The sequence below is a fragment of the Medicago sativa genome, chromosome 1 (genome assembly GCF_051527215.1).
Source record: "Medicago sativa cultivar Bolivia chromosome 1, Bolivia_mono, whole genome shotgun sequence".
In the NCBI taxonomy this organism is placed as follows: domain Eukaryota; kingdom Viridiplantae; phylum Streptophyta; class Magnoliopsida; order Fabales; family Fabaceae; genus Medicago; species Medicago sativa.
This window is the reverse complement of record NC_140749.1, coordinates 48,471,359-48,543,447: the sequence shown is the minus strand read 5'-3', so window position 1 is coordinate 48,543,447 and position 72,089 is coordinate 48,471,359. Positions and strand designations below refer to the sequence as shown.

Sequence of the window (72,089 nt, the reverse complement as noted above, 5' to 3'; positions counted from 1 at the left end):
GAAACCCAAAATTCACGTTTTCAATTCAAACACTTGTCAAAATTAACCCCAATTACATAATTTTCGTATTCCTTTTGCACATCTTTTCATTCACAATATTTTCAGTCTATTTCTTGTGTTTCTTTGTCTATATTTAATCTTTCAGCAAGCAACTTTTATCAATTTATAGCTAAAAGTCAAATATGAACAATGTTCACAAAATAGTGTTCATCAATTGCCTATGTCATGTATCCTCACAAGTCACACATATGCGTAGTAGAGGTTACATAAGCATTTCATCGGCCAAATACGATGAATTCATAAAAATCACAAAGTTCGTCTCACCGAAACACTTTTCAAGAAATTTTCCATTTTCTAAGCAAAACAAGTTAAATCCCTCACCTCATAGTTTAAATACTACTAAACACCTTAATTGAACTCGTAAAACATAAGTTGGAAGTTTGGAAACAATCCAAAGGGTTTGGGTCGATTTAGAAATAGTTATGCGGATTTTTCGTAAAATTTTCTCTAAGACCTCCTCGGAGTATTTGCCTCATAACTCAAAAACCAAGAATCATTTTCAAGTCAAACCAAAGCCATTGGAAAGCTAACAAAATTATCTACAACTTTCATGTTTACACCGAAAGCCAATTCAAAACAGAAACGAGGGAAAAAGACGCAAGAACGCGAAACAGGGGATGCTGCCACTGTGCAGCTCGCCGTGGCGAGTAAATCTACTCGCGAGGCGAGTAAGCTCACCGGAAGCACCTCCTGATCGCCTCCAACTCGCCTCCCACTCGCTGTGGCGAGTTGGGACAGTCCTGTTACGAGAAAAACTCACTTTTTCACCCCAAAACCCCAATTTTGACTTCCCAAAGCTCAAATTTGATCCCAAAGTTTGTTTAAACATTTCTAAACATGAAAAGACACTCAATTCCATATAAAATTTGCCCCAAAACATTCTCTAAACAAAAATCATCATTTGACCCATTTTTCATCAAATATTCAAAAACAACACAAAATCATCCAATTATGATTACCCAATGTTTTATTCATCAACAACAACATATATCAGCAACAACAGTAGCTATGAGCCCGTTTGTTATAACTTTTTTAAGAAAAAAATCACTTATTTTTAAAAAATAATCACTTTTAAGAGTATTGTATCCGTTTGTTACAGATTTTAAAAAAAATCAGAATCTAAAAATAATCTAAAAACAGCTTCAAATGAGAAGCTGTTAGGAGCAGCTTAAAATAAAATAGATTTTTTTTAGAGGAGAGAGAAAATATAATTTAAAAGATTGAACTAATTTTGTAACAAAAAAATTCCTTTTATATAGTTGTATCCAAACAAACTAGATTATTTGTTTAAAAAAAGTGATTTTTATTACAGTAAACAAACGCAAAATAGATTCTGATTTTTCATATAATCTCTAAAATATAATCTCTAAATTATTTTATATCAAAATCACTTTTATTTTAATCCGTAACAAACGGGCCCTATATCTCATGAATTTACCAACAATTCATCACAACAACATCTCATATCACTATTTTTGGACAAAAATGCAAAGTATACATATAACCACCACTTAAGCATGTAATTTCATCACTAACAACTCAATTATCATTCAAATTACATACTCAAACATTGCATCAAAACATGAACACGAATTTGAAAACAATTAGGTTCAATTCAACAATTTCACAAAAATGGGTAAAGAGAAAAGATGTGAATTATGGTTGAAATCTAACCCTCTTACCTCTAACACCAAGATTCTCTAACCCAAGCTTCAATTTTGCTCCTAGATGTTGAATCCCCTCTTTGCCTTCTAACCCTTGTTGTTGTTGTTGCCTGTAGTCTCTATCTCTATCTCTTTCTCAAATGAAATGAAATGTGAAATGTTTGTAAAACCTAGTTTTACCAACAACTAGAGTTTATATATATGCTCTACTCAATTGGGCTTATCTCTCAAACCTTAATGGGCCTAACCCATTTCTATTCTAACACCCAAAATGTCACTACTCACTTAATGGTAATTTATAACACTAACGGTCACTTAATGGTAATTAAAATAATTACTACACCCTCTCTAGTAACTTGGTAAAATAATACTCTTACTAAGCACTAAAAAAATAATAACTTTTTGCAAAATTACAAAATTGCCACTGCCCTCAAATGACCAAAACGCCCCTAAGTTCACAATGACTAAAATACCCTTCTACACCGAATTCTACAATTCCCAACCAAAAATACACACAGAGGCAAATAATCACATAAGAGCACATATAACACACATAAATAAATAATAAAATAAAACTAGCGAAAATCGGACTGTTACAGTCGTCACCTTCGATGCAACAAAAACATCGTACCCACCTCAATTGGATATAAAATCCGCCACCATCAGTCATGAATGCATGAACATATGACTCAACTACAAATGCATATGTTCACACAAACAATAATCACCTCACCATCACCAGTACATGTATATATGCAATCATCAACAATTCATCACCAATTAACACATATACAATCACCAACAACATCAAAATCACACAACATAAAGTTGTCACATAATTGCACCACCAATCATCTTCACATATCATATAACAATTCCCCATAAATGATTCATAATCAATTGATTTTCAAAAGTCATCTTTAATCAAGTTCGTCTCTCCAAGTCATAACTTAAAATTAATTGAACAATTAATTCAAAACCAAGTAAACAAGCTCAATAGCCTATGCCTTGTATTCTCACAGTCCACATGTGTGTGCAGTAGAGGTTACGTAAGCATTTCATCGGCCAAATACGACGAATTCATAAAAATCACAAAGTTCGTCTCACTTTATCACTTTTCAAGAAATTTCCATTTTCGAATCAAAACAAGTTAGATCCATCACACCATCAGTTGAATACTCTAAAACACCTTAATTGAACTTAGAGAACATAAGTTTGAAGTTAAGAAACATTCCACAGAGTTTGGGTTGACTTAGAAATCGGAATTTTCGTAAAATTTCCCTAAGACCACCTTGGAGTATTTTCCTCATAACTCACAAACCAAAAATCATTTGCAAGTCAACCCAAAGCCTCTGGAAAGCTAACAAAATTATCTACAACTTTCATGTTTAAGTCAAAAGCCAAATCAAAACAGAAATGTGAGAAAAAGACGCGAGAACACAGAATAGACGTGTTGTCTGAACAGCAGCTCCTGAACTGGATCAGCTTCTGAACTGGTTCAGCTTCTGAACTGGTTCAGCTTCTGAACTGCTTCTGAACTGGTTCAGCTTCTGAACTGCTTCTGAACAGTAGCGCTTCTGAACTGCTTCTGAACAGTAGCGCTTCTGAACAGTAGCAGATTTTCAACCTTCACGTTTTCGCGCATAAAAATCAAACTGTTAATCCGTTTTCGACGCCGTTTTCGCCTATACGCTCCTGACACTTAGCTCTATCATAATCTACAGAAGAATTGAAGTTTCAACCATCCCAAAATCATTTCTCTCAAACCTCACATAATCATTTCTTTTGCAAAAACGCTTAAACACCGACATTTCACACGAAAAACCCGTTTTCTCCCAAACAACTCGACTAACACAATCACAATATGAAAACAGAAATTCTACCAATTCCAATTCATCCAAAAACATCAAAGACTCAGTCAACAACCTCATATATCAAAATTTCATTTGGGTCCTTCACATGAACAACTTAACACAAACTTCACCAATTTGAACAACAACAACAAATCTCATCATAATTCATCATTTCAATGATACCCATTGCATCAATTCATCAGCAACACATGTTAAAACAACAACAACAACATTTGAACATGAATTCATCAACAATTCAACAACCACAACTTCATTCTTCATCAATTTTTGCTCAAGAACACAATTTACCCACAATTATGTATTTCAACATGTTAATTCACATACTAGCTTGCAATTATCATATAAATCATGTTCTCAAACATAACAACAACAATCATGCACGAATTTACAACAATTAGATTCAATTCATCAATTTCATAAAAATGGGTAAGAAAGAAAAAGTTATGAATTATGGTTGAATTCTAACCCTCTTACCTCTAGCACCAAGACTCTCTAACCCAAGCTTCAATTTAGCTCCTAGATGATGAATCCTCTCTTGCCTCTAACCCTTGTTCTTGTTCTTCCTTCTAGCCTCTATCTCTTTTCTTCTCAAATGAAAAATGTTGTGGAAAAACCCTATTTCTCTACTAACATTAGTTTATATAGGTTCACTTAATTGGGCTTATCTCACAAACCTTAATGGGCCTAACCCATTTCTATTCCAACCTCAAAAATGTTATTACTCTCTTAACGGTAAAATACATCACTAACGGTAAAATACATCACTAACGGTCACTTACTGGTAAATAAAATAATTACTACGCTCTCTAGTAAATTGGTGAAATAATAACTCTCACTAAGTACTAAAAATAGTCCTCAACTAATTTACAAAATTATCCCTACTCTCAAAATGACCAAAATGCCCCTAAGTCCAAAATGACTAAAATACCCTTCTAACTCCGAATTCTATGAATCCCAACCAAAATACACACAAGAGCAATTAATCACAAATAAACATATATAACACACATAAATAAATAATTAAAAATAAATCTAACGTAAAATCGGGCTGTTACATGCCACACTTAAAGCACCTGACCTCGACAACATTCGACTTAGAGCCTCCACCACTTTCTTTCTTCTTTCCATTGTCCTTGTTGTACGGTTTCCCAAATCCATGACTCTTTCCTTTCCTATCATGTCGAGCCTTGTAATGATTAGCCCTAGCCCTTCCGGCGTCATCAAACATACGACACTTATGCACCAAAGTGTCAAAGTCTTGGATCTCCTGAACACACATATACTGGTAGATATCGGGCCTCAAACCGCTCTCGAACTTTACACACTTCGAAACCATCGCATCCTCAGCATTGATGTACAGACAAAACCTCGAAAGCTCCTTGAACTTAGCTGCATACTCAGCCACTGAACGATTCTCTTGTTTCAAGTTCAAGAATTCCACTTCCTTCTTGGTCCTCAAGTCCTCGGGAAAATACTTCCTCAAAAACTCACTCTTGAATCTAGCCCAAGTCACAACCTCTTCACTAGTCTCAAGCCTCCCCTTAGCATTCGTCCACCAATACTCAGCCTCCTCAGCAAGCATATGAGTAGCCAATCTGACCTTTTGATCTTCACTAGTCACCATAGCACGGAAGATCCTCTCCATGCCTTGCACCCATGTCTGAGCTCCCTCCGGGTCATACCTACCCTTGAACGTTGGCGGACTGTTTCGCAAGAAACGATCAATCCTCCGTTCCTCAGCTTCTCCAGGATCACGATGACCAACCACCGCCTGCTCGTTAGCCTGAGCCAACACCTGGGCCATTGAAGCCAAAGCCTATGCAATCGCCACATCATCTCTACCACCAGCCATCTCACGACTACACAACACCAACCAACAGATAAGAACAAAAGCACAACCAGACAAGTATCGAAGGTAACTCATTACCATTCGTATACTAACAGGAAAATTCAACGGATGCTAGTCCGGACAAGACTGACCACAGCTCTGATACCAACTTGTAATGCCCTATTTCTATTAAAGCAATAAAACACGCGAATAAAGCATATATTCAATAAATAGACGCTACGTCTCAACAAAATCCAAAATAACAGCATGCATGTATAAAATCTCAACAGTCGCAGCGGATACAAATCATACATCTCCAAAATATACATGCCATGATGTCAAGATACATCATCATATAAGTCCTCCAAATCCCGACAAGTGGGTAAACCTCAATAATAAAGTAAATCCAACAAAAGCATAAAGACACTGACAACCTAATCAGAGCCTAAACCTACGACTCCAAAACGATAACGGAGATTAGCTTCCGCTATCCAAGCACTCACCAAAGTGAACTACTCCTGCACAGCGTCTACCCATCCATACAGACAGGTAAGCGGTCAAAACCACTAGAGGTTAGCTTTACATCAATCATAATCAATATAAACAGTAAGACATGAAATAATTAAATCAAGTCTCAAATCATTCACAAGAGCAGTTAACTTCCATATGCCCATACAACCATTACAAATATATCAAGCATGTGCTCATCAAACACACTTATCACCAACAATCATCATTCACATGTTACAACTACGACATCATGCCAATATTCAATGCACCTACTCGACACATATATGCATGTGGTACCATATCAACAACCATTAGGTGCCAACAGAACATCTTAAGTAAGAGTACACCTCCTCTTACAACCAACTATGTAAAAGTACACCTCCTTTTACACTTCTCATATGACTCAATATGTTTATGATGCATGGACATACAACAACGACCCAATAATGCAACTTACAACATAAACGATCACCAACGACAATGTAAAAGTACATCTCCAGTTACATTGACTAAATCAACAACAATTGCATTATCAAGTATTCGTGTCCACACATTCAACAAATCAAAATTCAAGTAAGAGTCATCACAATTTTATCAACAATCATCAACATCAACCGCCACATAAACATTAATCCACAACAACTACACAACTTAGTCCAACAATTCCATACACTTTCTCATAAACCAAGTAAAGTGGAAAATACAATGCCTTATGATAAACATCATTTTCAACACCTAACAACCATTCACATATCTTCATATAATCATATCAAACTATCCACCAAAGATTTGCCAAGTAATTGGACTTCAAGATTATTTTCGACAAAGTTCGTCTCTCATTTTACCACTTTAAAATATTTGAAACAAGGAAGTCAAGACCAAGTAAATAAGACCCAATGCCTCCACTATGTATACATCTAGACCACATATAAGTGCAGTAGGGTACACATGTGCAGCTCGCCCCAGCGAGTGAATCACTCGCCATGGCGAGTAAACACACAGGGAGCACCTCCCGCTCGCCTCCAACTCGCCTCCAACTTGCTGTGGCGAGTTATGACAGTTCTGCTTCGGGAAAAACCCATTTTTCACCCCAAAATCCCAATTTTGACTTCCCAATGCCCAAATTTGATCCCAAGGTTTGTTTAAATGTTTCTAAACATGAAAAGACACTCAAATCCATATAAAACTTGAACCAAAACATCCTTTAAACAAAAATCACCATTTGACCCATTTTCATGAAAACCTTCAAGAACAACACAAATTCATAGCAAGCTCAAAGATTATGATTACCCAAGGTTTCAATCATCAACAACAACATCTAATCATGAAATCATCCATAATTAAACAACCACAACTTCATTCTTCATCAATTTCACTCAAAAACATATCATATTCATATATACCTATTTTGACATGCAAATTCAACAACAACAACACAATTATCATTCAATTCATGTACATAATCATATCACCTTAATTAAGCACGAATTTCTACAACCAAATTCAAATCAACCACTTATTCAATTAAGCACATAAGCAAAAGATTAGGGAAGAAGCTACAACTAAAGATTAAGATTGAATTCTAACCCCCTTACCTTAATTCTTCACAAACTCAAGCTAAGACTTCACTTTACCTCCAATCCTTGAATCCTCTACCTTCCTCTAGCTCTCTCTAGCTTTCCTCTTCAAACCCTTATCTTCTCTTGCTCTTTCTCTCTATCTCTTCTCAAAAATGTGTAAAATGATTATGAAACCCTATTTTCTCTAAAGACTAGAGTTTATATAGGCTCTACATAATTGGGCTCAACTCACAATGCCTTAATGGGCCTAATCCATTTACTAATCTAATTCAAAATGTTTCGAAAATTGCTTTTCTGACATAGAATACTTCCTATTGACACATGGAAATGACCAAATTACCCCCAACGGTTGTTAACTGCCGCTGGGAAACACGCCGGTAGTTAACTACCGTTGAGTGCCAGCGGTTGTTAACTACCGCCGAAGCTGAATGTAGCGGTTGTTAACTGCCGCTACGTGCTTAACATTTTCCAGAAGCTCACTTCCATCTTCCTTATTTTGTGTCTTTCCTAACCAATTTTAACTTTCATTTTCATCTAAAAATTTTATCAAATAACCAATTGAAAATTCTTCTAAAATTTTCATCTAATAATACCTAAACATATTCATCAAATATTTAACAGGAACATGGTAAAATTAAAACGCAAGAAATAATATAAGACGAACGTACGTATATGTCATAGAAATAGGAATATGTATGGAACATGTGATAATAATACATCATGATCATCATACTCAAAAAATACATAAAAAAATCCTAATACTAATCAGCCCTGCCTACCCTGCCTCTGCTGCCCCTTGCACCGCCTGGAAATCTGATAAGTAAGGGCAGGCTCAGTAGCACTAACTATCCGCATGACCTCCTGGACAACCTCCTCTTTGGTCATCTCGCCATTCCTGGCCACAGTATCTCGGGCTATGAACGCCACATCCCGGACGATCAGTGTGTCAGGTATCTCCCTGGCATGCTCCTCCTCAATCAGCTGCTCCACGTTCGCCGACCTGTGATCCCTCATCAGGTGGGAGAATGCGAGGGTGAGAGACTCTGGCATACCAAGCCATGTAGCCAGGAACATGCTGCCATGGTGTCTCACACCCAGCTCCCCAATCAGATACTAACCATGCCCGAGCGTCCATCAACAAAGTGGTCCACATCTGTGTATGCACCAGAGGGACATCTGACGTATGTCTGGGAACGTCCTGGACAAAGGAGAACCGCCTCTTCACCCGCTCAGGCAAATGACGGTACACCCTCTCGTTCCCGCACATGAGCCATCCCGAGTAAGTGCACAACATCTGAAATGGGTGCACGTCTCTGTGATCACCATAGGTAGAAAACCTGACGTCATCCACCTCCAAGCGATCCAGGCTTGACCGGTAATGGTGCACACTCTTATGGCCTTTGCTAGTGAGCCATCTCCCAGCACATGGTGTCCGCGGGTCCCACTCCGGGTTACGCTTCCTTGGGTAAGGACCTGGCAAATGCTCCAAAATTCATCCATGCAACAAAATAAATAATACACAAAAATAATCGAGTTAAATATTCAATAAATCTAAAACATTATAAAATAGTCTAACATGATAATAAAATTTATAAAATAAATTCATAAAGAAATTAAGTTAAATACTACCATCAAAAGAGTCGCAGAGCCAGCCATCGTTATGTTATTCAAGATAACAGAATCATCCAGATAATCGTAGAGGTAGGCTAAGGTCATCCCTCCCCATGACCACTTCCCAATCGCCCCCAAGTCCGCCATGCAATCAAGATATATCAAGTCGATGTGTCTGTTCGTTTTGTTAGTGAACAGCGCACAATCGACGAGATATAGAAGGAAACTCCTCACACAACACGCCCTCCTCCTGGCTCTCTCCTGCATCTCCTCCCTCGACTGTGGATGCTCAAGTCGTCTAGCCTCAGTCAGGTGCTCCTCATAAACCCGCTTCAATGCGGGATAACTGATATGACCAGGAGATTCATCCCTAACCTGAGCTCTGGCATCAGCATCTGACATGCCCAACAACCTGGTCATCATATCAATCGATCGGTCCCGATCCATCGACTCATCGTGCTCCAACATGCGGCCGTAAATAGGAATGTGCAGAAGATTATGCACATCGTCCAGAGTGATCGTCATCTCCCCCACAGGTAGATGAAAACTACTCGTCTCTGTGTGCCACCTCTCGCATAGAGCACGTATCATGGCATGGGTCAAAGTCGAATACCCAACGTTTATCAAACCAATGGAGGCCAGACCCCTCCACAGGCTCCCAAAACCACCTCAAAGCCGCCTCTAGCTTATCAAGCTCCTTCAACCTTTTCCCTGCGTTTACGCACTTATAACCCGCTGCATCATGCCACATCTGAAATTCAAGTTAAATAAGACATTGTCACTATTTTAAATAAATAAAACACTTACGCTACATTATTTTAAATAAATAAAACACTTACGCTACATTAATTTAAATAACTAAAACACTTACGCTACATTATTTTAAATAAATAAAACACTTACGCTACATTATTTTAAATAACTAAAACACTTACGCTACATTATTTTAAATAACTAAAACACTTACGCTACATTATTTTAAATAAATAAAACACTTACGCTACATTATTTTAAATAACTAAAACACTTACGCTACATTATTTTAAATAAATAAAACACTTACGCTACATTATTTTAAATAACTAAAACACTTACGCTACATTATTTTAAATAACTACACTTACGCTACATTATATTTAATATTATATTTAATAAATTAAATCACTTACGCTACATTATTTTAAATAACTAAAACATTTACACTACATTATTTTAAATAAATAAAACACTTACGCTACATTATATTTAATAATTCAAACACTTACGCTACATAATATTTTAAATAATCACTTTAAAACATTTAAAGAATTTTAAACAATTTAAACACTTACATTATTATGGTTCACCCAAAGAGGGTTCGCCACGTGTCTCGCGTAGTTGGACAACAATGACGTGGTTTGAGGTCCTCCAGGAAAGGGAGCCTCTCCAGCAGGATAGGGCGATATCCGCGGAACACGACAACCTCGTCGTGGCTGAGGCTCACGCTCAGGCTCACCCTCGGGAATAACATGTTGTGCCTCCATATAATCTGCCACAACATCCTCTGGCACCCCCTCATCATCTCCCACCTCCTTATCCTGTGCCTCGGCCTCCGGCTGAAAATACATCCTCTCCTCCTCCATTCGATCATAGCCAACAAAATCATCATCCGCATACCCAACATAATCATGCGCTGGTGTCGGATCAACCACCTAGGAGGAGTCATCCACATGTGCCTGTGAGCCCTCTCCATGTATCATCGGGTCCCTGCGCCTCCGAGTCTTAGGGACATAAGGGTCTTCAACCCTCTTTTCTCTCCGAGCACTAGCGGTACTCGCCTCTTTACCTCTCCGCATCCTATCCTCTCTAATAACCCGCTGCTGCTCATCCGTATCCCTAGCCATATCTGTACAAAACAAATTTTAAAAAACATAAATAAGTTGCCAAAAAATCCAACACCTTAAGTGCATTTTAACATAACATATTCAAAATCCAACATAACATATAACATATTCAAAATCCAACATAACATAACACAACAAATTTCACATATTCACATATTCAAAATCCAACATAACATATATACATTATTAAATTTAGGGTTTGTCTAACATGTGCAATATTGCACATGTTAAGATATCTAAAAGTAGTAATTTTTCATTGAAAACAATAATTATTTATTAAAAAACTACATATTTAATATAAAATGTACAAGTTCCAAGTCAAAGTTACCACATTAAACTTCTTAACATGTGCAAATTTGCACATGATAGAAAAACCCTTAAATTTAACATATTTGGAAAAAAAATCACAAAAAAAGCAAGATTATTTCACTTAGGCATTTCATCAAACACCTTAAGTGCATTTTAAAATACTAGCACAATTAGTGTTAATTCAACATCAAATTCAACTACATTGAACATAAACCTACTCTAAACAACAATGTCAGCATAACCAAGCCTAAACAACATCTAATTCTATCATAATTTGCAATTTTTATACCTAACCTAAACCTAACCTAAACTCTAAACATTTTGCTAAAATTATGAAAACTAACAACCTAAACAGCCTACATTACATGTAAATAGGAAGAAAGGTACTTACTTATTAATTACTTGAAGAAATTTGCCTCAAATCCGTGCAATTGAAGTTGGGGCCAAGTTGGTTTTGTGTTGGTTTTGAACTTGAACCAGAAACTGGAAGCTGTGTGCGTTCTTAACATACAGATATCAGCGGTAGTTAACAACCGCTGGCACTCAGCGGTAGTTAACTACCGGCGTGTTTTCCAGCAGTTGTTAACTACCGCCAGGGGCATTAAGGTCATTTTCATGTGTCAATTGGAAGTATTCTTTGTCAAAAAAGCAATTTTCAAATGTTTCTACCCACTTGACGGTAAAATATAATAATAACGGTCACTTACCAGTTATAAAATAATTCACTACAACTCTCTAATGCTTAGTAAAATAACGGCTCTCACTAAACACTAAAAATAATCCTCATCAAATTACTAAATTACCCCCTACTCACAAAATGACCAAAATACCACCGAGTCCAAAATGACTAAAATACCCTTCTAACACCGAATTCTACAATTCCCGACCAAAAATACACACAGAGGCAATTAATCTCATAAGAGCACATATAAACACACATAAATAAATAATAAAACAAATCTAGGAGAAATCGGGCTGTTACACGCATTGTCAAATATGTCATCTATTGCGAGACGGAAAAAAATAATATTTACATTAAAATTTGTGTAGTTTATAACTTTTACAAGTGTTTTGACTTATATTTTTAAGATAAAATTATTTTTTAGGTTCTTAAAACAATACTCTTAAAACACTTATTAACAAGACCCAAATATTAACCGGAAAGCCCTCTCTCCTTATCCTGTATTTCTTCAAAATTCCCAAACAAAAGAGTCTATTATTTTTATTGTTGAGTGAAATAATTTAAAAAAAGAAAAGGAAGAAACATAAGGGCGGTGGCATTATCTAACGTAATTTACTTTTTGACTTAGGGGGATGTATTGGATTAGGATTCTATGAGATTTTAAAAGACTTTTTAATTATGAAAAAATATTGTGGTATTCAATCAAGACTTTTTGCAACTTAAAAAAAGTCTTGTTGTATTCAATCAAGACTCTTTGTCATTTTAAAAAAGTCTTGAGGCATTCAATCAAGACTTTTCATCACTTAAAAAAAGTCTCATGGTATTCAAAATCATTCAAATTTCGAAGGATTGTTTAATAAATTGGATTTTGATGGATTTTGTGGGATTTTGTAGTGTAATTTTAACAAGAAAAAGTCTTTCATGAAAAGATGAGATTTCTTGGGATTGTTTTTCATTTAAAAGTTACTATCTCTTTCTTCTCCCTCTCCCCTCTCTCCCCTCCCCCCTCTCTCCTTTCTCTCTTCGTCTCTCTATCACTCCATTTTATCCCTCTCTCTCTCTCTCTCTCTCCCTCTCCCTCCTCTCTTCTCTCTCTCTCACCTCTCTTAGAAAAACTCAAACGACTTCTGTAACATCCCGCTCGTCAGCTAATGGAAATTTTACCTGCTAAATGTATCAGAGGAATGATGTTCATGGAAAGTAAGTTTATGGAAATATTTTATGATATGTCAGCTTAATACGAGTTAAGTATCAGAGACGGATGTAGCACGTTTGAGGCAAGGGCAATTTGGTATTTTCACACAAAAGGATATTTATTTGATATTTGTCCCAGAATATCTCAATATCTCATTTTCCCTTATTCTTTCTCTCTTTTGTTTGACCAACAATTTTGCTCTCCCCTCTCTCCTCTCCATCGGCCCTCTCCTTCTTTTCTCATCACACCAACTCCTCAAAGCTTCTTCCTCAAAGAATCAAGGTTAAGCTTTGGTTTCTCTACCACCCCTCAAGAGATTCGTATCTTGGGATTGAGCTTGTTCCCAATTCTTCTTCTCTATAGAAGAGATTCAAGTCTAGGGTTTTGGTTGGAAGAAAGGTGGAAATGGAAGCTTAAGCTTGTTGTTGCTTTGAGGTGAGTTCCATAGATAGATTACCTACCTTTGGGTTTGTATAATCTTGTGAATAAAACATGAATTATGTTAGTTTATAAAACTAGGGTTTTGGTACCCCTTTGTATCATTTATGATCAAATATTGTTAATTGATGCCATGCACATGATATAAGTTGTTTTTATGATGTTATGGATGATTAGAATGAATTAGAACACTTGAATTGAGGTTTTTGTGCAAAATCACGTTTTCTGCAGAATTCTGGACTGCTACAGTTCGCCTGGCGGAATTTAGCTCGCCATGGCGAGCTGAGGATCAGTGCTCTCTGGAGTAGCTCGCCATTGAGCTCGCCATGACTTCGCCTGGCGAAAAATTTCGCCTGGCGGAGAGATATTTGGCCTGGCGAAATTGACTGCACAACATGTGTTGTCAATTCGTTTCGTGGCCAGCAAGGGCTATCCGAGGCTTGATCTTGCAGTATCTTTTTAAACTATGAAACCCCTCAATTCCAAGTGCCTAATGTACAATTCCAAACAAGGTTTTAAACAAAGGAAGGGCATGGTAAATCGTTAACAATGCTTGTTGATAAATGATACGCAAGAGTGATATGTTATGCAATATGCTCGGGTAGCTATGATTTAAGAAAGGGCATGAATGTAGAGCCTCGACATAGTTGTTGAGAACTAGCAAGATAGCATGAATCCCTAAGTATGTCAAGTATAGGAATATGAAAGCATATGTAAGTAAGACGCGAAGGATAATCTCTTCGCACATGAGCTAGAATGACTTAGCAAATATGTAAGTTGTGGATTGTTAGGTTAGACCCCTCCACCAGGTTAAGTATGAATAAGTATAAGTTACCGCTAATCGGATCGATCAAGGTTCCGAGATAAATAAGCAAGTATGTATATGATTAACTTATGTGTACGACAAGACTATGATTTAATAAGTGTAGGTGGCATGTCTCTTGTTATCCACGTCAGGGGGATACAAGGGGTTCTCATTATGAGAACGATTCAAGCCGTAAGGGACCCGCATGTCACTGAGTAACAAGACGTAGGTGCTCGTGTCTCTTGTTATCCACGCCAGGGGGATACGGGAGGTTCTCGACCTAAGGGGAACGGTTTAAGCCGCAAGGGACCCACACGACACCGAGGGAGTCCGATGTACGTACATCGGTCATGTATGGGATTGATCTCGGGGTTACTCCACCCGGGACTATCCGTAAAATGAATCAAGATAATAATTGTTTGTTACACGCTAACCTAATGAATGAACTTAGCTACGATTATGTTTCTCATGATTATGCCCATGTTATGAAATGCAAGTATGATTTCCATGCACGTTTATGATTAAGAACAAGTGCACTAGGTGCTAGAAGATAAGTACAAGTTATGTATAGAGCAAGTTATGAATATGATACCGACGACGATCCTAGGTTTCCCCTAATCGTCCGGTTTTAGAATCGTGCCATGATTATGTTATGTTTAGGCCTTGATACGTAAAGCGTATCTTTGGCAATGCGGTTTTAGGTTCCCCTCGACCGCCATGACACGTATAGGAAGTGAAGCTTATAACAAGTGAGATAAGATTATGACGGCTCTAGTATGCACTACCGTCTAAGTATGCAAGTCCCCACACACGTATAATCAACCGTCAGGTTGTAATATAGACACGTGGTGACCGTAGGTTTCCCCTTGAGGCTGCCTATAGCCTAGGAATTAGGGGAACTCACTGAGACATTATGTCTCATCCCAATCCTTATTTGTTTCAGATAAGCAGGATGTTTATGCATGTTTGGAGCCGGATGGATATTACTTCAAGGGTTCGTTCGTAAAGCTGCAGGACGTTATGGACATCAAGGATGTATTTTTATGTATGGATGAGTTGTGTTGTATTTTTATATATACGAACATAACTTGATGTAAATATTATTCATTTGAAGTTTCTAATTGTTGTATATTTTTATGTATCCAGTACTAATATTAACGCACATGCCAGACTTTCTAGATACGTCTGGTATGGGCGTTACAATTGGTATCAGAGCAGGTCGATTCAGACCGTGCCTTGGGTCATTAAGTTACAACAAAGGTAGTGGGACCATTGGGTTCCGGGTAAAAGTTCTAGTTGTTGATGTTAGTTGAGCCTGATCAACTCAATTTAATATTCGATGATTAGAATGGATGCCTGAGAGCTGAATAGGACCCAGGAGGAACGAAGTTTGTGATGAAGAAGTTTGATCGTGCCAAAAGGTGGCCGGTGAACTAATCAAGTAGAAGTGTGAATCCTCCGGGAATGTAAGGTATGTTAAGAAGGGACGTTCCAACAATGTCAGGCAAGATGCTAGAGATACTTCGTGTACTCGTAAGTGAAGAAGTTGGATATATATATATATATATATATATATATATATATATATAATCATGACCGAAAGATTTGGTAAGAGTTGTTGTTGGAACGGGTTCATGATATTCTGAAATGTCAGAACAAGGCTACAAGGCAGTAAAAGGTCAGCATATGTTGACGGAGTTAGCAGGCTCTCAGGAATAGCAATATGTGAACGAAGTTAAGGACACGTACGTTCGGAAAGTTTCGTAAGTGGCAACGTAAGGAGTTAAGCTGTACTTAGCGGATGAAGTTAAGGTTTATGTGGAAATTTTATGTTAAGAGACATGATGAACAAGACATTAGTTTCTAACGTGCCTTGAATTGAACCGAATGATGTTGATGCTTGCCATGCAAAGGTTATAGAATTGTTTTAAGATGTTTGGAAGGGATGATATGCATTGGGATACTTGAGGAAATAAGATTTTTATGTAAAATATGATTTTTGAAAAAAAAAACTGAGTTGAAGAAACCACGCCAATAGCGAAAATTTCGCTAATAGCGAAATTACTTCAGAGGATTTCGCTAATAGCAAACCTGGAGCGAAAATTTTCAGTCTTTCCAAAAACTGTCATTTCGTCTCTAGGGCTTTAGTAGCTATTGGGGGTTGTTTTCACAATCTTTTATGTAACAAATACTCTCTAGAACTTCAAGTATCGAATGCACATCACATTCTATGATTTCTAAGGAAGAAAGTGCATGGGCAAGTATTAACGGAATCAATCCGGTTTAAGGTAGTTTTGGAAGCTAATGTGTCAAGAGTCAAGAACAAGCCAAGATCAAGAGTATAGAAGTTCCGGTATTTAGAAGGAAAGTCACCAATGTTTATGCGTGAGGTATGAAGTAAGAATTTAAAGTGGTGTAAAGTTATAAGAAATCACAAGGTTCTCGGATTATATGGAATTATGGCGTATCTCTCGAACCTATGTTTTGCTTAACGGACATGCTAGGGCTCGATATGATGTTGGATCATTAAGTTTAAATAATTTTAGAAAGATTTACGCGTATGGGTGATTGAAGTTGACATTTTGGAAATTCACTAGATTTTTTTTCTAGGAACCGGTTTGCTATGACACTCGTAGAGCGAGCTAGACTCGTTAGAATCTAGAATTGATGACAAGTATGTGATATCAACTCGTTCTATGATTTCCAAAGCAATGACCGGGGCCTAAACTCAATATATTTATAAAGCAGAAAATCATCAACGTCAATTACTCGTGCGTTAGTTACGAAGTTTTCTTTAAATGAAAAAGCAACGAGCAAGCATTGGTGTGATTAAGCAAAATATAGTATGCGAGAATGCGAAGGTACAAGGATTAGATGTTCAAGAAAGTTATGTTCAAGTGCTAGATGGGTTGTTAAAGGAATTTGAGTTTACTCAGAAACAAGTTCAAGTATGTTATGTTTAACCTAGCAGGTAAATCCAACTAATAAGAACGTAAGGTTTACCCCCAAGTCAAGTATTATGAGCATAAGATAGGTTATCATGAGTTTTGTTCTTACAAGGCAGTGGTAAAGACAAGTGTGAGGTTGTGACGTTGTTTGCAACATGGAAGATCTTGAGAATAGTTCAAGAAGTAAGTGATCAAGTGACAGGCATGAATTGAAGTCTCAATTGCTCTAACAGGTTAGAGTATTAGTTTGAACCAACCGGTGGGAATCAGAGTAGCGCCATGGAAGTTAATTGTTAATCACGAAACATGGAAAATTTGGTATGTATGAATTTTCGTGAAGAATGTTCGGTTGGTAATGCAAGTTTGATAGAAGCATCATAAGACAAGCGAGGAGTTCTCGATGTGATAAGTAAAATGAAAGGACAAGAATTGCCATTTATGAATTAGTCAGGATGCATGAATAAGGATGTTGGAAAACATGTGAGGTCCAAAAATTTTCCTACGGATATGTAAGCGTAATTGCGAGTATGTATATTGGTTAGACAAGGGAGGAATTTATCTTCGAAGTCAAGCATGTTATCATGATAGAGAAGCAACTTTTGAGTGATGTGTTATGAGATTCATACTCTTGTATGCAAAACTTGTTGAGTGAAAACGATACTTGTTAAGACATGTCAAGCCATGGTTTTATAACTTTTAAAAGTTAAGATTGGTATTAAGGAACTTGGGAACGATGTTTATTTTAAAACTGATGGAATTATACATTTTCGAAACTGATGAGATACGTCGTAAGTAAACTCACTTAAGACGTACAAGCTTCAGGACCAACTTGTCGTGGACAAGTTTGGGGCGAGTTGTTTAAAAAAAAAAAAAAAAAACTTTTTCAAAAATATGGAAACTCGTCTGGTGGTTCTGTGATACCATTACACAATCAGTTTTGAAAATGATAAAATCTTTTTAGTCATGTACAAGTCCGTACCAAGGACCCGAATACCAAAGTTTAAGAAAAAAAAAAAAATTCTTCAAGAAAGATTTTAGAACACGTATCGTTATCATTTAACAAGAGACGTCACTTGAAAGTATGCACATGTTATTGGAACGATAATGTTCGTATGAAGCCAATATCCTACGGGATACACGGAAATGTGTTAAGAATGTTTGGTGTATGTGCAAGTAGATTTGCTAGAAAGTTTCAAGAGCATGTGAACCACGACGATGGTGATTAATTATCATATGAAGTGGTGAGTTGATTTCACTTTTTCATGTCAGGCAATATGAGTTATCCCTTAGTACGTGTGATAAGATGCAATAAGATTGCAATGAGATCGAAGATTTCTTAAGACTCGGAAAGAGGTTCGTGGAATCGTTTATATGAGTAATGTATGTAAGAGGCATAAGTCGCAACGCGCGGTAAGAAAGATTATATAGGCATGAAGAGATGTTTTAAAGTTACAAGTAAGCACTGCGGGGCAAACCTGGTATCCAATAGGATTCCAGTTAAAAGGCAAATCCTGAGTGTTCATGTTTATGATAAGACACCGTTACGAATGGATTATGTTAAGCGGGTAAGATACGAGTCCGAGACAATACGTCTATGTGTGGCAAGGTAAGTTCTGAATCATGATATACTAAGAAAACTCTAAGTTTGACTGATATTAGGATCAAGAAGGTTATGTTCAGTTGCATGTGGGCTAAGAAACAAGATGAGGACATGATACGAAGAACTCTATGAATAAGTATGAATAGAATATGTATGGTTTAGACCATAGATGGTAAGATTTGTCATGATGATTGGTAGTCGATCTCTAAATTTCAAGGACGAAATTTCTTTAAGGGGGGTAGAGTGTAACATCCCGCTCGTCAGCTAATGGAAATTTTACCTGCTAAATGTATCAGAGGAATGATGTTCATGGAAAGTAAGTTTATGGAAATATTTTATGATATGTCAGCTTAATACGAGTTAAGTATCAGAGACGGATGTAGCACGTTTGAGGCAAGGGCAATTTGGTATTTTCACACAAAAGGATATTTATTTGATATTTGTCCCAAAATATCTCATTTTCCCTTATTCTTTCTCTCTTTTGTTTGACCAACAATTTTGCTCTCCCCTCTCTCCTCTCCATCGGCCCTCTCCTTCTTTTCTCATCACACCAACTCCTCAAAGCTTCTTCCTCAAAGAATCAAGGTTAAGCTTTGGTTTCTCTACCACCTCTCAAGAGATTGGTATCTTGGGATTGAGCTTGTTCCCAATTCTTCTTCTCTATAGAAGAGATTCAAGTCTAGGGTTTTGGTTGGAAGAAAGGTGGAAATGGAAGCTTAAGCTTGTTGTTGCTTTGAGGTGAGTTCCATAGATAGATTACCTACCTTTGGGTTTGTATAATCTTGTGAATAAAACATGAATTATGTTAGTTTATAAAACTAGGGTTTTGGTACCCCTTTGTATCATTTATGATCAAATATTGTTAATTGATGCCATGCACATGATATAAGTTGTTTTTATGATGTTATGGATGATTAGAATGAATTAGAACACTTGAATTGAGGTTTTTGTGCAAAATCACGTTTTCTGCAGAATTCTGGACTGCTACAGTTCGCCTGGCGGAATTTAGCTCGCCATGGCGAGCTGAGGATCAGTGCTCTCTGGAGTAGCTCGCCATTGAGCTCGCCATGACTTCGCCTGGCGAAAAATTTCGCCTGGCGGAGAGATATTTGGCCTGGCGAAATTGACTGCACAACATGTGTTGTCAATTCGTTTCGTGGCCAGCAAGGGCTATCCGAGGCTTGATCTTGCAGTATCTTTTTAAACTATGAAACCCCTCAATTCCAAGTGCCTAATGTACAATTCCAAACAAGGTTTTAAACAAAGGAAGGGCATGGTAAATCGTTAACAATGCTTGTTGATAAATGATACGCAAGAGTGATATGTTATGCAATATGCTCGGGTAGCTATGATTTAAGAAAGGGCATGAATGTAGAGCCTCGACATAGTTGTTGAGAACTAGCAAGATAGCATGAATCCCTAAGTATGTCAAGTATAGGAATATGAAAGCATATGTAAGTAAGACGCGAAGGATAATCTCTTCGCACATGAGCTAGAATGACTTAGCAAATATGTAAGTTGTGGATTGTTAGGTTAGACCCCTCCACCAGGTTAAGTATGAATAAGTATAAGTTACCGCTAATCGGATCGATCAAGGTTCCGAGATAAATAAGCAAGTATGTATATGATTAACTTATGTGTACGACAAGACTATGATTTAATAAGTGTAGGTGGCATGTCTCTTGTTATCCACGTCAGGGGGATACAAGGGGTTCTCATTATGAGAACGATTCAAGCCGTAAGGGACCCGCATGTCACTGAGTAACAAGACGTAGGTGCTCGTGTCTCTTGTTATCCACGCCAGGGGGATACGGGAGGTTCTCGACCTAAGGGGAGCGGTTTAAGCCGCAAGGGATCCACACGACACCGAGGGAGTCCGATGTACGTACATCGGTCATGTATGGGATTGATCTCGGGGTTACTCCACCCGGGACTATCCGTAAAATGAATCAAGATAATAATTGTTTGTTACACGCTAACCTAATGAATGAACTTAGCTACGATTATGTTTCTCATGATTATGCCCATGTTATGAAATGCAAGTATGATTTCCATGCACGTTTATGATTAAGAACAAGTGCACTAGGTGCTAGAAGATAAGTACAAGTTATGTATAGAGCAAGTTATGAATATGATACCGACGACGATCCTAGGTTTCCCCTAATCGTCCGGTTTTAGAATCGTGCCATGATTATGTTATGTTTAGGCCTTGATACGTAAAGCGTATCTTTGGCAATGCGGTTTTAGGTTCCCCTCGACCGCCATGACACGTATAGGAAGTGAAGCTTATAACAAGTGAGATAAGATTATGACGGCTCTAGTATGCACTACCGTCTAAGTATGCAAGTCCCCACACACGTATAATCAACCGTCAGGTTGTAATATAGACACGTGGTGACCGTAGGTTTCCCCTTGAGGTTGCCTATAGCCTAGGATTTAGGGGAACTCACTGAGACATTATGTCTCATCCCAATCCTTATTTGTTTCAGATAAGCAGGATGTTTATGCATGTTTGGAGCCGGATGGATATTACTTCAAGGGTTCGTTCGTAAAGCTGCAGGACGTTATGGACATCAAGGATGTATTTTTATGTATGGATGAGTTGTGTTGTATTTTTATATATACGAACATAACTTGATGTAAATATTATTCATTTGAAGTTTCTAATTGTTGTATATTTTTTTGTATCCAGTACTAATATTAACGCACATGCCAGACTTTCTAGATACGTCTGGTATGGGCGTTACAACTTCTCTAATTTCAAACACAAAATGAGGGCTGACACAATATTTTTTTTTTGAAAGATTTGTAAGGGCTGCCATAATTTTAAATATGTACAATTGAATTTTGTGGGAATAACATTTTTAACAAATAAAAAATGTGTATGGAGAATAATGTGTTAAGAGTGTTTTTTAGTCCCTTAAAATCTTATAAAATCCATAAAATCCTTAAAATTTTAAAATCAATAGTAAAAGAATTTTATATTGGTTTTATTTTTCTTTATTCAAACGCTAGAATTTATTTGTTCATTATTTTTATCATTCACGCTTGTAAGTTTGTTCTTTTTTCCCCTAAAATTCATTGAATCCTTTAAAATTTTAAAATCCCATAAAATCCTTTGAAATCCTTAAAAGTCAGTGTGATAAATCCATTAAAATCTTGAGTGTATAAAGTCTTTTACATAAAAAGTCTTTTAAAATCTTACAGAATCAATACAATCTCACACAGTCTTTTAAAATCTTAAAGACTTTTTTTATTAAAATAGTCTTTTAAAATCCTAATCCAATACACCCCCTTAATTTACAACAGAAACAATACAATTGCAATTACAACCTTCTCTCTCTCTCTCTCTCTCTCTCTCTCTCTCTCTCTGTTATCGGTTTCATATTTTTGATTTCTTCTCTCTGTTTCTCATCTCATCATGACCATTTTGATTCATTCTCTGGCTGCAACTCGTTCTCTTTCTCTCTGAATTTGTTGCATCTCGAATATATATCGAGAGAAGAGAAAGGGACCACAACCAATTCAAACCTTCTTTCTTCGTCTTCTCTCTATCACAATCTCATTATCATCATCTTCTCTGAGATCTCAGGTACACTTTCGTCAATTCAATTATTACTTTCGTCAATGCAATGCAATGCAATTCAATTCGATTTCGTTTCATTTTTGTCATATGATGATGATTTGTAATAATGTTGTTGTAACTGATGTGTTTTTTATGCTTTTGCTTTTTGGTATGGGATCCGTTTTCATTTTCGCGCTTTTCTGCATTTATTGTCATATGATGGTTTTCAGATTTTGTTATTTCAAGCTACATTATCCATTTCCGCGCAAAATATTTGAATGAAAGAAAACGGTTATTGTAGATTCATACATTTGGCTGGGGGATTGAATTTCAAGTGTGGCATCCTCTAGTCTCTTGGTACCGTGTGTGTGTGTGTGTGTGTGTGTGTCTATATATATATATATATATATATATATATATATATATATATATATATATATATTATCTGACAAAGACTACTGAAAATGATTTTAATTAATTTACACAAGACAACTCGTGTTAGTGAATAAAATGACAGGCCATACCTTATAATGAAAGATACATTGGATTGAAAAACTTTGTTAGTTGGTTATGTCTAGTTGGGAGATTGAAATATTCATTGAATATGATTAGTACATAAGGGCCTGTTTGGGAGTTTAGGAGGGGATGGTTTTTAGAAAAAGAAAATGGAAGGAATAGAGGACTAATTCATGTCTTATTTGAAGTTGGTGCAATTCAAGTTTTTAACTCATCCTATCATGTCAGAAAAACTAATTTTCTGAATTAATAAAAGGGCAACCCGGTGCACTAAAGCTCCCGCATACGCAGGGTCCGGGAAGGGGTCCCACCATTTGGTGTATTGTACGCAGCCTTACCCTGTTTTTTACACAAGAGGCTGTTTCCATCCTTACCCTAATTTTCTGAATTAATATATCTGTTTATTTCCTTTTGACTTTTTCTAGTTTTATTGCTTCCTTGCCTGCATTTCTTGGTTTATTTCTGTTTAATATATGGTGATGAAAACTTGTGGATAACTTCTTAGTTTTGACATATTATATTAAAACAACATGGTTTGAACCTGTGTTTAGATTCTTAAGCTAGCCTTTCCCATGATATACTTTCAAAATCCAGTGTGAATCATCAATAAATGTCTCCATATAAGTTCCCTTTTCTGTTTGTGGTAGCAAGAAGGATTTGTATAAGACCCCACATAATAAACTGACATCCATCTAATGTGCCAATCTCTGGTGCTTATCCTTGTTGTTGACGGCTTGACTACCGCCAGATTCCAGATTTAAGGCTATTTTCCTTCCTTCCAAATTATCTCCTAAAAGATCTAAGTATCGCCATATTAGTCCTTCAAAGACATTATCTGCAATTTATTCTTCCAATATACAGAAGTCTCACCAAATTTTGTGTCACCTATTTAGTCCTCTGAATGAGCGAATCTTTGGTAATGAATGTGCATCTTTGAGGGATCAATTTGATGAAAATTTCTTGGAAGTAATAATATGATGAAACTTCAATTTTTGTGTCAAAAACTTTTAGAGGATTAATGTGGCGACACGACACCCTAATCGTTGGAGTGTCAAATTAATAGTTTACTCCTGTTTTAATATATGGTCCTCATACTGAACTTAAGCTGTTCTGTGCTCCTTTATCAATTCATTTTCCAAATTCATAAATAGGTCATATGTTTGCGGCTTGCACCTAGAACAATATACAAACTACTGGAAACCAATCTAAATTGTTAGTACCTGTAGGTGGAAAGCTAGCTTTTAAGCGATTGTATTCTCTAAAAAATGAGACAAGAAAAACAGTTAACCCGGCTCCTGGTCTTCTCATCCTTAACATGATAATGATAGATATAGAAAATATTTTATGTTTTGGGAAATACTTGCTGCTGCCGGGGCTGTTCTCTACACCTAATTTGATAACTTAAATCATGTAGCCGTGCATTGCATGATATTACATTATTGGAGAGTTTCCTACTACTACCTTTATCTGCATGATGTTGTATGATTATCTCATGATTTGTTTGTTCTTAAATTTGTATTTCTTAAGAAATGGATTTGGTGTTTGCAGACAGTGTTCGTTGAAAAAGGAGCATTTAGCTATGTCTAACACTCTGAAGGTTTTGGATCCTGCATTCCAGGGAGTGGGTCAGAGATTGTATCCTTTAAGTAATGTCATTATGTATAAGCATAATGACATAACGTAAATGGTTTTGTATCTAACTCACCCATTATGCAAGAACCATTTGGGCTTGAAATGTAGAGAGTTCATAGATCCACCTTACTTTTGTTGAAATTTAACTTTTATTTGGATTAATGGGAGACATGATCAAATTTAGACCAAATAATCATAGATGCTCTAATAACATTTCACGAGCCAAATAACCCAGAAGAAAAGTTGTTGGGTGAATGAACATGAATGGTTAAATATTTGACATTCACATTTCTGATATATTGAATATGCTATATACTTTGAGAGGTTTTAAACTTAACTTGTTGTAGAGGATCTGAAATATGGAGAATCGAGAATTTTCAACCGGTTCCATTGCCCAAATCTGAATATGGGAAATTCTACATGGGGGATTCATATATCATCTTGCAGGTATGACCTACATCCAATATTACCCTGTAGTACGCAAATCCTAGACTTTAAATGTTCTTATATTAATTATAATTTTTTTTTCTGGAATTAGTAGTCTTTTTCTGTTACTGGATCAGAGAATTGAGGTTCAACAGGGAAAAAAAGGTGTCTTTATTGAATATCCCCCTCCAAAACCGGATCAAATGTTTGTAGGTCAGGAAGAGGAAGATACGACAGTGTCTTCCCTCAAGAAATCCAGAGTCTAGCCCTGCCCATCTAAACATACTAACCAACTGAATTCTCTTACACTCTCTTCTTCTATTTACATTTTACCTCTGCTACAGTAGTTGGAGTGCTAGCAAACTCTTATTACTTCTCTAACCCCTTTTCCTACCACGGACTCACTCACAGAGGCCAGGCCATTCGACTCTTAGGGTTACTTACAGGCATTTCTTGGTCTTATAGAAATTTCATATAGTCTATTCACTATGGTCCAAAATATTTGACTGATTTCAATTTATAATTCTGGGGGATAGTTTCAGTTGGCATGGGGAAAGCTTTTATACAATTCCCTCTTTTGTAAGAATATAAATATATTCAGAATGAACATAATTTCACCTTATTTTCAGAATGAATATGTCTTTCACCTTATTTTATAAAAATTTTGGTGTTCATTCTTGCAGACAACACAAGGCAAAGGAGCTGCTTATTTTTATGATTTACACTTCTGGATTGGAAAGGATACGAGTCAGGTAAGCTTGGACTTCACTTTCACCCTTGTAATCATATGCTTGAAAAACTGTTCTTTTTTTGTCAAAGAAAAACTTTGATACGTTAGTCCACCTTTTTATTTTCAAAGGGTTTTATGGTTCCTTAATGATTGGAAATATTCGCTTTAATCCCTTTTTGGCAAAAAGAATAGTCTTGGCTGACCTATTGAGCATTCTTGTAGGATGAGGCAGGAACAGCAGCCATTAAAGCTGTTGAACTTGATGCTGCTCTTGGAGGACGGGCGGTGCAGCACAGAGAGATTCAAGGACATGAATCTGACAATTTTTTGTCATATTTTAAGCCATGTATTATACCATTAGAGAGGGGTGTTGCATCTGGACTTAGAAAACCTGAAGAGGAGGAGTTTGAAACACGCTTGTATGTATGCAGAGGGAAAAGAGTTGTCAGATTGAAACAGGTAATGTGTTGTCTATTCGTGAACTTTTTTGATTCTGCTTGCATGTAATTTAAAATTATGCTTTGGCAGGTCCCGTTTGCAAGGTCTTCATTGAACCATGATGATGTGTTCATTCTTGACACCCACAATAAGATTTATCAATTCAATGGTGCAAATTCCAATATTCAGGAAAGAGCCAAGGCTTTGGAAGTGGTACAGTTTCTGAAAGAAGAACATCATGAAGGGAAATGTGACGTTGCAATTGTTGGTGAGGGCACTTTAGCTATTATATGATTTTGTTATCTTCTTTCAGAGGTGAGTTTGTTTGTTTGTTACTTGAAGAAAACTACCCCATATTGCAGATGATGGAAAGTTAGACACTGAGTCAGATTCAGGTGAATTTTGGCTACTCTTTGGTGGTTTTGCTCCCATTGCTAAGAAGGTAATCAGTGAGGATGATATCATTCCAGAGGCAATTCCTGCTCAATTGTATAGGTATGTTGATTTTGTTTTCCACTTTTCCTCAGCCTTAAGCTTCTATCTTGTTGTTAATGGGTCTTATAGTTGCTTGATGAAAAGTTATATTGGGGTCCCACTCTCAGTATTGACTTGACAAGAAACCATCACTATCATGTATGTTCATCTAGGATCAAATAAGAAACTCCAGTCCTTCCTGCCGACACCCGTCAAACAAGAAACTCTTTTGTTGACGGCACCACCCATCAATATTTGTACTGCAATCATATTTCTCTTCCACCATGGACATTTCATTTGATTCTATATCCTTTTCTTTCGTTTCCATTTTTTGTTCTTGAATTCTCTTTTTGGCCCTTCTCCAAACCACCAACATCAGTTTTCTTCTCATCTGTAAGTTGTGCTGATTTATCACCTTCGATAATGGCCCATCCAAATGTAACTTCAGTTCCACCCTTATTAATTCCTTGATTCCCTTCAAGATAATCTTGTTCTAGCCTCTTGCATACACAGAGGTCCTTGAGTCCATTTATTTGCATGTAGTGCCCTATTGTTTCATACACAAACAAGATTTTGTAAGGATCATGTATCATGGAACACTGGAATCCGTGAATGACAACATTCCTAAACATCCTACAGTTTGAGTTTGGAGTTTAAGATTCCAACCAGTAGTGCCGGACCTTCCTTGGAGACCATTGGCTGACATTCAGTCCCCCTCTAGCATTCCTTACAGTAGAAAATACATCTCCATCTTAATAATTCAAGCACATGCATCCTCACTTGTAGACATGGAAAGTTGAACCTTGTGCCTATCGTTCCCTCCAAATTTGATGCGTTTTAGTCAACATAGTTCTTCGTTCACAAACTTATCTGTCTTATTAAATATCTTTATCACTATTGCTTCTATGTTTCTGAAATAAGCATCCACCAATAATTGTTGTTCCGCTTCCTCTTCACATTGTTGGCTTAGTTCCTACAAGTTTCTCTATACTACTTGACTACCTCATGTGAACCTCGATCCTCGTTCTAATCTTGAAATGCTTTCAAGAAGGAATTTTTATCGGTTGATAAGAACTGATTATGATATATAACAAAATTGTGTTTATTGATTATATCAGTTGCATTCCTGATTTTTTGAGATACCTTGTTGTCTCCAACCCATTCTAAGTTGTTTTCCAAAGCAAAGATATCCCTCAATAATCTTATTTTCTACTTATTTATATCTTTTTTTTCTTGAAGTCCACTTATTTATATCTTATTATCTCACACACTAACTAACAAACACACTAAGGTGGTTCCCTAGAATTGTCTTACTTTTAATGAAAGATACAATCAACTTTTATTAGGTCAATGCGAGGAGAAGACCAATTGTGATCCACTGAAAAGAATAAAGCCGATGGAAGATAGTTCAATTATTAAAGAGGTTGATCTAATTATATTTCTTCGAGTTTTGCCTTTTGTTTGACCCATATTGTGACCCCAACTTTTGGGATAAGAGTGGAGTGGTTGTTGTTCTATTATTCCCTTTCTTTATATCATTTGTATGAAAATCTTTTTACAATATGTAATTTGGAGTAGCTCTTAGCTAATGTTTGTGGTTTGAAATATACATTGGTATATTTTGTGCCTTACAAGCCTATTTTGTGGGGTCGTGTTACGCCCAAACACATATTCTAAGATGCTATCAGGTTTCTGCTATCAGGCCACGGTCCAGATGTCCAGTCTAAGGTGCGAGGGGTGTGTGTTAAGAGTCCCACATTGGATGAGAGATGACTTGAACATATAGTTATAAGTGGGGGCAATTGTCACCTTCCAAACCGGTTTTATGGGGCTGTGCTGGCCTAACCTTAAATTCTAAGAATGTGATATGAGGAGATTTTATAATTATGGGCTTTTGTGTTTTTGTAATTTTGTCTGAAGCATGACGTCTTATCTTTGCTAACATAGAATTGGGACACGGTATTTTCTTCTTCAAATCATATTCCCACCGCATTCTAATATTCTTTCTATTTTACTGGTTTACCTAAATGAACTCATTAGTAGTTTACGTTTCATAATTTTTGGATGGGTTCCCTAGGCATTTAGGTTTATTCACGATTTGATCTTGCCATCATGTGTTGATTAGCATGAAAAATGGTTTTTGTTAGATTCAAAGTGGTTTGAATAATGTATTTATTATTATTATTATTATTATTATTATTATTATTATTATTATTATTATAATAATAATAATAATAATAATAATAATAATAATAATAATAATAATAATAATAATTTGTATTCGGTCTATTAGTCCATTAGTCAGGCCCACTAGGTTTGAATAGCTTATATAAACAAATTAGTGCTTTTACACTATTCATAACCTGAAATATATTATTGGGTGTGTATTTAGTCCCACATTGCCTAGAGATATGACTTGTATAGTGTTTAAAACAACGTAAAAACACAAAATGTGTTATCTAGATCTAGAGCTGAAGCTGAGTTCCAGGAAATGTCACAAGGGATAAGTGAACTACTATGGTTGAATATCATCATGGAAGAATTGAGGATAAAGTGAGATGAACCAATGAGGCTATTGTGATGATAAATCTGCTCTTAGCATAGTCCATAATTTAGTGTACCAAGGTAGAAGGAAACATGTTAAAGTTGACAGGAACTTCGCCAAAGAAAAGTTAGATAGTGGTCTATTCTACATTCTCTTTATCTCTTCCCAAGGCAACCTTGTGATGATAAATCTGCTCTTAGCATAGTCCGTAATCTAGTGTACCAAGGTAGAAGGAAACATGTTGTGTACCAAGGTCGAAGGAAACATGTTAAAGTTGACAGGAACTTAGTCAAAGAAAAGTTAGATAGTGGTCTAATCTACATTCTCTTTGTCTCTGCCCAAGGCAACCATGCAGATCTTCTAACTAAGGGGTTGAACAACAATAACTTTGAAATGATTGTTTCCAAATGTAATGATATATATTCATTTTCTTCAACCAACTTGAGAGGAAGTGTTGTTATAAGTTGTTGTAATTTGTATTCGGGCCATTAGTCCATTACTTAGGCCCACTAGGTTAGAATAGCTTATATAAACAAATTTGTGCTTGTACAATATATATAATTTGAAATATATTATTAAGTTTTCACACAAAGAATTAAATCCTAATATTTATTAATAGGATTAGAATCAGCAAATCATATCAGGGGTCCAAATTAGGGACCTCTTTTTTAGAGGTCTATATTAGGGGCTCCCATCAAGTAGTCTTTCTTATATTAATTATAGATATTATTATGAATAGTGGTGAGTGTGGTCTGTATTGGACACATAAATTACAAACATAACATAATATCAGAGCAAGTTCTGATTATGTGACCGATGGAATCTATGCAGCCGTTGTTGTCTGCGAGGTGCCACCGCCAGTCATCATCCGAAAAGTTTTCATCAGGTTTTGGTTCAGAGATACAAGATACCGCCACCCAGCTGCGCTACTTTCTGGGGAGGAGACCCACAACCAGCCACCACCACAAACAAGTGTGCCTTGATTTGGTGATCGCAACCTCCATCACCAGAAGCGTAGCTGCTGCTAGAGAATTATACAGTGGCCTATGCCAAACCACCAACACCAGTAGAGGAATCTCCCGATTTTTCCAACCCGAAAGTTTCAGCTTCATCAGACCTGTGATGTGGTCACACTCGCCCTGCCAAGTTGCTGATTTTCAATTGCCACCACTGCAGTCAGTCGCGCCTGGATCTGCAACAGGGGACTTCTATGGACAGTTTTCCTGAGATAAGGTTGCCTCCCCCTACCGGTTCTGCATACAACTGTGCTTTGGAGTTTCTGAATTGGTTGATATAGTTTACTGTGCAAACAGACATTTCTGGCGCGGAGGTATCCTCTTCATGGATCTTCTCGTTTGGTTCTGTTGTGATCTCTTAATAGCTCTTAGTTAGATGTTTCCGTCCTGGTGTTCGTATACATTGTGCTGCTTTAGGTACTTCTCTTTCTCGCCAGTATGTTTCTTTTCACATCCATCCAGCTGTTATTCAACCACTGTTCCTTCTCCTGTGAGATCTATGCCCGACAACCACCGCAGCCATCTTTGAAATCCTCTGGCTAGCCAAATTGCCTTTGCTACAATCATCTCTGGCCACGCTATTATTTTCGACCTGTTGTCTCTATTTTCTCTACATTACATCCACATGTTGGGAGTGTTAGAGAGGAGTGTTAGAATTGAAGAATTGAATTTTAATATTTATTGTTAGGATTAGAGTTAGAAAATCATATCAATTAGGATTTATTATGTTTATTCTATATGCTATTATAATTAGATATGATATGAGTGTGCATGTTTTAGTCACAGATTAGAAACATAACAGTTTCTAAATGGTCGTTGGCGATATCATGTTGATAATTAAAACTAAAAATAACTTCATGTGACATTCCTTGCAGTATCATTGATGGTGAAGTCAAGTCTGAGGAAGGTGAACTTTCTAAGTCACTGTTGGAGAACAACAAATGCTATTTGCTGGACTGTGGTGCTGAGGTATTTATCTGGTTTGGCCGGGGAACACAAGTGGAAGAACGGAAAGCAGCTTGCCAAGCTGCTGAGGTAAGTAATTGTAAAATCTAGTTCTTCATGTATTGTTAAAAGATGATTTATTGACTTAACTAATATAATATCTCCAGGAGTTTGTTTCTGGCCAAAATAGGCCAAAATCTACAAGGATAACAAGGATTACTCAAGGTTATGAGACACGTTCATTTAAGTCTAACTTTGATTCTTGGCCATCAGGATCTGCTAGTACTGTTGCCGAGGATGGAAAAGGGAAAGTTACAGGTGGACATTGTTTATTCTCAACTGTACTTTGATTTGCCTGTGTCTAACAATTTGTACTGATAACTGTGCTACTGTCAGCATTGCTGAAGCAACAAGGGATGGGTGTAAAAGGAATGACAAAAAGTACCCCTGTAAATGAGGAAATTCCACATTTGCTTGAAGAAGGTGGAAAGATGGAGGTACCTTTATAATTTACGTCATAAACATTCCCATTTTTAACTAAATTGTCACCAGTGAACATGTATATAATTTAACAATTAAAGGCATGGAGAATCGATGGAAGTGACAAGACCTCATTACTGAACGAGGACATTGGTAAATTTCATAGTGGAGATTGTTACATTGTACTGTACACATACCATTCTGGTGAGAGGAAAGAAGACTACTTCTTGTGCTGCTGGTTTGGCAAAGATAGTATTGAGGTAATATGTTTCCTGCTGATTTGAGCTAAAAATAAATTGTTAGTCTCTTACCACACATAAACCACTCACAGATTATACTAATCCTAGAAACTCTAAGATTATTCAAGAAACTATTATAAACTAATCCTAGAAGATAAACTAAAATACTCTAATATAATATAATAAGTATAGTATTTTGAGCTACTATCAATGTATCTCTATAAATCGGGGTTAATGTTTGGCCTTTTGTATCAAGCTACTATCAAATTATTATTAATAATATTCAAACTATTATTTATTTAACTTTTCATTTTATCTTATAATAAAACTCATAACTTCAAGATGGTATTAATGACAGGTTCAATCTTCTGTGACCTGTTCTGTAACTATTCCACTATTTGCTAGAATATCATAAAATATCTTATATACTATACTTATATTATATTAGAGTATCGTAGCTTATCTCCTAGGATTAGTTTATAATCTTAGAGTGTGTTTGGATGGGGAAATGTTTTGAGGGAATGTAATGTTATGAGGGAATTCAAATACTTTGAGGTGAATTCCATTGTTTGGATGAGGGAATGTAATGTAATGTTATGAGGGAATTCAAATACTTTGAGGTAAATTGCCTAGAATTTTAAATTCTTTAAAATTTCCAAATTACCTCATCCAAACACACTCTTAGAGTTTCTTGAATATATATTAGGATTAGTTTTCATATTATATATATATATTTTTTTTATTATTATTATTATTATTATTATTATTATTATTATTATTATTATTATTATTATTATTTGTTTCATGATTTCCCTATTTATTTAGGATTACGAGTCTGTATCCCGATAAATAGGATTAGTGCCTAGTATTTTGAATCACACAATTATCAAGTTACTATCAATAATGTTCAAGCACTTATTCTCTCCTTTTATCTAAAATCCGTAACTTCAACACAGTATTTAGATCCTGGCTCTATCCTCTGTGACCTGTCTTGTCACCATTCTGTTGCTCTAATCTATCGCTGTTCACCATCTACACAGTTAAACCACTGTCAATGTTCACCGTCAATACAGTTTTTCTGCCACCATCAACGCAACTGCTATGAATACGATTTCTGGTTTGGTTTTGTGCATACTTATGCTCCAGGTTGTTCGCTGGCATCTTCTTTTTCAATGATTGCTGTTTTGGTTGATCATATGTCCAAGTCACTCTTATTTAGTGTGCTTTCTACCTTGTCCCATATCGGTCTCTAATGGAAGATTATTTAATAAATAGTCTTGGCAATATTAGATCATCTTCTAGGATTAGTTTCCATATTACTTATTACAACTGCGACTTCTTTTTACTAATTTTAGGATGGAGTCTATATATATCCCTATAAATAGATGTTAGTATTTAGTCTATTGTATCAAGCTACTATCGTTTTATTATCATCTAGATCTTATTTTTCTCTCTCCTCCTTTTATTATAAACTCAACTTCAATTATATTATAACCACCGTTGCATCAAGAATATTTGGTCACATACTGATTTACACAGTATTATATTATAAGCACCGTTGCATCAAGAATATTTGGTCACATACTGATTTACACAGTTGAAGAAGTGGTTAATGGGTGTAACCATTTAATTATTCCTAAATTTAAAATATTTTTACCAAAAATAATTTGGGTAATTTCCCGCAACGTAATTATTTACCGGCTAGATTTCACCTTTTAAAATGCGATTTATGATAATTATTACTTACAGTTCAATTAATTTTTTCTTTTTCATCACTATTTTTTTTTTTAATTGTTTCTCAGTGGTTATTATTTTCAAATTGTATTTTTCTATTCATATTTCTTTATGGAGTAGAATAATTTTTTTTTATGGAGTAGAATATTTTAGTTTTGAAAGCTTTTGACCTCGGTTAAGTTTCTTTTTTAGGAGGACCAAACAATGGCTATTCGGTTGGCTAATACAATGTCCAACTCTTTGAAGGGTAGACCTGTTCAGGTATTGTAATCTGAACTTTGAGCTGGGGATCATGCTAGCAAATTGTGTATAACTATTGTTGTTGTTTTCAGGGTCGCATATACGAGGGTAAAGAGTCACCACAATTTGTTGCTCTTTTCCACCCCATGGTAGTTCTTAAGGTATCATGGAGCAAATTTGTGTGTTTTCAGTTACATATCTAGTATAACTCAGTGAAGACACATTACTTGTCCCCATTTTAGGGAGGTTTGAGCACTGGATACAAAAAGTTCATAGCTGACAAAGGTTTATCAGATGAGACATACACAGAAGAATCCGTTGCGCTTATCCGAATCACTGGAACTTCCATCCATAACAATAAGGCAGCACAAGTTGATGCAGTAAGTACCATGAAATTATTCATTTTTGATCCCATTAGCATGTTTCTAGGGCTTTATCTTATCTGCAATCCACCATAATTATGTTATTCTTATTTAGGTGCCAACGTCATTGAATTCTTCCGACTGTTTTGTCTTGCAATCGGGCTCTACAGTTTTCACTTGGCATGGGAATAAATGTTCCATCGAACAGCAGCAGCTAGCAGCAAAGGTCGCAGAATTTCTAAGGGTAAGTTCTGTTCCCTCCATGTTGTGGACATTCTGCCAAATTATTTGAGCACTGCATTAGGAATTTAATGCAAAACCAAGCCTCAATTTTACTAATTCAAACTCTTGAGTGTTAACCGAAAAGAGCATCCTTATTAATTATCATATTATTTAAATTGTATTTATTTTTATTGGTACATTAATTTTATTATTTTCTACCTCAATTTCCAACACAGAAATGTACTTTTGGTAATATGTTATTTTATGTACTTTTATGAGGACGAAGAAAATGCCGGACGAGTGGAGAAGAAGCACTTTAATTTCAATCTATAAGAACAAGGGGGATATACAAAATTGCGCGAATTATAGGGGGATTAAGCTAATGAGTCATAGCATGAAGTTATGGGAAAGGGTGATTGAACGAAGACTAAGAAAGGAGACTCGAGTTACGGATAACCAATTTTGTTTTATGCCTGGGAAGTCGACTATGGAAGCGATCTACTTACTTCGACGCGTGATGGAGAGCTATCGGATGGATAAAAAAGACTTACACTTAGTTTTCATTGATTTGGAGAAAGCGTATGATAGAGTGCCTAGAGAGATTTTGTGGAAAGCCCTGGAGAAGAAAGGGGTTAGGATTGCCTATATTAGAGCTATCAAGGATATGTATATGTACTGACGAAACACATTCAAGAGTTAGCACCGAGATGTATGCTTTTTGCAGATGATGTAGTCTTGCTTGGTGAGCCGAGGGAGGAATTGAACGGGAGGCTAGACACCTGGAGGCAAGCCCTAGAAGCGTATGGTTTCCGCTTGAGTAGAAGCAAGACGGAGTATATGGAATGTAACTTCAGCAAACGGAGAAGTAGGTCTACCCTGGAGGTGAAAGTTGGAGATCGTATCATACCCCAAGTTACGCGGTTTAAATATCTTGGGTCCATAGTACAAAATGACGGAGAAATAGAAGCAGATGTAAGCCATCGTATTCAAGCTGGGTGGTTGAAATGGAGAAGAGCTTCAGGTGTTTTGTGCTATAAGAATGTACCAGTTAAGTTGAAAGGAAAGTTCTATCGGACAGCAGTCAAGTCGGCGATGTTGTATGGTACAAAATGTTGGAAGAGTCAACACGAGAATCAAGTAAGTGTAGCAGAGATGAGGATGTTGCGTTGGATGAGTGGTAAGACTAGACATGATAGGATTAGGAATGACACCATTAGAGAGAGTGGGGGTAGCACCTATAGTAGAAAAGTTGATAGAAAATAGGCTTAGATGGTTTGGGCATGTAGAGAGGAGACCCGTAGATGCCGTCGTAAGAAGAGTAGATCAAATGGAGGAGAGTCATGTTAGAAGAGGTAGAGGAAGACCTAGGAAAACTATTAGAGAAACCATTAGAAAGGATTTAGAGGTCAATGAGTTGGATCCAAATTTGGTTGATGTTAGAACACTATGGCGTCATTTGATCCATGTAGCCGACCCTACTTAGTGGGATAAGGCTTGGTTGTTGTTGTTGTTGTTTGAACTTCTATTTGTGCCACATTGGTTACCACAAGATTGATTTGTTCAAACTGAATTGATATGACTATATCCTTTTGGTTAAGCTCAAGTGCCTAACTCGTGGTTTCCTGAGACTGCTTTTTTGAACTTGTAACCTCTGAGTATATTTTTTTAACAAGATAAAATAGTTTTAGTATTGCTGTATGCATTGTTTGATGATGTGATATTTTTCCATGTTCAGCCAGGAGTTGCTTTAAAGCATGCTAAAGAAGGTACAGAAAGCTCAGCTTTCTGGCTTGCATTAGGAGGAAAACAAAACTACACCAGCAAGAAAGTTACTAATGAGGTTGTTAGAGATCCACATCTGTTCACCTTATCATTTTATAAAGGTTATAATTTCTTATCGTGTTACTTCTATATAAAAAAAAATTAAATGTTATGCTATAGCATGCTTGTTTACTTTATATTTAAGTATACTGACCATTTTTTTTGTTTATTCTTTTGCTCTGTGAATCTATCAGGAAAGTTACATGTGAGTTTGTTGGTACAACTTTTTTATATAACATTTCCTCCTTTTTTAGGAATTTTGTCAGTAGAAACATTTAGGGCTTCTTTATGTCTTCTAAATCTTTTTTTATATTTTATTCTGCAGGTAGAGGAGGTTTACAACTTCTCCCAAGATGATTTGTTAACAGAGGATATCCTCGTACTCGACACACACGCAGAAGTGTTTGTTTGGATTGGTCAGTGTGTTGACCCTAAAGAAAAGCAAAATGCTTTTGAAATTGGCCAGGTAAGTAAAATTCAATTCTTTTAATTCTCATATTCCTCTCCTACTTGGGGTACTTGATTTATCCTTGAAACTTTACTTCAGAAATACATAGATATGGCTGCATCTTTGGAAGGACTATCTGCACGTGTACCCTTATATAAAGTAACAGAAGGGAACGAACCTTTCTTTTTCACTACATACTTTTCATGGGATTGGGATTATACAAGAGCTAAGGTATGTCCAAAGGAATTAAAATGGCCCTTTTGGTTTGTTCGTTGTTTAAAAATATAATAATAAATCTTCTCGTACTTTTCCTTGTCTTCAACTGTATGTCACAATATTTTGCATTTCTGTGCTGGTTGGTTGTGAGCAGAACATAATTACCATGGCTGTTCAAAATCCCACTAGAATTTTGTCATCACATATAGGTTTCACAAATTCTTATTCTAAATGTTTTAAATGTTGGTCTAAAAAGATTGCTAGTGGTAAAATGATGTGATTGTGAGGTTCATGCTTTTGGAACAGGTACTTTAATTTGTTGACTTTACATGGTTTATTTTTCTTATTACTTCAGGTTCACGGGAACTCATTCCAGAAACAGGTGTCTCTACTCTTTGGGATTGGCCATGCTGTGGAGGTACAGTCCTGATTTTTATTTTTGGGAAAACAGAAGCTGTTAAAAAACCTGAAACATGCTAAGTAATTCAGTTAACAGAGAATATAGTTTTATATTTCCAACAAAATCAGCAGTTGAAATGTAAATTCTATCATGAGCAACGTCTTTATTTGCTTGATCCAACAACTGTTTCTACTTCATGCCAAGTTGCTTTAGATCCATTCATTTTTTTTGTTAGAATTACGAGAGAAGATAAACTGATTGCATTGATCAAGAATCAATTCTACCTGTTACAAGCCACAACAACTGAAAGCCAAAACTTATATTTTGAGATCTATTGATCTGCCAGCTAATGTTACTAAATAACCGTAACTAACTGAATTTCAGTTAGTTACTGAACTAGAAAAGTCTCAAATCAGACTAAAGCTGCAAGTATCACTATACTCTGATACGCTTTTTAACCTCGAGAGTGTGTGTGTGTGTGTGTGTGTGTGTGTGTGTGTGTGTGTGTGTGAACCACAGAAGTAATGGGTCACATACTATGAGCTTAGATCTGAAAACATCAAAATTAGGGCAAAATAAGCTCTTTTGTGAGGATGTCAGCACATTGCTCCTGTCACTTCACATTCAATCGCGGAGTAGCTAGATAAGAGCCTGCTACGGTAGAGACAAGTAGAACCCGCCACAATTTCTCACTATTGAGGATCGTGGTGATGGACATGTATCTGATACTTGCAGTGCCTGGAAACAGCAAGAGCAATTCTCTCATGCAATAAAATGGGGAAGAGAGTATTGATTCCAAAAACATATTCTAAAGATATTCTAAGACGATACATATTATATTATGTCATGTACTAAGTATTCCAAATTACCCCGAGATAGTCCAACACAAACTTTTGTTTCAAATTCTCTCCTTTAATATAACACCTTTATTTCTTCAGGTTATGGTAATGCCAAAAATGAAGTAAACATGATCAGATATCCAGTGTAAATTTCTGTCTCGTTTAAGCACTGCAATTGATATGGCTAAGCAGAAAAGTTTCAGAATATCATAATTTTAAATTACTTGTAGAAACCTTCCTTTTTCTGTTTATTTAGCTTTGAATTTTAGGTAATTAATTCTAAATAAACCAGTAGTTGTGTATGTTACGTGCAATTTCTTTAATGTCTTTAACTGATGTTATCTAGTTTAAATATAACTCTTACCTTCATAGCCCTTCAAATATATACAAAAATGCTAATTTGACAGATACACTGTATGCACTATTCATCCTTTATAATATTCTAAAGTTTTTACTTAATTAGTTTACACTTTTTAAGTTCAGCCAACAGTATTTCTAAATGTCAATCTTCCAATATTTATTTTCTTTCTCGATATTACATATTGAGTCGTATACGCTTGTGCAGATGCAATACTATCAGTATCAGTATGATTTCTGAATTTATATTAGAATAATTGAAATGTTGTCTATGTCTCGACCTGCTAAACAAGGCTCAATTGATTCTGGTGACAGGAAAAATCAAACGGGTCAAGTGGAGGGGGGCCAAGACAAAGGGCAGAAGCTTTGGCTGCTTTAACTTCTGCTTTTAAATCATCGCTTGAGAAAACAACGAGTATGGTATGGTCTCTTCTGTTTTAACACTGAAGTTTTAACATTCCTTTTTGTATGTGAATGGATCAAAGAGAACAAAGAGTTCATACTCAACTGACGTTTTATTTAAGAATATTATTGTTGCTGGTTCTATCTGTGGGATTTGGATCCTCTCATGCCCATTCTGCCTTCTAAGCCATTCACAACCTCTCCTCTTTGTGGATCAATCAATCGTTGGATTCGGAAAAAGAGAAATGGTTGAATGAAAAGAGGATCCAAATCCTATTATGTGCTGTATTCTTAATTGCTTATTTTTTATTTATTTTTTTCATTTTGTTTTTTTGGTAGCTGGTTTATCTATTTTAACTCATGATTCAATTATTTCTTTCCACTCTTGCAGTCACAAGAGAGATTGAATGGCTTAAACCATGGAGGACCAAGACAAAGAGCGGAAGCTTTAGCTGCCTTAAACTCCGCATTTAGTTCTTCATCAACAACAAAGAAAGTTACTCCTAGGCCATCTGTAAAAGGTCAAGGATCACAAAGAGCAGCAGCTGTAGCTGCTCTTTCGTCAGTTCTTACTGCTGAGAGGAAGAAACAATCACCTGATACCTCTCCTGTGGCCAGTGACAGTCCTGTTCCAGAGAGTAGCATTTCAGGTAATAACTGCAGTTTTTTTTATCGAAGTTGAATGCTGCATGTTAGAATAATTAATCAAGTACTTAGTGGAGATATTGGAAAGTTGTGACTATTTAGTTTTAACTCCACTAGTCATTGTATTGATTGTATTGATTAATCTTCCTTATTAATTAGGGGTTAACTAGGAGACTCCTACCTATATAAATGTACATTCTCACCACATAATATGATATAATAAACATATTTTCAGTTCTAATATGGTATCTAGAGCTTCTTGATCCAGAGCCATGTCTACTGCTACGTCTTCTCCTACTCCCTCTGATGCGCAACGCATAACTGCTGCAGCATCCAAAACCTTCAAACAAGTAGTTTCTGTTAAGCTTGATGATACGAACTACCTTCAATGGAAGCAACAAGTCGAAGGTGTTCTTCGCGGAACGAAGATGGTGAAATTTGTGATTTCACCTGAGATTCCACCGGTTTATCTCACAGATGCAGCGCGCGAAGCAGGAACAGAGAATCCTGCTTACACTGAATGGGAAGAACAAGATTCATTGCTCTGCACCTGGATTCTTTCAACGATTTCGCCTTCGCTACTTTCGCGATTCGTTCTCCTTCGCCACTCGTGGCAGGTTTGGGATGAGATTCATAGTTATTGCTTCACGCAAATGAAGACGCGTTCGCGTCAACTTCGATCTGAACTTAGATCCATTACGAAAGGTTCACGCACTGTTGCTGAATTCATTGCTCGAATTCGCGCAATTTCAGAGTCTCTTGCTTCAATTGGAGATCCAGTCTCTCACAGGGACCTGATTGAAGTTGTTCTTGAAGCACTTCCTGAAGAGTTTGACCCTATTGTTGCTAGTGTGAATGCGAAATCTGAGGTTGTTTCTTTAGATGAACTTGAATCTCAGCTTCTCACACAAGAATCTAGAAATGAGAAGTTCAAGAAAGCTGCTATCACTGAACCTGTTTCAGTTAATCTCATTGAAACTGCAAATTCAGAATCCCAATCTCATGGTCCTAATTCTCAAAACCACAATTATACTGATGGTACTGGAAACAATCAGTTTCCTAACTCTAACCCTAATTTTGGAGGAAGAAATGGCCAGTTCAGAGGACGTGGTGGCCGTTTTGGTGGAAGATTCAGAGGACGTGGTGGCCGTTTTGGTGGAAGATCCAATGTTCAATGCCAAATCTGTTCAAAAACAGGTCATGATGCAAGCTATTGTCACTACCGTTTCTCTGCCCCACAGTATGATTACTACAGTCCCTATGGCTCACCAGGAGGCTACGGTGCACCTCCAAATGTATGGATGCAGAACATGTCACGTCCTCAGCATTCTGGACAGTTTCTTAGGCCTCCTACACAGGCTGGGAATCAGAGAGGTCAAGCTCCCCAGGCCTTCTTAACTGGCTCAGATCCACACAATTCATTCAACAATGCCTGGTACCCTGACTCAGGTGCTACTCATCATGTCACCCCTGATGCATCCAACCTCATGGATTCCACGTCTCTTTCAGGTTCTGATCAGGTCCATATTGGAAATGGACAAGGTTTGGCTATTACCTCTATTGGTTCCTTACAATTTACTTCTCCTTTACATCCTCAAACTACTTTTAAATTGAATAATCTCCTTCTTGTTCCCTCTATAACCAAAAATCTTGTTAGTGTGAGTCAGTTTGCTAAAGATAACAATGTTTACTTTGAGTTTCATCCTAATCACTGTTTTGTCAAATCTCAGGATTCTTCTAAGGTGCTTTTAAGAGGTATTCTAGGACATGATGGTCTCTATCAGTTTGAGCACACCAACTCATTCAAGACCACTGCTCCTGTCTCTCAAAATTCTAGTGTCAACACTGTTTGCAATAAAGTTCCAGCACAAACTGACAACTCTGCCTCTTTTCATTTAGGTCCCTCAACTGGTTTCAATTTCAATAATTTTCAATGTAATAATGTTGAACATTTACCTAGTAGTTCAACATCTAGTTCTACTCAGTCTTTTCCTTCCATGTATGGTATCTGGCATAGCAGACTTGGACATCCTCATCATGAGGTGCTCCAAAGTATTATCAAACTTTGTAATATACAATTACCAAATAAAAGCTTGTCAGATTTTTGTACTGCTTGTTGTCTTGGTAAGGTTCATAGACTGCCATCTTTTGCATCTCAAATGACATATACTAAACCTCTTGAACTAATTTTCTGTGATCTTTGGGGACCTGCACCAGTTGAATCCTCCTGTGGATATACCTATTTCCTTACTTGTGTGGATGCTTATTCTAGATACACATGGATATATCCTCTGAAACTCAAATCTCACACACTTTCTACATTTCAGAATTTTAAAACCATGATTGAATTGCAGTTAAATCACAAAACTATTTCTGTCCAAACTGATGGAGGTGGTGAGTTTTTACCTTTCACAAAATATCTCAATAGCCTTGGCATCACTCACAGATTCACTTGTCCACACACTCACCATCAAAATGGCTCAGTTGAAAGGAAACATAGACATATTGTTGAAACTGGTCTCACTCTTTTATCTCATGCACAAATGCCATTAAAGTTTTGCGACCATATGCCTTTTTAACTGCAACTTACCTTATCAACAGGTTACCTACACCCGTTTTAGCAAATGAATCACCCTTTTTCTTACTTAACCTTCAATTTCCAGACTATAAATTCCTTAAAAGCTTTGGTTGTGCATGTTTTCCCTTTTTGAGACCCTATAACTCTCATAAGTTTGATTTTCATTCAAAGGAGTGTGTTTTCTTGGGATATTCCAACAATCACAAAGGATATAAATGTTTAGATGCTTCAGGTAGAATTTTTATATCCAAAGATGTTGTGTTTAATGAGGTAAAATTCCCTTATCTTGACTTGTTTAAATCTCAGAAAGTGTGTTCTGTTTTACCAGATGGTCCCACTTTATCCACTTTTCTTCCCACTCCTGTCTCAACAACCTTTACTGTAAACTCACCTACTCCCCAAAATTCTCATTCTGAGTCTGTTCCTACTACTCCCATATCAAACACCCCTCAGACTCCATCTATTAGTTCTCATCACTCTGAGTCCTCACACAGAAATAATGTTGTCCTAAATCCCACACCCATCACCATTCTATCTCCCTCTCCATCTCAAAATTCCTCACCTGAGTCATCTGCTAGTGTTACTAGCTCTCAGTCTACAAGTTCTGAGTCTCCTCCTCCTGTTCCTCACAGAATTCATCCTCAAAACCTTCACTCAATGAGAACGAGAGGTAAACATGGAATTGTGCAGCCTAGAATTAATCCTACACTCCTTTTGACTCATGTTGAGCCCACTACTTACAAAACAGCTCTTCAGGATCCTAAGTGGCATTTAGCAATGCAAGAAGAATATAATGCTTTGCTTCATAATCAGACATGGTCTTTAGTACCTCTTCCTGCAAACAGACATGCCATTGGATGTAAATGGGTATTCAGGGTAAAAGAAAATCCAGATGGCACTGTAAACAAGTACAAGGCACGTTTAGTGGCTAAGGGTTTTCATCAACAAGCAGGTTTTGACTACAATGAGACTTTTTCCCCTGGTAGTCAAACCCGTTACAGTGAGGACAGTTCTGACACTTGCAGTTACTTATAATTGGACTCTTCAGCAGTTGGATGTGAACAATGCCTTCCTAAATGGAGTGCTAATTGAAGAAGTCTACATGGTGCAGCCTCCTGGCTTTGAATCTTCTGACAAGAGCCTTGTATGCAAACTACACAAGGCTCTCTATGGGTTAAAACAAGCTCCCAGAGCATGGTTTGAGAGATTGAAATCATCTTTACTTAGCTTTGGTTTCAAGTCAAGCAGATGTGATCCTTCTTTGTTTACTTTGCACACTCAAGCTCACTGCATTTTTATATTGGTTTATGTTGATGATATTATCATCACTGGAAACTCAAAACTGGCTATTCAGAATCTAGTTCATCAGCTCAATTCTGAGTTCTCCCTTAAAGATTTGGGTATACTAGATTATTTTCTTGGCATAGAGGTGCATCACTCACCATCTGGCTCTTTACTTCTCTCTCAAACCAAATATATCAAGGACCTTCTTCAGAAAGCTAACATGATTAATGCTAATAGCATGCCCTCACCAATGGCATCTAGTACAAAATTGTCTAAATTTGGTTCAAGTACGGTCTCAGATCCTACATTTTTCAGGTCAATTGTTGGTGCATTGCAGTATGCAACCATAACAAGACCTGAAATATCCTACTCTGTGAACAAAGTTTGCCAGTTCTTATCAAATCCCCTTGAAGATCACTGGAAGGCAGTCAAGAGGATACTTAGATATCTGCAGGGTACTTTAAACCATGGGTTAATGCTTACACCTGCCAGCTCCACTGAACCTATTGCAATCACTGGCTTTTGTGATGCTGACTGGGCTTCAGATCCTGATGACAGAAGCACATCGGGAGCCTGCATATTTCTGGGTCCCAATCTAGTTTCCTGGTGGGCAAGGAAACAGACCCTTGTAGCTAGATCTAGTGCAGAGGCTGAATATAGAAGCCTTGCACAAGCTTCTGCTGAGATTATTTGGATCCAGTCTCTTCTCAATGAATTGCAAATTAAGAGTAAAATTCCTCATGTCTATTGTGATAATCTCAGTGCAGTTTCACTTGCTCACAACCCAGTCCTGCACTCAAGAACCAAGCACATGGAATTGGATATTTTCTTTGTGAGAGAAAAGGTTATAGGGAAGGAACTGAATGTCTCACATGTGCCTGCTCAAGACCAGTGGGCAGATGTCTTGACTAAGCCTCTGTCCACTGCCAGATTCCTTTATCTTAGAGACAAACTGAGGGTTTGTGACACCCTCGGTTTGAAGGGGGGATGTTAGAATAATTAATCAAGTACTTAGTGGAGATATTGGAAAGTTGTGACTATTTAGTTTTAACTCCACTAGTCATTGTATTGATTGTATTGATTAATCTTCCTTATTAATTAGGGGTTAACTAGGAGACTCCTACCTATATAAATGTACATTCTCACCACATAATATGATATAATAAACATATTTTCAGTTCTAATACTGCATACTCAAATTTCAACCACTGGTCCATATTCTATTTGTTGCAAAAAAAAAAAAAAAAATACAATGGGTTTCTTATGTCTCTCTTTCTAACAGTCTGTGTAAATCTTTTTTGTGGAATATTATATATGTTAAGTGCTTTGTTGATATTTATTGATTAAATAAATAGTAAATATTATATTTACATTGTAAATATATTTTCCTTATTCTCTAAGTAAATTAGGATAGAATATTATGTAGAATATTTATTCTGTAAATATACATAGCTTAGTCTCCAAGCTACTTAACTCTATATAATAGACATTTCGTAGTGCTATTCAGTCACACGGTTATTTAAGCATATGTCTCTCTTTTCTCTCTCATTCAACATGCTTAATCATAATTACAATTGTTTAATTATTTCAATGGCTAGTATTTTGTCCATGGTCAAATAAATTACATCAGAGTGGAGATCTTGTGCTATAACGCGCTAATTTTTGTGGATACCTTTAAAAACCCTGGCCTATTGAGTGCCTTTTGAATTTGAAGAGAAGAAGCATCATGTAATAATCGAATAAACTATAGGCTTTTACTTCCACCTAGAGGAATCTTCATAGGCAATAGGCTGTGCTGCATTAAAAAATGCCTGACTCGTGTTTACACAACCATTTCTGGGTGTTTCGGCTTATTTTACCAGTTGGTGTTTTTGCTGCAGAAGCTAAAAGTGAAAGTGAATATTCTGAAGTTGATGAAGCTACAGAAGCCAAGGAAGTGGAAGAAGTTTCTCCTGATTCCGATAGCAATGGGGGTCTGGAATCTGAACAAGAATATGTGGAGGATGGAGATAATGACCAAAGTAGTCAGAGGACATTCAGTTATGATCAATTAAAGACTACATCAGGAAAAAATGTGTCTAGGATTGATCTTAAACGGAGAGAGGTTAGTCTTGTTTTGAATTATTACTTACAAGCGCCTCCCATGAATTTTCCTGCCCCTGACTTTATTAAATCTTTTTAACTCTGTGGGCTTTCTGTAATTTGCAATCTTTCAAATTGTCATGGAATGCATATGATTTCTTGTCTGGTTTTATGTCAGTATCGTGTAACACTTTTGCATAATCTCCACTTCCTGTTGGTCAGGCCTATCTTTCAGACGAAGATTTTGAAACTGTGTTTGGAATGGTAAAAGAAGCATTTTATAAGTTGCCAAGATGGAAGCGAGACCTGCTGAAAAAGAAATATGAATTGTTCTAGACTTGACATATTGAGTAACAAATCAGTATCTTTAGCTTATTGATTACCTTTCCTCGGTAATCTTGAAATGCACTTACCTATTGGATAGTGTGTTTTATCGATAAACCGCGTGGATTCATATGAACAGTGATGCTGCATGGAGAGTGATTTTAGTTTCTCCTTTTAATTGCTGCTACTTCTTGGAATATTTACATCACAGCCGACCCAAGGTAAGGCTGCTAAAGCCCTTGCTTTAGGCCTACCAACATTAAATTATTTTTTATTAGATTTTATAAACAAAAAGGTCTCAAATGTATAAAGAAAAAGCCCCATATATAAAAATTTACTTTAAGCCTCACTTGCTACTGAAAATTATTTGGCAACATTGGTTTACATATTGTGGCAATGAAGACACTAGAAACTGGACGGGTCAAAATTCTTTGATTGTAAGTTTGTATTTTAAATACGTGGTTTTTCTTTCATTTGGTTAGAAAGGTGGGTGTATATGTATGTATATTGCATTTTATGTTACGAATTTTGCTCTCCGCCTTACACTTTTCGCTCGTGCTCTGCAGCCATTCCGAAAATACCACTGCGCTAGTTTAACTAGCGCAAGTGTAAAAAAACGGGACTTAATTTTTACACATGCGTGACTTAAGTCACGCAGCGTTAGTTAACTCACGCAGAAATTAACACATGCGTGAGTTAACTCACGCTAGTTTTCAAAACTTCTGATCATATCACTCACGCTGATTTGACTGGAGCTTTATCACATGAAATGAATTTCTAGGTTCAGTAGTATCTAAAATGAGAAAATGCATAGTGGGCCAATGCATGAAAAGCAAAGACCAATTTGACTGGATCTTCAAAGAATTAACCACCACACGAATTAACCACCACACCATGCATACAGAAACCACATGCATTCACGCATTCACTGTTACTTACTTTACATGATGATCCTCTCTCTCATTGACCCATACATACATACATAATACTATTAATGTCACAGCCAAAACAGCTCACATGTTTTAAAACTAGCGTGAGTTAACTCACGCATGTGCTAATTTCTGCGTGAGTTAACTCACGCTGCGTGACTTAAGTCACGATTGTGTAAAAATTAAGTCCCGTTTTTTTACACTTGCGCTAGTTATCTAGCGCAGGGGTATTTTCGGAATGGCTGCAGGGCGCGAGAGAAAAGTGCAGGGCGGAGAGCAAAATTCTTATTTTATAGTTACAATGTAATGGAAACCCAAAAACGTTGTTATTTATACTTGTGTGAATGTTATGTTATGTTATGTTATATTATCGTGAACCTGGAATTTTCTATAAAACATATGAGATTTACTTTTCCCACCCTATGTCTTTCCTCGGGCGCCCTAATTTTTTTCAAAATTACTTTCGGTGCATTCCGGATTATATAATCCGAACACGTCCGGAATATATAATCCGGACTGCACCAGTACACGGAACTGAAACAGATTTGCATGTGGTTTTTACCATTGTTTTTCAATCATTATATATGTATGTATAAAAGACAATTAACTTCAATATTATATCAAAAAATGATTATATATAGGGAAAATTACACTCACATCCCTTAAGGTTTCTCTAAATAACAATTATACCCCCTCTAGTTTTAAAATGAACATTCACCTCCCTTAATTTTTTCTCCAAGTGCCACAGACACCCTTTTCAACTTCACGTCGTTTTTGCTGTGTTAAAAGACAAATGTTGAAGATTAGAGTTGATGTCCATTTATGTACTAAACTAAGAATAACGAGCCAAAGATCCTATGGAACATGATGAATTTTTTTCTCATCCTTTACCTCGTCAGCAACTTCTCTTTCTCCTCCTTAATACACAACGTACCACCACCTAGGGTTTGTTTGGCCCTAAATGACCATCGGTCTATCACCCTTGTAAGACCCGTCATCAATTGCGACCACCAAATTTTTCTGGAAGGAACCAAAGCCAAGTCAATTTGTTTAGATGAAAAAGATATCCTCTATTGATTAGAAAATAAATCCAAGAAAATACTATATTCTAATTGCTCTAGAAAAATGAGATTTACATCAAAATTAAACAACACCAAATCAAAAATTACAGTGAAATAAATTCAAAAATGTGTTGTTATTATCCCAAATTAGATTTGGTGAAATCATCACCACCAACCAAGGTCAAAACTGTGTTCATGCGAGAACTGGTGAAAGAAAAGAATAACACTTTTGAGTTAACCAAGGCAAGTTGGAGGAATTAGGAGAAACACATGACAAAAATGGATGGGTGATGGTTAGAGAGAAAGAGGTGGAGAGCACAACTGCACAAGTCATATGAAGGAAAGATGCAATGTTTTTGACTTTCTCGAAGGACAGCAAACGCTGTTAACTTTTAAGGGAGGTGAATGATTTTCAAAAACTAGAGGGGGTCTGTTTGTTGTTTAGGAAAACCTCAGGGGAGGTAAGTGTAATTTCCCTTATATATATATATATATATATATATATATATATATATATATATATATCATTATACCAAAAAAGAGTTGAATTTATATCATTACACATTTCACCTATTGATATACATTTCAACTAAACTAATGATATATATCTAATCATTGGCGCTGAAAGATCAATGTGACTATCATCCACTTCAACTTTCACACCAGGACCGGGACCAATAGGACCAACCCTCTCATCGCGATCAAGATTTTCAATAATGTACAATTCTTCATCATCTTCTACCACCTCTTGACCCGCCGCCCAACTTAGCTCATTATAATTTGCCATCCGGGTGACATATCTATCAGGCCAGCTTTGTGCATCCTCTCGATGGTGTCGTCTCCATAGATTGCAAGTCGGAGGAATCGAACAATCATCCTTCAAATCCAATGCCATAAAATGGTTGTCATTCACATATGCGAGACACATTAACCGACCGATACATGTCGGCGGTGGACCACATAGAGGGAAATAGGTTGCCGAGCGCCTTAACCCAATGGACAACACAACAACCGCTTGGTTGAATTTCTGTGCGATGAGTAAACCCATATCCAGCATGGTCATCCATTTATCCCGTGGTGCATTCCCAATACCGCTATAGGATAGAGCGTTGTAGACCTCTTTATACCTCTTATCATCATTAATCATCCTCCGATAGCGTGCATTTTCTACACCGACAAGCTCTTTGTAAAGGTTGTAACGGATCAGTTGGTGATCATCAATAGTCAAGTGACGTAAGACCGCAACTGCTCGGAACCCACAATGGCCATCACCAGTTACATCTGTAACCTTTTTAATAAATTTAAGCATCCAAATTGGGATTTGGTCTTTGTGTGGTATGTTAACTTTAACCGGTGTTGGCTTGTTCGGGTTTTTTTGAGTTGGCTTAAGAGGAGTAGGTGACATGTTGCTTTTCCGTGCACTCTTCCTACTCGTCCTGCTTGATTTTGTCTGTGATCCCTGTGTCTCTTGCTCTTGGGAGTCAACAATCTCCCATAGCGAAGGGGATCGCCTTGTCGATCGAATGCTTTGCTTATCTTTCTTAGGAGCTCCTTTGGTGGTGACCTTATTTGGCGGTGGACGCATAGAGGTGGTCTTCGGTAAAACAAATTACCGGAATTGTTCCTTCATATGCAACTTCATGTTGTAATCGGCGTCCTTGAACCGAGCCTGCAATGTGTAAAAAAACTGTCATTTTGGTTGTTGCTGAAAAATAGGCAGAAACATGCATTTTGGTCTGTGCACTGATACCTTCTGGATTTCAAATTCCGGAACGCATATGCGAATCCGGAATATAATATCCGAAACTTCCCGACACACTCTTTGCATGAGCCTTAAATGCACTTGCATGGGGCGTAAATGCTACCTTTCGGAATATATAATCCGGAATTCAACAATATGGTCCGGATTATATAATATGGATTGCACCAGTACAGGAAATTAAAACATAAATCCTGGGCAGAAGATAAAGTAACACAGTTTTTTAAAAATATACCTGAAGGATATCCCATTCTGACAATAGGGAGATGTCTGCTTTATAAAGCTTCGGGTCAACCTCGTACTCGAACCTCAACCTCTTCTAGTGAGTGTGAATTTCATCCAAATGGAGGGCGGTGCCGTTCTTGATCTTCAAAGCAATCATACACGCACACGGTAATCCGTAAGTGATCAAACTCAAACAACCTCATTTTGAAGGTTTTTGTCAACCCAAAACCTCACAAACTTCTCCTTAACCAGATCCAAAATTGTCTTTTCAACATAATCTAAAAACTTAGGAAATTTTGCGCATACATCTTTGAACCGGGTCCAATTATCAATATATGCTTCCTCCATTTCGGAGTCCACAATATCCAACCATGCAGCCATCACAATCTTCACCACCGAAGCAGGCTTGATCGCTTCCCCATTCTTGCCTTTAAGATCCTTCACTTTGCAATCCAATTTACACTTTGCTCTCACATTTTGTCCAATGTGATAAGAGCACAGCAGAGTATTAGCAATAGTGAAAACCTTTTCTACAACATTGATCAAGGCATTGTCCCGATCAATGACAACGACTTTGGGATAGAGATCTTTGGAATGCAACATCTCACGACACCTCTCAAGAGCCCAATAAACATTGTCTTGCCTCTCAGACATTATATATGTAAAAGCAATAGAGAATGTTTTCATGGTAGAGGTGTTACCGACAAACTCAAGCAATGGAAGACGATACTTGTTTGTCTTGTATGTGGAATCCAACACAAGCACCGTGGAGAACATGTTAAACAACTTGATAGAATTTGGATGTGCCCCAAAAACATCATTGACATCATCAGAATCATGATACTTCCTACAATGATAAACGTAACCATTATCAACCAAAGACTTCAAGAGATGTTGCATTAGCCTCGGAGGAATGTTTGAATCCACCATCTCTTCAAGGTGAACACTTTCATTTGGGTTTATGACCTCTCAACATATCAGTCATGTCATGGTTGTGTTTACCATCACCAACTTTGAGGCTCCAATCACCACCAGTCAACAAGTAACCTCTCAGCCGAAACGGACACTCGCATTTAACCGAACCAACTATCTCGCGCCGACTCTTTCTCTTGTACTCGGTGTATGAACCTCCCCTTTCACATAACAAAGTAACAAATGCTCTTCTTCCATTGCCACCTTTATCGGATTTACCAATAACAGTGGAAAATCCAAGCTTCCTAGCTTTCTCTCAAACCCACCCCAACAAATCATTATGTGTTGCAAACTTTTGTTTAGTGGTAAAATGTTCTCGCTGGTCAATACAAACAACAACAATTGGAGGTTGTACAACAGGAGGAATAGGATGAGGAGCATCCTCTACTTTCAAACCCCCTAATCAAATTTCAATTTTCGGTGGTGGTGGTGGGGGATTCTCATATTTGGTATTTCCGGAATCATGCGCATCTTCAAGTAAAAGAAGCAGCAACACAATAGGAGGTTCATTCTGAGGTGAATCATCATTTGGGGCATCAACAGGAATAATCATGACTGAAAACAGTGCGAAGCAGAGTCATAAAATGAACACAATTTCTACACTGTTGCTGTTCGGATTACTAAATTCGGAACGCATGAATGCAGTCTTGATTTTATATTTCAGATTAGTACAGTACAGATCATACGACGTGATCAAAAGTGAATCACCTAAAAATCGATTCACTCTGAAAGCATTACCTTTGCATATGTATCGTACAGATCATATGACGATCGTATGATAATGTGTATATAAATCGATTCACTTTCATTTGGTAAGCATTACCTTTGCATTCAGACGAAAATGATGATGTTAACCCCCCTTGATGTCAAGATTGCTGCTCCAAACCATATTATGGAGTGTTTTTTTAGAGGTGTAGGGAGTGTTTATGATAAAGGTGGTGTGCTTCAGCTAGGTTCTAGAGTACTATATATAACCAAGCTATCCGAATTTTATTTTCCAAAAAAAAACGACTATTTTTCCCTCTCAGTTTAAATACAGGGTGTGCGGAATTTGTATTCCGGAATGTAACCATTGTGTCCGGATTTAGTATTCCGGATAGTCTTTCACCCTGACCAAGCCCAAGCTTCACAAGTCACATGGAGCAGGGTGATTTGCTAACCTTTTCGGATTATACGATCCGAATTCTGTCCGAATTATATGATCCGGACAAAGGTTATTTTGGTCAAAATCACAGGGCGCGCGAGAAGGCCATAGGGTGGGAAAAGTAAATCTCAAAACATATACCCAAATCGTTTTCTATAAAACGGTGGTTAATTGATATGTCCATATCAAACTTGTTCTCACCCTGGTAACAGAAAATCGCATGAGTAAAAAAAAAAAAAACTTCCAATTCAAAGGTTGCAGTATTTGGTGGTTGTTTACTTGAATGGCATGCCACTATTTACGGTGTTGAACTTTGTTGCTCCAACTATTCTATTTTAGATCAAAATCAAGATCATCATAATCAATTTTGCGGAAGAAGTAGCGTGAGGATTTGATATCAGCATCTTTAGGATTGGGATTAGCTCCGACTTCTTTGGTGGTGATGTCAGATTTATGATGTGTTGGAGAAGAATGTTTGGTGGTTGTTGCGGTGGTGCAGGGTTTTGCAGGGGAGTTTGTTGGCAGTGGATTGGAGATGTGTGCTGTAAATTCAATTTGGAACAAAACATTCTTAATCTTTCGTCACTTCAAAAACATTCTTAATCTTCGAGTTATCATCCTGGAAGATGAAAGGTCACACCTTGTGACCTTTCGTCTTCCAAGGTAAAAACTCTATTTAAACAATATTTTAGTCAAGTTACTTGTTCATTGTGACCTTTCGTCTTCCAGAATAAAAACTCTATTTAAACAATATTTTAGTCAAGTTACTTGTTCATTGGTTATATATTCAAGTAACCTGACTAAAATAATGTTTAAATCGAGTTATCATCCTGGAAGACGAAAGGTCACACCTTGTTCATTGTGACCTTTCGTCTTCCAGAATAAAAACTCTATTTAAACAATATTTTAAATAAGTTACTTGTTCATTGGTTATATATTCAAGTAACCTGACTAAAATAATGTTCAAATCGAGTTATCATCCTGGGAGACGAAAGGTCACACCTTGTGATCTTTCGTCTTCCAGGATAAACACTCTATTTAAACAATATTTTAGTCAAGTTACTTGTTCATTGTTTATATATTCAAGTAACCTGACTAAAATAATGTTCAAATCGAGTTATCATCCTGGAAGACGAAAGGTCACACCTTGTGACCTTTCGTCTTCCAGGATAAAAACTCTATTTAAACAATATCTTTGTCAAGTTACTTGTTCATTGGTTATATATTCAAGTAATCTGACTAAAATAATGATCAAATCGAGTTATCATCCTGGAAGACGAAAGGTCACACCTTGTGACCTTTCGTCTTCCAGGATAAAAACTATATTTAAACAATATTTTAGTCAAGTTACTTGTTCATTGGTTATATATTCAGGTAACCTGACTAAAATGTTCAAATCGAGTTGTCATCCTGAAAGACGAAAGGTCACTTGTTCATTGGTTATATATTCAGGTAAACTGACTAAAATAATGATCAAATCGAGTTATCATCCTAGAAGACGAAAGGTCACACCTTGTGGCCTTTCGTCTTCCAGGATAAAAACTCTATTAAAACAATATCTTTGTCAAGTTACTTGTTCATTGGTTATATATTCATGTAATCGGACTAAAATAATGATCAAATCGAGTTATCATCCTGGAAGACGAAAGGTCACACCTTGTGACCTTTCGTCTTCCAGGATAAATACTATATTTAAACAATATTTTAGTCAGGTTACTTGTTCATTGGGTATATATTTAAGTAACCTAACTAAAATAATGTTTAAATTGAGTTATCATCCTGGAAGACGAAAGGTCACACCTTGTGACCTTTCGTCTTCCAGGATAAATACTCTATTTAAACAATATTTTAGTCAAGCTACTTGTTCATTGTGACCTTTCGTCTTCGAGAATAAAAACTCTATTAAAAAATATTTTAGTCAAGTTACTTGTTCATTGGTTATATATTCAAGGAACCTGACTAAAATAATGTTTAAATCGAGTTATCATCCTGGAAGACGAAAGGTCACACCTTGTTCATTGTGACCTTTCGTCTTCCAGAATAAAAACTCTATTTCAACAATATTTTAGTCAAGTTACTTGTTCATTGGTTATATATTCAAGTAAGCTGACTAGAATAATGTTCAAATCGAGTTATCATCCTGGAAGACGAAAGGTCACACCTTGTGATCTTTCGTCTTCCAGGATAAACACTCTATTTAAACAATATTTTAGTCAAGTTACTTGTTCATTGGTTATATATTTAAGTAACCTGACTAAAATAATGTTCAAATCGAGTTATCATCCTGGAAGACGAAAGGTCACACCTTGTTCATTGTGACCTTTCGTCTTCCAGAATAAAAACTCTATTTCAACAATATTTTAGTCAAGTTACTTGTTCATTGGTTATATATTCAAGTAAGCTGACTAGAATAATGTTCAAATCGAGTTATCATCCTGGAAGACGAAAGGTCACACCTTGTGACCTTTCGTCTTCCAGGATAAAAACTCTATTTAAACAATATCTTTGTCAAGTTACTTGTTCATTGGTTATATATTCAAGTAATCTGACTAAAATAATGATCAAATCGAGTTATCATCCTGGAAGACGAAAGGTCACACCTTGTGACCTTTCGTCTTCCAGGATAAAAACTATATTTAAACAATATTTTAGTCAAGTTACTTGTTCATTGGTTATATATTCAGGTAACCTGACTAAAATGTTCAAATCGAGTTGTCATCCTGAAAGACGAAAGGTCACTTGTTCATTGGTTATATATTCAGGTAAACTGACTAAAATAATGATCAAATCGAGTTATCATCCTAGAAGACGAAAGGTCACACCTTGTGGCCTTTCGTCTTCCAGGATAAAAACTCTATTAAAACAATATCTTTGTCAAGTTACTTGTTCATTGGTTATATATTCATGTAATCGGACTAAAATAATGATCAAATCGAGTTATCATCCTGGAAGACGAAAGGTCACACCTTGTGACCTTTCGTCTTCCAGGATAAATACTATATTTAAACAATATTTTAGTCAGGTTACTTGTTCATTGGGTATATATTTAAGTAACCTAACTAAAATAATGTTTAAATTGAGTTATCATCCTGGAAGACGAAAGGTCACACCTTGTGACCTTTCGTCTTCCAGGATAAATACTCTATTTAAACAATATTTTAGTCAAGCTACTTGTTCATTGTGACCTTTCGTCTTCGAGAATAAAAACTCTATTAAAAAATATTTTAGTCAAGTTACTTGTTCATTGGTTATATATTCAAGGAACCTGACTAAAATAATGTTTAAATCGAGTTATCATCCTGGAAGACGAAAGGTCACACCTTGTTCATTGTGACCTTTCGTCTTCCAGAATAAAAACTCTATTTCAACAATATTTTAGTCAAGTTACTTGTTCATTGGTTATATATTCAAGTAAGCTGACTAGAATAATGTTCAAATCGAGTTATCATCCTGGAAGACGAAAGGTCACACCTTGTGATCTTTCGTCTTCGAGGATAAACACTCTATTTAAACAATATTTTAGTCAAGTTACTTGTTCATTGGTTATATATTTAAGTAACCTGACTAAAATAATGTTCAAATCGAGTTATCATCCTGGAAGACGAAAGGTCACACCTTGTTCATTGTGACCTTTCGTCTTCCAGAATAAAAACTCTATTTCAACAATATTTTAGTCAAGTTACTTGTTCATTGGTTATATATTCAAGTAAGCTGACTAGAATAATGTTCAAATCGAGTTATCATCCTGGAAGACGAAAGGTCACACCTTGTGATCTTTCGTCTTCCAGGATAAACACTCTATTTAAACAATATTTTAGTCAAGTTACTTGTTCATTGGTTATATATTTAAGTAACCTGACTAAAATAATGTTCAAATCGAGTTATCATCCTGGAAGACGAAAGGTCACACCTTGTGACCTTTCGTCTTCCGGGATAAAAACTGTATTTAAACAATATTTTAGTCACGTTACTTGTTCATTGTGACCTTTCGTCTTCCAGAATAAAAACTCTATTTAAACAATATTTTAGTCATGTTAGTTGTTCATTGGTTATATATTCAAGTAACCTGACTAAAATAATGTTCAAATCGAGTTATCATCCTGGATGACGAAAGGTCACATCTTGTGAACTTTCGTCTTCTAGGATCAAAACTCTATTTAATCAATATTTTAGTCAAGTTACTTGTTCATTGGTTATATATTCAAGTAACCTGACTAAAATAATGTTTAAATTGAGTTATCATCCTGGAAGACGAAAGGTCACACCTTGTGACCTTTCGTCTTCCAAAATAAATATTCTATTTAAACAATATTTTAGTCAAGCTACTTGTTCATTGTGACCTTTCGTCTTCGAGAATAAAAACTCTATTTAAACAATATTTTAGTCAAGTTACTTATTCATTGGTTATATATTTAAGTAACCTGACTAAAATAATGTTCTAATCGAGTTATCATCCTGGAAGACGAAAGGTCACACTGTGACCTTTCCTCTCCCAGGATAAAAACTCTATTTAAACAATATTTTAGTCAAGTTACTTGTTCATTGGTTATATATTCAAGTAACCTGACTAAAATAATGTTTAAATCGAGTTATCATCCTGGAAGACGAAAGGACACACCTTGTTCGTTGTGACCTTTCGTCTTCCAGAATAAAAACTCTATTTCAACAATATTTTAGTCAAGTTACTTGTTCATTGGTTATATATTCAAGTAAGCTGACTAGAATAATGTTCAAATCGAGTTATCATCCTGGAAGACGAAAGGTCACACCTTGTGACCTTTCGTCTTCCAGGATAAAAACTCTATTTAAACAATATCTTAGTCAAGTTACTTGTTCATTGGTTATATATTCAAGTAACCTGACTAAAATAATGTTCAAATCGAGTTATCATCCTGGAAGACGAAAGGTCACACCTTGTGATCTTTCGTCTTCCAGGATAAACACTCTATTTAAACAATATTATAGTCAAGTTACTTGTTCATTGGTTATATATTCAAGTAACCTGACTAAAATAATGTTCAAATCGAGTTATCATCCTGGAAGACGAAAGGTCACACCTTGTGACCTTTTGTCTTCCGGGATAAAAACTGTATTTAAACAATATTTTAGTCACGTTACTTGTTCATTGTGACCTTTCGTCTTCCAGAATAAAAACTCTATTAAAAAATATTTTAGTCAAGTTACTTGTTCATTGGTTATATATTCAAGGAACCTGACTAAAATAATGTTTAAATCGAGTTATCATCCTGGAAGACGAAAGGTCACACCTTGTGACCTTTCGTCTTCGAGGATAAAAACTCTATTTAAACATTATTTTAGTCAAGTTACTTGTTCATTGGTTATATATTCAAGTAACCTGACTAAAATAATGTTCAAATCGAGTTATCATCCTGGAAAACGAAAGGTCACACCTTGTGACCTTTCGTCTTCCAGGATAAAAACTCTATTTAAACAAAATTTTAGTCATGTTACTTGTTCATTGGTTATATATTCAAGTAACCTGACTAAAATAATGTGTAAATCGAGTTATCATCCTGGAAGACGAAAGGTCACACCTTGTTCATTGTGACCTTTCGTCTTCCAGAATAAAAACTCTATTTCAACAATATTTTAGTCAAGTTACTTGTTCATTGGTTATATATTCAAGTAAGCTGACTAGAATAATGTTCAAATCGAGTTATCATCCTGGAAGACGAAAGGTCACACCTTGTGATCTTTCGTCTTCCAGGATAAACACTCTATTTAAACAATATTTTAGTCAAGTTACTTGTTCATTGGTTATATATTTAAGTAACCTGACTAAAATAATGTTCAAATCGAGTTATCATCCTGGAAGACGAAAGGTCACACCTTGTGACCATTCGTCTTCCGGGATAAAAACTGTATTTAAACAATATTTTAGTCACGTTACTTGTTCATTGTGACCTTTCGTCTTCCAGAATAAAAACTCTATTTAAACAATATTTTAGTCATGTTAGTTGTTCATTGGTTATATATTCAAGTAACCTGACTAAAATAATGTTCAAATCGAGTTATCATCCTAGATGACGAAAGGTCACACCTTGTGAACTTTCGTCTTCTAGGATCAAAACTCTATTTAATCAATATTTTAGTCAAGTTACTTGTTCATTGGTTATATATTCAAGTAACCTGACTAAAATAATGTTTAAATTGAGTTATCATCCTGGAAGACGAAAGGTCACACCTTGTGACCTTTCGTCTTCCAAAATAAATATTCTATTTAAACAATATTTTAGTCAAGCTACTTGTTCATTGTGACCTTTCGTCTTCGAGAATAAAAACTCTATTTAAAAAATATTTTAGTCAAGTTACTTTTTCATTGGTTATATATTCAAGTAACCTGACTAAAATAATGTTCTAATCGAGTTATCATCCTGGAAGACGAAAGGTCACACTGTGACCTTTCCTCTCCCAGGATAAAAACTCTATTTAAACAATATTTTAGTCAAGTTACTTGTTCATTGGTTATATATTCAAGTAACCTGACTAAAATAATGTTTAAATCGAGTTATCATCCTGGAAGACGAAAGGACACACCTTGTTCGTTGTGACCTTTCGTCTTCCAGAATAAAAACTCTATTTCAACAATATTTTAGTCAAGTTACTTGTTCATTGGTTATATATTCAAGTAAGCTGACTAGAATAATGTTCAAATCGAGTTATCATCCTGGAAGACGAAAGGTCACACCTTGTGACCTTTCGTCTTCCAGGATAAAAACTCTATTTAAACAATATCTTAGTCAAGTTACTTGTTCATTGGTTATATATTCAAGTAACCTGACTAAAATAATGTTCAAATCGAGTTATCATCCTGGAAGACGAAAGGTCACACCTTGTGACCTTTCGTCTTCCAGGATAAAAACTCTATTTAATCAATATCTTAGTCAAGTTACTTGTTCATTGGTTATATATTCAAGTAACCTGACTAAAATAATGTTCAAATCGAGTTATCATCCTGGAAGACGAAAGGTCACACCTTGTGATCTTTCGTCTTCCAGGATAAACACTCTATTTAAACAATATTATAGTCAAGTTACTTGTTCATTGGTTATATATTCAAGTAACCTGACTAAAATAATGTTCAAATCGAGTTATCATCCTGGAAGACGAAAGGTCACACCTTGTGACCTTTTGTCTTCCGGGATAAAAACTGTATTTAAACAATATTTTAGTCACGTTACTTGTTCATTGTGACCTTTCGTCTTCCAGAAACTCTATTAAAAAATATTTTAGTCAAGTTACTTGTTCATTGGTTATATATTCAAGGAACCTGACTAAAATAATGTTTAAATCGAGTTATCATCCTGGAAGACGAAAGGTCACACCTTGTGACCTTTCGTCTTCGAGGATAAAAACTCTATTTAAACAATATTTTAGTCAAGTTACTTGTTCATTGGTTATATATTCAAGTAACCTGACTAAAATAATGTTCAAATCGAGTTATCATCCTGGAAAACGAAAGGTCACACCTTGTGACCTTTCGTCTTCCAGGATAAAAACTCTATTTAAACAAAATTTTAGTCATGTTACTTGTTCATTGGTTATATATTCAAGTAACCTGACTAAAATAATGTGTAAATCGAGTTATCATCCTGGAAGACGAAAGGTCACACCTTGTTCATTGTGACCTTTCGTCTTCCAGAATAAAAACTCTATTTCAACAATATTTTAGTCAAGTTACTTGTTCATTGGTTATATATTCAAGTAAGCTGACTAGAATAATGTTCAAATCGAGTTATCATCCTGGAAGACGAAAGGTCACACCTTGTGATCTTTCGTCTTCCAGGATAAACACTCTATTTAAACAATATTTTAGTCAAGTTACTTGTTCATTGGTTATATATTTAAGTAACCTGACTAAAATAATGTTCAAATCGAGTTATCATCCTGGAAGACGAAAGGTCACACCTTGTGACCTTTCGTCTTCCGGGATAAAAACTGTATTTAAACAATATTTTAGTCACGTTACTTCTTCATTGTGACCTTTCGTCTTCCAGAATAAAAACTCTATTTAAACAATATTTTAGTCATGTTAGTTGTTCATTGGTTATATATTCAAGTAACCTGACTAAAATAATGTTCAAATCGAGTTATCATCCTGGAAGACGAAAGGTCACACCTTGTGATCTTTCGTCTTCCAGGATAAACACTCTATTTAAACAATATTTTAGTCAAGTTACTTGTTCATTGGTTATATATTCAAGTAACCTGACTAAAATAATGTTCAAATCGAGTTATCATCCTGGAAGACGAAAGGTCACACCTTGTGACCTTTGGTCTTCCGGGATAAAAACTGTATTTAAACAATATTTTAGTCACGTTACTTGTTCATTGTGACCTTTCGTCTTCCAGAATAAAAACTCTATTTAAACAATATTTTAGTCATGTTACTTGTTCATTGGTTATATATTCAAGTAACCTGAATAAAATAATGTTTAAATCGAGTTATCATCCTGGCAGACGAAAGGTCACACCTTGTGACCTTTCGTCTTCCAGGATAAACACTCTATTTAAACAATATTTTATTCAAGTTACTTGTTCATTGGTTATATATTCAAGTAACCTGACTAAAATAATGTTCAAATCGAGTTATCATCCTGGAAGAGGAAAGGTCACACCATGTGACCTTTCGTCTTCCAAGATGAAAACTCTATTTAAACAATATTTTAGTCACGTTACTTGTTCATTGGTTATATATTCAAGTAAGCTGACTAAAATATATTTTAGTCAAGTTACTTGTTCTTTGGTTATATATTCAAGTAACCTGGCTAAAATAATGTGTAAATCGAGTTATCATCTTGGAAGACGAAAGGTGACACCTTTTGACCTTTCGTCTTCCAAGATAAAAACTCTATTTAAACAATATTTTAGTCACGTTACTTGTTCATTGGTTATATATTCAAGTAAGCTGACTAAAATATATTTTAGTCAAGTTACTTGTTCTTTGGTTATATATTCAAGTAACCTGACTAAAATAATGTGTAAATCGAGTTATCATCTTGGAAGACGAAAGGTCACACCTTGTGACCTTTCGTCTTCCAGGATAAACACTCTATTTAAACAATATTTTAGTCAAGTTACTTGTTCATTGGTTATATATTCAAGTAAGCTGACTAAAATAATGTGTAAATCGAGTTATCATCTTGGAAGACGAAAGGTCACACCTTGTGACCTTTCGTCTTCCAGGATAAACACTCTATTTAAACAATATTTTAGTCAAGTTACTTGTTCATTGTTTATATATTCAAGTAACTTGACTAAAATAATGTTCTAATCGAGTTATCATCCTGGAAGACGAAAGGTCACACGTTGTGACCTTTCCTCTTCCCAGGATAAAAACTCTATTTAAACAATATTTTAGTCAAGTTACTTGTTCATTGGTTATATATTCAGGTAACCTGACTAAAATAATGTTCAAATCGAGTTATCATCCTGGAAGACGAAAGGTCACACCTTGTGACCTTTCGTCTTCTAGGATAAAAACTCTATTTAAACAATATTTTAGTCAAGTTACTTGTTCATTGTTTATATATTCAAGTAACTTGACTAAAATAATGTTCTAATCGAGTTATCATCCTGGAAGACGAAAGGTGACACCTTGTGACCTTTCGTCTTCCAGGATAAAAACTCTGTTTAAACAATTTCTTAGTCAAGTTACTTGTTCATTGGTTATATATTCAAGTAACTTGACTAAAATAATGTTCAAATCGAGTTATCATCCTGGAAGACGAAAGGTCACACCTTGTGACCTTTCGTCTTCCAGGATAAAAACTCTATTTAAACAATATTTTAGTCAAGCTACTTGTTCATTGTGACCTTTCGTCTTCGAGAATAAAAACTCTATTTAAACAATATTTTAGTCAAGTTACTTGTTCATTGGTTATATATTCAAGTAACCTGACTAAAATGTTTAAATTGAGTTATCATCCTGGAAGACGAAAGGTCACACCTTGTGACCTTTCGTCTTCCAGGATAAAAAATCTATTTAAACAATATCTTAGTCAAGTTACTTGTTCATTGGTTATATATTCAAGTAAGCTGACTAGAATAATGTTCAAATCGAGTTATCATCCTGGAAGACGAAAGGTCACACCTTGTGACCTTTCGTCTTCCAGGATAAAAACTCTATTTAAACAATATCTTAGTCAAGTTACTTGTTCATTGGTTATATATTCAAGTAACCTGACTAAAATAATGTTCAAATCGAGTTATCATCCTGGAAGACGAAAGGTCACACCTTGTGATCTTTCGTCTTCCAGGATAAACACTCTATTTAAACAATATTTTAGTCAAGTTACTTGTTCATTGGTTATATATTCAAGTAACCTGACTAAAATAATGTTCAAATCGAGTTATCATCCTGGAAGACGAAAGGTCACACCTTGTGACCTTTGGTCTTCCGGGATAAAAACTGTATTTAAACAATATTTTAGTCACGTTACTTGTTCATTGTGACCTTTCGTCTTCCAGAATAAAAACTCTATTTAAACAATATTTTAGTCATGTTACTTGTTCATTGGTTATATATTCAAGTAACCTGAATAAAATAATGTTTAAATCGAGTTATCATCCTGGCAGACGAAAGGTCACACCTTGTGACCTTTCGTCTTCCAGGATAAACACTCTATTTAAACAATATTTTATTCAAGTTACTTGTTCATTGGTTATATATTCAAGTAACCTGACTAAAATAATGTTCAAATCGAGTTATCATCCTGGAAGAGGAAAGGTCACACCATGTGACCTTTCGTCTTCCAAGATGAAAACTCTATTTAAACAATATTTTAGTCACGTTACGTGTTCATTGGTTATATATTCAAGTAAGCTGACTAAAATATATTTTAGTCAAGTTACTTGTTCTTTGGTTATATATTCAAGTAACCTGGCTAAAATAATGTGTAAATCGAGTTATCATCTTGGAAGACGAAAGGTGACACCTTTTGACCTTTCGTCTTCCAAGATAAAAACTCTATTTAAACAATATTTTAGTCACGTTACTTGTTCATTGGTTATATATTCAAGTAAGCTGACTAAAATATATTTTAGTCAAGTTACTTGTTCTTTGGTTATATATTCAAGTAACCTGACTAAAATAATGTGTAAATCGAGTTATCATCTTGGAAGACGAAAGGTCACACCTTGTGACCTTTCGTCTTCCAGGATAAACACTCTATTTAAACAATATTTTAGTCAAGTTACTTGTTCATTGGTTATATATTCAAGTAAGCTGACTAAAATAATGTGTAAATCGAGTTATCATCTTGGAAGACGAAAGGTCACACCTTGTGACCTTTCGTCTTCCAGGATAAACACTCTATTTAAACAATATTTTAGTCAAGTTACTTGTTCATTGTTTATATATTCAAGTAACTTGACTAAAATAATGTTCTAATCGAGTTATCATCCTGGAAGACGAAAGGTCACACGTTGTGACCTTTCCTCTTCCCAGGATAAAAACTCTATTTAAACAATATTTTAGTCAAGTTACTTGTTCATTGGTTATATATTCAGGTAACCTGACTAAAATAATGTTCAAATCGAGTTATCATCCTGGAAGACGAAAGGTCACACCTTGTGACCTTTCGTCTTCTAGGATAAAAACTCTATTTAAACAATATTTTAGTCAAGTTACTTGTTCATTGTTTATATATTCAAGTAACTTGACTAAAATAATGTTCTAATCGAGTTATCATCCTGGAAGACGAAAGGTGACACCTTGTGACCTTTCGTCTTCCAGGATAAAAACTCTGTTTAAACAATTTCTTAGTCAAGTTACTTGTTCATTGGTTATATATTCAAGTAACTTGACTAAAATAATGTTCAAATCGAGTTATCATCCTGGAAGACGAAAGGTCACACCTTGTGACCTTTCGTCTTCCAGGATAAAAACTCTATTTAAACAATATTTTAGTCAAGCTACTTGTTCATTGTGACCTTTCGTCTTCGAGAATAAAAACTCTATTTAAACAATATTTTAGTCAAGTTACTTGTTCATTGGTTATATATTCAAGTAACCTGACTAAAATGTTTAAATTGAGTTATCATCCTGGAAGACGAAAGGTCACACCTTGTGACCTTTCGTCTTCCAGGATAAAAAATCTATTTAAACAATATCTTAGTCAAGTTACTTGTTCATTGGTTATATATTCAAGTAAGCTGACTAGAATAATGTTCAAATCGAGTTATCATCCTGGAAGACGAAAGGTCACACCTTGTGACCTTTCGTCTTCCAGGATAAAAACTCTATTTAAACAATATCTTAGTCAAGTTACTTGTTCATTGGTTATATATTCAAGTAACCTGACTAAAATAATGTTCAAATCGAGTTATCATCCTGGAAGACGAAAGGTCACACCTTGTGACCTTTGGTCTTCCGGGATAAAAACTGTATTTAAACAAAATTTTAGTCACGTTACTTGTTCATTGTGACCTTTCGTCTTCCAGAATAAAAACTCTATTTAAACAATATTTTAGTCATGTTACTTGTTCATTGGTTATATATTCAAGTAACCTGAATAAAATAATGTTTAAATCGAGTTATCATCCTGGCAGACGAAAGGTCACACCTTGTGACCTTTCGTCTTCCAGGATAAACACTCTATTTAAACAATATTTTATTCAAGTTACTTGTTCATTGGTTATATATTCAAGTAACCTGACTAAAATAATGTTCAAATCGAGTTATCATCCTGGAAGAGGAAAGGTCACACCATGTGACCTTTCGTCTTCCAAGATGAAAACTCTATTTAAACAATATTTTAGTCACGTTACTTGTTCATTGGTTATATATTCAAGTAAGCTGACTAAAATATATTTTAGTCAAGTTACTTGTTCTTTGGTTATATATTCAAGTAACCTGGCTAAAATAATGTGTAAATCGAGTTATCATCTTGGAAGACGAAAGGTGACACCTTTTGACCTTTCGTCTTCCAAGATAAAAACTCTATTTAAACAATATTTTAGTCACGTTACTTGTTCATTGGTTATATATTCAAGTAAGCTGACTAAAATATATTTTAGTCAAGTTACTTGTTCTTTGGTTATATATTCAAGTAACCTGACTAAAATAATGTGTAAATCGAGTTATCATCTTGGAAGACGAAAGGTCACACCTTGTGACCTTTCGTCTTCCAGGATAAACACTCTATTTAAACAATATTTTAGTCAAGTTACTTGTTCATTGGTTATATATTCAAGTAAGCTGACTAAAATAATGTGTAAATCGAGTTATCATCTTGGAAGACGAAAGGTCACACCTTGTGACCTTTCGTCTTCCAGGATAAACACTCTATTTAAACAATATTTTAGTCAAGTTACTTGTTCATTGTTTATATATTCAAGTAACTTGACTAAAATAATGTTCTAATCGAGTTATCATCCTGGAAGACGAAAGGTCACACGTTGTGACCTTTCCTCTTCCCAGGATAAAAACTCTATTTAAACAATATTTTAGTCAAGTTACTTGTTCATTGGTTATATATTCAGGTAACCTGACTAAAATAATGTTCAAATCGAGTTATCATCCTGGAAGACGAAAGGTCACACCTTGTGACCTTTCGTCTTCTAGGATAAAAACTCTATTTAAACAATATTTTAGTCAAGTTACTTGTTCATTGTTTATATATTCAAGTAACTTGACTAAAATAATGTTCTAATCGAGTTATCATCCTGGAAGACGAAAGGTGACACCTTGTGACCTTTCGTCTTCCAGGATAAAAACTCTGTTTAAACAATTTCTTAGTCAAGTTACTTGTTCATTGGTTATATATTCAAGTAACTTGACTAAAATAATGTTCAAATCGAGTTATCATCCTGGAAGACGAAAGGTCACACCTTGTGACCTTTCGTCTTCCAGGATAAAAACTCTATTTAAACAATATTTTAGTCAAGCTACTTGTTCATTGTGACCTTTCGTCTTCGAGAATAAAAACTCTATTTAAACAATATTTTAGTCAAGTTACTTGTTCATTGGTTATATATTCAAGTAACCTGACTAAAATGTTTAAATTGAGTTATCATCCTGGAAGACAAAAGGTCACACCTTGTGACCTTTCGTCTTCCAGGATAAAAAATCTATTTAAACAATATCTTAGTCAAGTTACTTGTTCATTGGTTATATATTCAAGTAAGCTGACTAGAATAATGTTCAAATCGAGTTATCATCCTGGAAGACGAAAGGTCACACCTTGTGACCTTTCGTCTTCCAAGATAAAAACTCTATTTAAACAATATCTTAGTCAAGTTACTTGTTCATTGGTTATATATTCAAGTAACCTGACTAAAATAATGTTCAAATCGAGTTATCATCCTGGAAGACGAAAGGTCACACCTTGTGATCTTTCGTCTTCCAGGATAAACACTCTATTTAAACAATATTTTAGTCAAGTTACTTGTTCATTGGTTATATATTCAAGTAACCTGACTAAAATAATGTTCAAATCGAGTTATCATCCTGGAAGACGAAAGGTCACACCTTGTGACCTTTTGTCTTCCAGGATAAAAACTGTATTTAAACAATATTTTAGTCACGTTACTTGTTCATTGTGACCTTTCGTCTTCCAGAATAAAAACTCTATTTAAACAATATTTTAGTCATGTTACTTGTTCATTGGTTATATATTCAAGTAACCTGAATAAAATAATGTTTAAATCGAGTTATCATCCTGGCAGACGAAAGGTCACACCTTGTGACCTTTCGTCTTCCAGGATAAACACTCTATTTAAACAATATTTTATTCAAGTTACTTGTTCATTGGTTATATATTCAAGTAACCTGACTAAAATAATGTTCAAATCGAGTTATCATCCTGGAAGATGAAAGGTCACACCATGTGACCTTTCGTCTTCCAAGATGAAAACTCTATTTAAACAATATTTTAGTCACGTTACTTGTTCATTGGTTATATATTCAAGTAAGCTGACTAAAATATATTTTAGTCAAGTTACTTGTTCTTTGGTTATATATTCAAGTAACCTGGCTAAAATAATGTGTAAATCGAGTTATCATCTTGGAAGACGAAAGGTGACACCTTTTGACCTTTCGTCTTCCAAGATAAAAACTCTATTTAAACAATATTTTAGTCACGTTACTTGTTCATTGGTTATATATTCAAGTAAGCTGACTAAAATATATTTTAGTCAAGTTACTTGTTCTTTGGTTATATATTCAAGTAACCTGACTAAAATAATGTGTAAATCGAGTTATCATCTTGGAAGACGAAAGGTCACACCTTGTGACCTTTCGTCTTCCAGGATAAACACTCTATTTAAACAATATTTTAGTCAAGTTACTTGTTCATTGTTTATATATTCAAGTAACTTGACTAAAATAATGTTCTAATCGAGTTATCATCCTGGAAGACGAAAGGTCACACGTTGTGACCTTTCCTCTTCCCAGGATAAAAACTCTATTTAAACAATATTTTAGTCAAGCTACTTGTTCATTGTGACCTTTCGTCTTCGAGAATAAAAACTCTATTTAAACAATATTTTAGTCAAGTTACTTGTTCATTGGTTATATATTCAAGTAACCTGACTAAAATAATGTTTAAATTGAGTTATCATCCTGGAAGACGAAAGGTCACACCTTGTGACCTTTCGTCTTCCAGGATAAAAAATCTATTTAAACAATATCTTAGTCAAGTTACTTGTTCATTGGTTATATATTCAAGTAACCTGACTAAAATAATGTTCAAATCGAGTTATCATCCTGGAAGACGAAAGGTGACACCTTGTGACCTTTCGTCTTCCAGGATAAAAACTCTGTTTAAACAATTTCTTAGTCAAGTTACTTGTTCATTGGTTATATATTCAAGTAACTTGACTAAAATAATGTTCAAATCAAGTTATCATCCTGGAAGACGAAAGGTCACACCTTGTGACCTTTCGTCTTCCGGGATAAAAACTGTATTTAAACAATATTTTAGTCACGTTACTTGTTCATTATGACCTTTCGTCTTCCAGAATAAAAACTCTATATAATAAATATTTTAGTCAGGTTACTTGTTCATTGGTTATATATTCAAGTAACCTGACTAAAATAATGTTTAAATCGAGTTATCATCCTGGAAGACGAAAGGTCACACCTTGTTCGTTGTGACCTTTCGTCTTCCAGAATAAAAACTCTATTTTTTTTTAACAATAATAAAAACTCTATTTAAACAATATTTTAAATAAGTTACTTGTTCATTGGTTATATATTCAAGTAACCTGACTAAAATAATGTTTAAATCGAGTTATCATCCTGGAAGAAGGAAGGTCACACCTTGTGATCTTTCGTCTTCCAGGATAAACACTCTATTTAAACAATATTTTAGTCAAGTTACTTGTTCATTGGTTATATATTCAAGTAACCTGACTAAAATAATGTTCAAATCGAGTTATCATCCTGGAAGACGAAAGATCACACCTTGTGACCTTTCGTCTTCCAGGATAAAAACTCTATTTAAACAATATCTTTGTCAAGTTACTTGTTCATTGGTTATATATTCAAGTAAACTGACTAAAATAATGATCAAATCGGGTTATCATCCTGGAAGACGAAAGGTCACACCTTGTGACCATTCGTCTTCCTGGATAAAAACTCTATTTAAACAATATTTTAGTCAAGTTACTTGTTCATTGGTTATATATTCAAGTAAGCTGACTAAAATAATGTGTAAATCGAGTTATCATCTTGGAAGACGAAAGGTCACACCTTGTGACCTTTCGTCTTCCAGGATAAACACTCTATTTAAACAATATTTTAGTCAAGTTACTTGTTCATTGTTTATATATTCAAGTAACTTGACTAAAATAATGTTCTAATCGAGTTATCATCCTGGAAGACGAAAGGTCACACGTTGTGACCTTTCCTCTTCCCAGGATAAAAACTCTATTTAAACAATATTTTAGTCAAGTTACTTGTTCATTGGTTATATATTCAAGTAACCTGACTAAAATAATGTGTAAATCGAGTTATCATCTTGGAAGACGAAAGGTCACACCTTGTGACCTTTCGTCTTCCAGGATAAACACTCTATTTAAACAATATTTTAGTCAAGTTACTTGTTCATTGTTTATATATTCAAGTAACTTGACTAAAATAATGTTCTAATCGAGTTATCATCCTGGAAGACGAAAGGTCACACGTTGTGACCTTTCCTCTTCCCAGGATAAAAACTCTATTTAAACAATATTTTAGTCAAGTTGCTTGTTCATTGGTTATATATTCAGGTAACCTGACTAAAATAATGTTCAAATCGAGTTATCATCCTGGAAGACGAAAGGTCACACCTTGTGACCTTTCGTCTTCCAGGATAAAAACTCTATTTAAACAATATTTTAGTCAAGTTACTTGTTCATTGTTTATATATTCAAGTAACTTGACTCAAATAATGTTCTAATCGAGTTATCATCCTGGAAGACGAAAGGTGACGCCTTGTGACCTTTCGTCTTCCAGGATAAAAACTCTGTTTAAACAATTTCTTAGTCAAGTTACTTGTTCATTGGTTATATATTCAAGTAACTTGACTAAAATAATGTTCAAATCGAGTTATCATCCTGGAAGACGAAAGATCACACCTTGTGACCTTTCGTCTTCAGGATAAAAACTCTATTTATACAATATTTTAGTCAAGCTACTTGTTCATTGTGACCTTTCGTCTTCGAGAATAAAAACTCTATTTAAACAATATTTTAGTCAAGTTACTTGTTCATTGGTTATATATTCAAGTAACCTGACTAAAATAATGTTTAAATTGAGTTATCATCCTGGAAGACGAAATGTCACACCTTGTGACCTTTCGTCTTCCAGGATAAAAACTCTATTTAAACAATATCTTAGTTAGGTTACTTGTTCATTGGTTATATATTCAAGTAACCTGACTAAAATAATGTTCAAATCGAGTTATCATCCTGGAAGACGAAAGGTGACACCTTGTGACCTCTCGTCTTCCAGGATAAAAACTCTGTTTAAACAATTTCTTAGTCAAGTTACTTGTTCATTGGTTATATATTCAAGTAACTTGACTAAAATAATGTTCAAATCGAGTTATCATCCTGGAAGACGAAAGGTCACACCTTGTGACCTTTCGTCTTCTGGGATAAAAACTGTATTTAAACAATATTTTAGTCACGTTACTTGTTCATTATGACCTTTCGTCTTCCAGAATAAAAACTCTATATAATAAATATTTTAGTCAGGTTACTTGTTCATTGGTTATATATTCAAGTAACCTGACTAAAATAATGTTTAAATCGAGTTATCATCCTGGAAGACGAAAGGTCACACCTTATTCATTGTGACCTTTCGTCTTCTAGAATAAAAACTCTATTTAAACAATATTTTAAATAAGTTACTTGTTCATTGGTTATATATTCAAGTAACCTGACTAAAATAATGTTTAAATCGAGTTATCATCCTGGAAGAAGGAAGGTCACACCTTGTGATCTTTCGTCTTCCAGGATAAACACTCTATTTAAACAATATTTTAGTCAAGTTACTTGTTCATTGGTTATATATTCAAGTAACCTGACTAAAATAATGTTCAAATCGAGTTATCATCCTGGAAGACGAAAGATCACACCTTGTGACCTTTCGTCTTCCAGGATAAAAACTCTATTTAAACAATATCTTTGTCAAGTTACTTGTTCATTGGTTATATATTCAAGTAATCTGACTAAAATAATGATCAAATCGGGTTATCATCCTGGAAGACGAAAGGTCACACCTTGTGACCTTTCGTCTTCCAGGATAAAAACTATATTTAAGCAATATTTTAGTCAAGTTACTTGTTCATTGGTTATATATTCAGGTAACCTGACTAAAATAATGTTCAAATCGAGTTGTCATCCTGAAAGACGAAAGGTCACTTGTTTATTGGTTATATATTCAGGTAAACTGACTAAAAAAATGATCAAATCGAGTTATCATCCTAGAAGACGAAAGGTCACACCCTGTGACCTTTCGTCTTCCAGGATAAAAACTCTATTTAAACAATATCTTTGTCAAGTTACTTGTTCATTGGTTATATATTCAAGTAATCTGACTAAAATAAGGATCAAATCGAGTTATCATCATGGAAGCCAAAAGGTCACATCTTGTGACCTTTCGTCTTCCAGGATAAAAACTATATTTAAACAATATTTTAGTCAGGTTACTTGTTCATTGGGTATATATTTAAGTAACCTAACTAAAATAATGTTTAAATTGAATTATCATCCTGGAAGACGAAAGGCCACACCTTGTGACCATTCATCTTTCAGGATAAAAACTCTATTTAAACAATATTTTAGTCACGTTACTTGTTCATTGGTTATATATTCAAGTAACCTGACTAAAATAATGTTCAAATCGAGTTATCATCCTGGATGACGAAAGGTCACACCTTGTGAACTTTTGTCTTCCAGTATCAAAACTCTATTTAATCAATATTTTAGTCAAGTTACTTGTTCATTGGTTATATATTCAAGTAACCTGACTAAAATAATGTTTAAATCGAGTTATCATCCTGGAAGACGAAAGGTCACACCTTGTGACCTTTCGTCTTCTAGGATAAAAACTCTATTTAAACAATATTTTAGTCAAGCTACTTGTTCAGTGTGACCTTTCGTCTTCGAGAATAAAAACTCTATTTAAACAATATTTTAGTCAAGTTACTTGTTCATTGGTTATATATTCAGGTAACCTGACTAAAATAATGTTCAAATCGAGTTGTCATCCTGAAAGACGAAAGGTCACTTGTTTATTGGTTATATATTCAGGTAAACTGACTAAAATAATGATCAAATCGAGTTATCATCCTAGAAGACGAAAGGTCACACCCTGTGACCTTTCGTCTTCTAGGATAAAAACTCTATTTAAACAATATCTTTGTCAAGTTACTTGTTCATTGGTTATATATTCAAGTAATCTGACTAAAATAAGGATCAAATCGAGTTATCGTCCTGGAAGACGAAAGGTCACACCTTGTGACCTTTCGTCTTCCAGGATAAAAACTATATTTAAACAATATTTTAGTCAGGTTACTTGTTCATTGGGTATATATTTAA

General features: G+C 35.5%; 2 protein-coding genes and 1 pseudogene across 3 annotated transcripts; 1 reads left to right on the top strand and 2 right to left on the bottom strand.

Annotated features, from left to right (window-relative positions):
* Positions 1-4,517: 4,517 nt before the first annotated feature.
* LOC146954989 (uncharacterized) lies at positions 4,518-5,243 on the bottom strand. The gene is made up of 2 exons (XM_085747173.1): positions 4,760-5,243; positions 4,518-4,543 (listed from the first exon to the last, which is right to left on the bottom strand). The coding sequence occupies exons 1-2, from the start codon at positions 5,241-5,243 to the stop codon at positions 4,518-4,520; spliced, it is 510 nt and encodes a 169-aa protein (XP_085603299.1).
* Positions 5,244-22,284: 17,041 nt separating this feature from the next.
* On the top strand, positions 22,285-46,469 carry LOC146954988 (villin-3-like). Of its 2 annotated transcripts, none has more exons than XM_085719429.1 (24): positions 22,285-22,579; positions 24,617-24,703; positions 25,048-25,147; positions 25,810-25,878; positions 26,079-26,315; positions 26,385-26,562; positions 26,657-26,789; positions 31,205-31,364; positions 31,442-31,592; positions 31,671-31,771; positions 31,856-32,014; positions 33,920-33,988; positions 34,060-34,128; positions 34,210-34,347; positions 34,445-34,573; positions 36,287-36,434; positions 36,567-36,577; positions 36,698-36,838; positions 36,920-37,051; positions 37,392-37,454; positions 38,948-39,052; positions 39,426-39,684; positions 45,422-45,645; positions 45,846-46,469. In XM_085719429.1, the coding sequence occupies exons 2-24, from the start codon at positions 24,648-24,650 to the stop codon at positions 45,957-45,959; spliced, it is 2,946 nt and encodes a 981-aa protein (XP_085575555.1). In that variant the 5' UTR covers positions 22,285-22,579; positions 24,617-24,647; the 3' UTR covers positions 45,960-46,469. The 2 variants fall into 2 exon arrangements, with proteins under 2 accessions (XP_085575555.1, XP_085575549.1); XM_085719423.1 differs by having other exon boundaries at positions 36,567-36,589.
* Positions 46,470-48,526: 2,057 nt separating this feature from the next.
* On the bottom strand, positions 48,527-51,782 carry LOC146954987 (uncharacterized; annotated as a pseudogene).
* Positions 51,783-72,089: the final 20,307 nt, after the last annotated feature.

Excerpts from the sequence above, each read along its gene's own strand:
- LOC146954989 (XM_085747173.1), bottom strand. The coding sequence starts at position 5,243 with ATGGAGAGGATCTTCCGTGCTATGGTGACTAGTGAAGATCAAAAGGTC. Across the intron at positions 4,544-4,759 it reads ACATGATAGGAAAGGAAAGA|AATTCGGAGTTAGAAGGGTA; the intron begins GTCATGGATTTG and ends TGGGATTCATAG.
- LOC146954988 (XM_085719423.1), top strand. The coding sequence starts at position 24,648 with ATGTCTAACACTCTGAAGGTTTTGGATCCTGCATTCCAGGGAGTGGGT. Across the intron at positions 33,989-34,059 it reads TGAAGGGTAGACCTGTTCAG|GGTCGCATATACGAGGGTAA; the intron begins GTATTGTAATCT and ends TGTTGTTTTCAG. Across the intron at positions 36,435-36,566 it reads CACCTTATCATTTTATAAAG|GAAAGTTACATGTGAGTTTG; the intron begins GTTATAATTTCT and ends TGAATCTATCAG.